The following is a 72,089-nucleotide window of genomic DNA, read 5'->3' as shown; positions in this document are numbered from 1 at the left end:
TTTCTTTGGACATATCCTCCCGTCTTTAATGATGTACCTCCCTCCTCATTGCTCCTGCTCTCGCCTCCCCTCATAGTCAATCTTGAGAGCCTGGGTCCACTCCCCGTTCTCTCCTCACCCCCACTGCAGTCTTGTTTCGGGCCCCCACTCCACCGAATTTGTGTGAACTTCCAATCATTTCCTAAGAGCTGGGTCAAATAAACAATTCTCAGGCTTTCATTTCACTCAGTTTCTCTTGGTGTTTAATTTACTTCTTGGAACTTCCGGGGCAGCAGAGCTGCAGTAAGCCCACGATCGCGCTCTCTCTCTGACTGACTGTGATTAAGGTCTCTGTTTAAAGTACAGAAAGGACTGTCTGAAGCCTCTGGAAAATAAACAAAACCAGACTAGTAAGGGAAGTCAAATATACAAAGACGGCCCACGTGGGGAAAGGGGAGTTTCTCTTTTCCCTCTTTTTTTTCGTGGACTTGAGCCAAGGTTAGTCCTCCACTGGACGTGACAGGACAGCACCTTGGACATTTAACACTCGGAGAGAAATCCTATCTTTCTGGCCAGAAGACTGGGCTATAGGCCCTGTGAGCTGTGTTTCCTCTCATGGCCTGGCAAGGGTGGATTCCCAGTGGAGTCCCTGGGAGGGTGGCACTATTAACTTAAACTCTAATGGACTGTGTCCTTCTGGCTGGAGGAATTAGGTAAAGGAGCCTCGTCATCAGGGGAGTATGGAGGGTTGTCCCACTTTCTTTTTTTCTCCTTAGTTTGCCTGGGATGGTCACAGTCATAGGAATTATGCAGTGGCAGCATGGACAGCTAAAACTCCAGCATAAACTCTTTTTGGTCAGAGGGCCAGAGAAAGGGATTCCTTCCAACGAAAGAATGTGAGAGAAATCCTGGAGATGAGAGATTTGGAGAAGAGGGTCCCCTAAATCTATGAATGAATGAATGAGTATAACTTCCAGGCTTACTCGTGAGCTGTAGTTAAGACAGACCCAAAAGAGCTTTGAGAACTGAACTTTAAATTGTCATCCAGGTCTCAGATTTAGCCCTGAGCAGCACATGCTCACAGCAGACCCAAAGCACAATATCAAAGTTTTGACAATTGAGCTGACATTGGAACCTTCTTCCCCCAGAAGGTGAGACAGAAATTGCAGTCTAAAAACTACTGAGTTGAATGCCTGCTAAAAGGAACAAACAAACAAAGAACAACATTCTCCCGAGGATTTAAACAGGATAGAATCTTCTAATTGCTAGGACTCACCAGAGTTTTATCTTCAGCTCACTGGCCTTGCCAGTTGACACATACTTCTGGAGATCACCACTCTCCTAATTTTGCTCAGAGGCTACATGCCACTGAAACACAAATTACTTATCTATAGTTCTAAACTTCTCTCAAGCTCCAGTTGCATGGCTTCACTTACAAGCCTGACAGTTACAGCACCCCCTGCCCAAGTTCGACTTGTCTCCTGTGTTCTAGCACAGCTGGTGGCGCCAACATCTTCCTGGTACCCAAGGAGGAAACCTGAGAGAGTCATCCCTCTCTTTCATCCCAGCCATATCTAATCACAGAGTTTGCTGGTTTCACTTCCTAGCTATTTCTTGAGTCCATTCTCTCTGCTTGAGTCCCACAATTATTGCTTAATTCAGGCTTAATTCATTTCTGACCTACAAAATCACAATATGCCCCTTGAGTGTTTCAGCTTCTATTCTTTCTCCCTACTGTTCCAACATCTGCTGGGAAAAGTTCTTAACCACAGAAATATCATCATCTCTCCTTTTCTTAAAACCCATAAAGAGCTGTGACTTTCTGTGTAGTAATTCCCAAGGCCTTGTGATCCCCCCTCCGGCAGCCTCTCCATGTTCCTTTCTTGCCACCGCTTCCCCATGCCCCCGACCCCTCCTCACACTTTAAACTCCAGCAATAAACTGCTTAGAGTTATCAAAACAACCCAGCTGTTATGATCTCATAAACACCTGTTTTGTCATATCTGTTCTCTGTAATATCCTTCTGCCGTCCCATCTCTGCAAATAATAATCATAATAATAATGTTGATTGAGCACTTACTATATGTCTGGGGCTATACCTTCCTCTTGTTATGGACCATTATTGCATTTAATCCTCAGAACTACTTTAATACAGGTATTGTAGAACTATCATTATCTTCCTCTTAGAGATAGAAAACCAAGGAACAGAGAGGTTTAAGTGACTTGAGCAAGAAATGAGTAGACCCAGGATCTGAATCCAGAAATTCTAACCACAGAAACTGTCTGCTTCCAGGCTTCACTCTGCTCAACATGCTTCTATCCAACTCTCTGCACTCAGTTCGAGCATCATCTCCAAGAAGACGTCCTTGAATAATGAACACCCTCATCTTTCCTACTTGATTAAAGGCCTCTCTGGTGGTCTCTCAGAGCACCCTACACATCGCTTACAACAGGAACCATCTTACAGGGCAATTATCTGTTCATGTGTCTTTTGTTCACACTAGATGTAACTCCTCAGTAGCAGGGATTACATTTTATTGATCTTTGTACCCATAACACCTAGCAAAGTACATCGTAGGGTAGTGACTCAATAAGTAGTTGCTCAACTAAATGCAGACCACTCTCTCTGGCCCAGAGCTCTGAGTTTCATCATTTGCTGGGCCTGTCTGCTTAAATCTCAGTACTCACAGACAACTTGGATCACACAGAATTCATATATTCTCCTTACTATTGCCCCAAATTGTTTTTAACCCTGTGCTCCTTTTCTTGATTAATGTAGTAATCTGTACATGGTTAACCAAGTCAGAAATCTGGGAGTCATCCAAGATTCATCTCGCTTTCATGCTCGGTGATGCATTGATCTGCAGGTGCTCTCATTCACATCCTCTACCCAGCCTTTAAATCCTGCCCCTTCCCATGAGCCCATGTGCTTCCTTCCGTCCATCCCAGAAGTCATACACAATATGGTAATTACTTATGCATATCATTGTCTCTCTCCCTGCCACTGGCTTGCAAACATCTTGAGAAGAAGGATAATCTTTTCATTTTTGCACCCCTAACACCTGTCTCCTCTTGAGTGACGACCCAGGGCATGGATCAAATGGCCCAGCTCACCTCCTGGTTGCTATCAGCTTATGCTTTGTAGTGATCTAAGGAGGAAACTTCTCTCACCAGGGATTATGACTATGACTGCCATTAAAGCTCTTCATAAATATCCCAGTACATCTCTCCTTCTAGATATATTGTAGGATTGTACTTCCCTATCCATTTGGAAGTTAAGTCAGAATGACTTGCTTTAGCCAGTGAAATAGAAGTGACTGGGTGATCTCTGGACAGAAGCTCTAAGAGACAGTGCAGAATTCACCACATCCCCTCCCTCTTGCTGCAGTGATCAGGGAAATATGTGTGAATGGAGCCTTTGTCACACGGAATGTGAGCAAGAAATAAACCTTTGTTATATGAAGCCACTGAGGTTTTAGGATTATTTGTTACTGCAACATAACTTAGCCGATCCTGACCAGTGTGATGTCCTGGGTACGAGCATTTTTCTCTTCCAGAAGAGTTGGTATTCGGGGAAAATCACGCTGCCTGTCCTTTTCTTGTCTCGTAGATGTTTTTATCCAGATGAATTCAGGTTAAAATTAGCATCAAGGGAAGCCTTGAAATGGAACTCAAGTCCCAACTTGGCAATATTCAACCTAAGAATTATGTGTGGAATGAAAAGGGTAATCGTATTTGCTTTGAAGGATAATTATGAGATAATTGTATGTAAGAACAGAGTCACCACATCTACTCATATATGTCTTCTTTTCTCTCTACTGAGTGTGCAATATGCAGGGTGATCCAGGCAAGGATAATACGCCTTTTGGAGCACGGCTAGAGCAACGAAGGATTAATGCCACGAATATCTGATTGGGATTCCTTAATTAGGACATTAAGTGAAAAGTTTGTCCCCAAAATGGCTCAACATGGGAAATAGAATAACATTATAAGCAACTTATTAAGCATTTAGAGTTTGCAGTGCGCCATTAATTATAGCCAACATCCTAGGAGAAAGCTCTATCAGTATGAATATTTCGATCACCAGTTCCTCCATGCTAGAAGTAGTGATCCTTCTTTTACCATGTTGCCCACCCTTCCTCTGCAAGGAACCAGATAATCCTGGAGTCTTCAGGCATTGCTAAGTCATGATGGGCTCACTGCTCTCATTACTGAATTTCCTCTCGCATAGCTGTTCTGTTTCCTGTAGCTTCTTACCCTTTCGCACTTTTCTTTTCATGCTCTTTCATGATTACTTTCTGTCCCCTAAACATTGTCCACTTCTTTTGTCCACTGTTTCTTTATTTCCTGCTTTCCTCTATACAGGATGGAACTGTTTTCCTCTTGTAAGAAATCTGTCATTCATCAGAAAAGGCTTGACTTTGCGATTTGACCTCTAGCCCTCAGGGAGTAAACCAAACTCTCCTTCTATGGTCCCTTCTGTGCGGGAACAGAATACACCCAGATCTAGTGCCACCTCCGCCACTGACCCTCCCTTAATTCCCCTCGGACAAGACCACCTCTGGGCATCAAGTAGCACTTGGTTCCCTTCTCTGTAGTAGCACCACACTGTTGTGTTCTGACTTCCCTTCCTAAAGGGGAAGCAGACGTAAAACTTCCATAAGGCAGAGAATTTGTTTTATTCACCTTTACACCTCTGCTCCCTCTGAGACTGGCACGTTATCTTTAGGACAGAGGCCATTTAGTCCCACCTGACGCTGTAGAATGGAAGTCTCCAATTGCAGCCCTTGGGCTGGAGGAGACCAGCAGGCATGTTCTGTTTGGTCCACAAAGAGTTGCCCAACACAGGTCTTAAATATTTTGAATTAATTGCCCATTTTAAGAATAGAGAGCTTTATTATTTAAAGAATCCAGATTTCTAGCTCTACCTTTTTAGAAAACGACAAACAATTAGGAGATTGGAGGACAGTGAGCGCACAGGCCAATGCAGAAGCAACTGCTCCAGCTGAGCAGCAGCTGCCCTCCATGGCTCAGCTCTCCTGCTGATCGCAGAGTGTCTGGACCAGCAGAAGCAGCCGTGAGCCATCAGGATGGCACCTGAGCAATGGACTCCACAGGGACAGGTTTCAGGTCTGTGATTTCCGGACAGAGCCATCTTCTGATTGTCAGCCTAGAGATGAGGAATTGATGCTGACACAGGTGGGGACCTCTGGCCCGGGAAGCCCTGGACTCGCTGCCTCTCGCCCTCAGGGTGGTATTGCTTTGGTGACGGCTGCTTCAAACCACAGCATCCTCTCCATTCTGCTGCCCCGGAAAAATCCAGTCCGAGTTCAGCTTCCAATTTGAAGGTGTGAGGATTTACGAGAAAGCATGGTGGTAACCTGGTCACTTTTTACTCTAGATGTCTTCTGAAGCCTAGGGGGCTCAATGAGTTAGGGGGTGTGACCCAGGAGCATTACTCACATGGAAGCATTCTGTGTCTTAATCTGCCTTGTCACCTTTTTTCGTCCCTTCCTAGCTCTTCTCTCCTCCTTCCTACACTTCATAATTAAATATATTTCTGTCCTCATGCTAAAGATCTCTAGAAATTTCTCAATTATTCAATATTTTCATCTTTTTCATCCTTATTTTTATCTTTACACATATTTCATATCTTAGAGTTGTTAGTAGTACAAAAAGTTAGTGCACATATAAAATGAATGCCTTTTTGATTATGACGGTAACATATGTTTTTATAGACTTTTTCAGAAAATAAAGAAAAGTATAAGAAAATCAAAGTTATCCAATCTTCCATCTTTCCCCTATGACTCTGTTTCCTAAATGGACTCATGTTGCACTCATAACTTCAAGCCCTGCTCTACTCACTTAACTTTATCTTATGGTCATTTCCCAAAATTGTTTGAGGAGACTTTTAGTGGAAGTATAATATTCCACCTGTGGATGTGTAAAAAATGTCTAGCCTTTTCCCTGTGTACACTGAAATTATATCCAGTTTATTTTTCATTTTACAAGAAAATCTTTCCCTTAAAATTTAACTTTTTCCTTGGAGCAGACATTACTGCTCAAAGTAATATTACTTGCTCAAAACTTAAGAATGTTAAAAAAAAAATCTGATGGCATGTATCACCAAGCTGCATTTAGAAAGTCCATTCCTGTTACATCTTTGATTGTTGGTTATCAGTACACATGGCTATCTTACCTGCATTGTGGAAGTTTAAAATCTTGAATAACTAGATAGTTGAAAAATTATTTTAATTTATATTATTTGATTATTGAGACTTTTTTCATTTTTCATTTATTTATTCCCCTTTGTATTAATTCCAACTTTTAACAATCTTTGGTTTTCTATTGGCACATTGAGGGTTTTTCTAATCTCAAATTGACCTTTGTGTGAGCTGGGGTCCAATTTCCCACCCCAAACCCCGAAACCCCGAAACAGGACACAAGTGACTTTTGATGAAGACACTGGAGGTAAACAGAAAGCCAGGGTCTGTAAGATGTGGGAAGAGATGAGAGGGAGCAGAAGGGAAGTTTTGGGATGAAATTCCACCTCCAGGTTTAACTTCAAAACCCTGAGAATTTATTTGTTCATTTTAAAGTTATTGAGCACCTAATGTATACCAGGAAGAGAATCCTGAAACTTGATCCTTCATGTAGTAGAGGGTTTGCACCTGTTGGGGTTACGCAGTTGGGGAGGAAAAAAACCTTCTGAGCCCTGAAGAGCCTCAGGCTATGCCAGAGAAGAGCGAGGAGAGGTCTCCACTTGGCCTCTTATGGAAGTAAATAGCCTTCGCCTCTTCTCCGAAGGCAGAAAAGGGCTGTGATTCATGAATCACATGACAGGATGACAACTCAGCTCGATTAACAGATTTTTGAAACTCACCTATGCTGCAGTGACTATTCTCGTCCTCCATCAGTGGGACTTCCTTCCCCAGGGGGCTTCTTGGGGTCCAGTTCTGACCTTTGAGATGAAGAGCAGGTGTCAGCCTGGGGGTACCTGAAGCTCCACTGCACCCCAGGGTTACCTCCAGGCTCTTGGCCACATGGCTTCCACTGAGCAGGCGGGTCTCTGATCTCTGCCAGAGCGGGCGTGTGCTGGGATATTCCAGGGCCTGGAGGGGAGAGTCAAGATGTCAGGGAGCCAGGACGAGGTCAAGCTTCCATTTCTCTTTAAGGCCTGAGTAGAGAGGGACCTAGGGGAGGTAGAAAATGCCTTTATTGATTCTGATGTGTGGCGGGTTGAGGTCAGGATGTATACAACAAAACTTTGGGGTTCCCTGAGGTGTGACCTGTTTATACATACAAAATAGCTTTTTAAAAATATCCAACAATGAAAACGCTCCTGTAGTTATAGGTTTCACCCACTAGGCTTCATTGATGTTTATTTTCTCTGTCCTCTGAGGAGAGAAATAGCAAGGATCTGGTTTATTGGCAATTTTTGGTTTTCTTGAGGGAGGGCTTGGTTGGATGAGATGCCCACAAGAATGAGACATTGCTTCAGGATTTATGCTGTTATTACATATATGCTAATATATAAATATGTAGTATAATATAATATAAAAATATACAATTTTTTTCCTTTCTTTTTTCTGTCTTGCCACTGGGACTCTACCAGACCTAATGGCAGTTCAGCTCAATTAATTTTAGTTGCTGCCTATCATGTAAGGGCTGAGGAAGCTTCCCAGTCAGAGAGCCACACGTCCCAGTCCATATTCTGACCCGCACATGGGAAGAAGAGGGGAGGAGATGGTGCAGGCACAGGGAGGCTGCCAGATGGTGGGGGCAGAAGGAGCACATGCCTTGGAGGCCGAGTTAAAGGAAGAGCTGAGACAGAGATTCCTGTCTGTGGGGAGGCCATGAGAAGAAGCACCAGGGTGGGGGTAGGGGTGGTAATAAGTAATGAGAGCCGTACAGAAGAATATTGGAAAACAGGAGGCTACTTACAATCTGGACCTCCCACTTAAATACCTAAGAAAGAAGTAACAAACACGGCGATGCACATCGAGGAAATGTGCATTTGTTTTATTCACAAATGAAGGGTGACTCTCCAAGGTACTTCTTAGGGTTTCGAAACGGTGCTCACCTGCCCACATTCACAAGTGCTAGGAAATACTGCTGGCTTGTTTAAATATTGTTCGTTTTTATTAGTAAGTCCTCTGATGAATTTTAATGAAACCATAAAATACAAAGGCATGTCTCTTTTCTCTTTGAAAGAAAAATACTAGTCAATTTCATGGCCATTTCCCTTCTTGAAAATGGAATCTGAGATATAAATGTAATGTTTCAGACACCTGAAATTTAGAATGTCTTTTTAAATTATACACATGCACCTCACTCCATGTGAGTAATTCATTTTGCTAATTTTGATCAAAGAATTAATTACTGTTTGAACTAAATTCTTTTAATGAATGAATATAAAACTTAGATCCTTTTCATATGATGGAAATTGGTGTTACAAACAAGAAAAAGCCAAGATTCAAAGTATGAGACTCCATTTAGATTTCACTAACTAAATTCTTCCAGCAGGAAGAGAAGCACAGAGCAATATCCAAGTCCTCTAAAGCATAAAGCAAAACAATCTTAATTTAAAAAGAAGAGGAGGACAGAAAGAAAATGGAAACAAAGAGTTCTGTTTCCAGGCACAGGAAGGGGTTTGTGGGTGTGTGTAGATATGGAGTGTGGACAGATGCAAAAGCAGAAATGAACGTCCAGGGCGTAAGAAGCAGTTACCTTCACAAATAAATCTGCTTGGAGTCAATGGCGGAGCTGACAGCCCTTGGTCAATGTTAAGACTGTGCCACCTTCTGGTTGCCATGGGTATGACAGGCACTCCTATTGCTTACAGGCGAAAGCATTTCTGTTTTATGCAAAACTTATATTGAAAGGAAACAGGAGATCCGTTACTTGTGCTGTGCACTCTCTCCCCTGGGGACAGTATTGGAATGAGAACACGATCCATAAATGTACTCCAGTGACCGCTCTGCTTGAAAATCCGAGTTCGCTTTTTAAGCTTGATCAGCTGTAACGGTGTATGACAGGCCGGCGCCAGCACAGGCGGCACCGCAGTTGTGAAAGCAGGACTCGGTTGTCCCTCTTTGCCCTGGTTGCCACTTTCTGAACTCAGAGTCGCAAAAACAGAGCTGCTCCAGCTAACCAAGCAAGGCCCCTCCCAGTCAGGGAAAGCGGATGGGGGGGGATCTGAGGTCGTGCCTGCAAAGCTGCAAAACCACACATCACGGTGTCAGCGAACTTCAGGACAGCTGTTAAGACACAGCCGTGATTGGAGGGATGGTGATGTTGGGAACAGCATTCTGCCAAAATCCCTGTGTTGATTCTGTTGGATCAGTTGTGCCCTCGTGACCTTGGCAGTCTTGGCTGGAGTGGTGAGCTCAGCAAAGACAGACATTTGCCCCCTCACCGGGGCACCCTAGCTGGAGGACTCGGGAGGGCCTCTGACCACACATTTTTATGCATGTCTCTCCTATAGTTTGCACATGAAGCTCTGTTTGAAAAGGTAGTCATGAAGGAAAGGGGTTATTTCTTCCATGTGTGTTCCTCTTCCTTAGGGGCTTGTGTGTCAATCAAAATTAGCCCTAGAAACCTTGAAATCCTTTATTATTTGTAAATGCTTCTGTAGAGGCAATATATTTTTATAGGCGGAGTAAGCCTCATGGAGTAATTGTTCTTTACGTGTTATCACTGTAGACTGCTAAGATTTCTTGGGCGGGCAGGCAGCCTTATGCCACACCACCTCCCACCCACCCCTCTTCCATCTGCCGCTCCCCGCCCTGCACCTCCACATACACTCTTAGCCCCAAGAGCAAAGCAGAAAGCTAATAGCACTTTTATTGACAGGAAGAAGTGGAGTTTTACTCTAATGATCCAAATGGTTTCTTCAACTTTCAATTTTACTTTGCCTATGTTGACAAGAACTCACATTCTTTTATTTACTCATTTATTTTGGCCAATAGAACCAGTTCTGAATCTACAAATAAAATGATGAAGAAAGGAGTAGCTAGAAAAAAAAAGAAAGAAAATGCAGGTTTACTTAAAAAAGCTAAATTAGCTGCTGCTATTGTGTTAAATCATGGTCATGAACCGGCATTGGGATTTGTTCTATGTAAAGTTTGATTACGAAGAATAAAACCTGCAAAGATAAGTGTTTAATGAGTAATCCATCAAAAAGAACAGTGAGATCAAAGTACGAAATTAAATACATGAGGCAAACAGAGCCCCTTGAAAGCATTAAAAGCCAGTGACACTCAGGAGCCAATTTGAGGGGAGTTCTCACCAGCCAAATCCAGGACCATCTGGGAATCAAAATAAATAGAGCAAAAGTTTGCGAACTGTTGAATAAGGTAAAACTCCATGAATTCATGCTAATGTGAATACACTGAGTTCATGTTAATATGAATATATAAACAAATGGGTGAGGAGGAAAAGCTTTTCCTTACAGTAAAAAAGGCAACTAATAAAGGTGGAAAAAAGCATGAAATTAGAAAATCGCCATTTGGCAACCATCACCACAATAATCGATTCAGGGAAGTATCACTAATGGACACTAAAAGTAGTGGGAGAAAGTTTCAGGAATATTTATATAATCTCATAGTATCTCTCTACAGAATAGTTATTCATTAAAGAGGGTAAAACAGGAACTTGAAAGTGGAGAAACGTGGTAAATCTCCCCTTAACCAAGTGATCAAAGTTAACATCACCAGCAAATGCACAAATCAAGCCTGCGCTTCCTGATGTGAAGAGCTGACAAGAATTTAGCATCACTTCTGTAATATTCCTGCCCAAAGCGTAAAACCTGAGTCTAAGTTCATGTGAAACATTAGCTCAACCAAAAATGAAGGACATTCTATAAGATAATTGGCTTATACTCTTTAAAAAAAAGTCAGTGTCATGAAAAAAAAAAAAAAAAAAGACTCAAATGCTGTTCCAGATTAAAGAAGGCTAGAGACAGGATGATTTGAATGAAGCACATGACTCTGGATCTTCTTTCTTATAAAAAATGTTAAGTCAGTTTCTGGTGTACAGCATATTGTCCCAGTCATGCATATATATATACATATGTTCATTTTCATATTCTTTTTTATTAACGGTTATTACAAGATATTGAATATAGTCCCTTGTGCTATACACAAGAAATTTGTTTTTTTAAATCTAAATTTATATATAGTGGTTAACCTTTGCAAATCTCAAACTCCCAAATTTATCCCTTTCCACCCTCTTTCCCCTGGTAACTGTAAAATTGTTCACTACGTCTACATTGTAACTGACTATACTTCAATAAATTTAAAAAAAAAAAGGCACAAATGAAGTCACAATTCAAAAAAAAAAAAAGATTTTAAGTCAATTGGCAAAAGCTGAATAAAGGTGTACGGATTAGGGAATAGTGGTGTCTGTGTTAGACTCTTGACTTTGTTCATTGTACTGAGGTTACATGAGATGACTTCTTATTTTTAGGAAACACCAACTGAAGTATTTAGAGGTAAAGGGGCTTAATCTCTGCAATTTGCTCTTAAATTATTCAGAAAAAAAATTTGTACATGCTAATATTTAGAGAATTGTGTGTATGATAACCCTTTGTATTATTCTTGCAAACTTTTTACAAGTCTGACATTTTCAAAGGAAAAAAAATTACAAATTAGTACAAAGTTAATAAAACTGTCATTTCTTTCAGCTCACATAGTGCCAAATAATGAGAAACTCTCATTTTTTTAAATCAGAAAGTGAGTTGTTTCAGTCTCATGTACACTCAACTCCAGACACTAAAGAGGGAAATTAGAAACTTGTCTTTTCACATAGAAAACAAACTTGTGGTTACCAGAGGGGAAAAGGGGGTGGGGAGGGATAAATTGGGAGTTCAGGATTTGCAGATACTAACTACTATATGTAAAATAGACATAGGTCCTACTGTAGAGCACAGGGAACTAAATTCAATACCTTATAATAGCCTGTAATGGAAAAGAATATGAAAAGGAATATATTTATGTATAACTGAGTCACTATGTACACTAGAAATTAACACAGCATTGTAAACTGACTATACTTCAATAAAATTAAAAATGAAAAAAAAGAAAGAAAGAAAGAAAAGGAAACTATGTCTTTTCAGAGTAGCAACTTTGCACACTCAGCTGCAAATCAGCTTCCTTTCCTAGCTGGGCTTCACACTCTCTCTTCACTTCTTCCCGTTCTTTGTTCCTTCTTTCATTCAAAAAACTTTTCTGGGGCCCCATTTGCAGCCACACCACGTGAACTGCTGGGTTTTCAGAGGCGAGTTAGATTCAGCTCCCAGTCTAAGACACAGAGAATTCTAGAGGAGTAATGTCCATAGTAACGGAGACAATAACAGTGCAACAGTAGCAACAGCAATAGGAGAGAAAATGGTAACACGGACGACTTGGAGGAGGAGACTTGAGGAGGGACTGAAGGCATTGGGGGATAGTGGGTGTGCCCTTGTGAAGGGGCCTCCCAAGGCCAGGGTGTGGTGCAGAGCTAATGGCAAGGGTGTGGGGCTACACGGGGGACAGGGGCGGGGTCAGACCCTGTTTCCCTGCTACAGAATTTGAACTCTATTTACTACTTAGCAGTAGGGAGCCACTAGGATCATGCTGAGATTTGTTTATTAGAAGGACCCTCTCTTTGTCATTTATTCATTTGTCTATTGACCACTTCCTCATTGAATGACTATTTTAGGTCGGTTGTTCTGCTGGTTTGAGGTACACATGACCGAAAAAAAAAAAAAAAAAAAAGGCATCGTTTCTGCTCTTACAGAGCATCTCCATTCTGCAGACTTCGTGGCTTTTTTTCTTTTCGTCTCTAACACTTGAATTTGAGCCACGTTTAGAGACCACTGTAAGTCTACCGAGTCTGCCCTGAATTTATTTGTGCCTGGAACTCCCGAGCCTGCCGTCCTTATTAAGCTAACAGAAGGAGAAAGTACTGGAAATAAACTACGGTGCAGCGTACGGCAAACTTCGTCTTTCCCTAGCCAACCCCAAAGCAGCTGATTTAAACTATACGCAAAGCTTTATGCCCATTCTAGCAGGTAATACTGAAATTATAGAATTTCCTAAAGCCCATCTTTTTAATCCATTTACTTAACAGTATTCCTGTCATCTTAACATTTATATGATAAAATAATTGTATCATTTGTATCATTATGAAATGTAGTTAGCCACTATTTTCAATTTTTTTTTTTTGCAATATAGTATGATCGTTTATATTTCATGCTCACTACACTAGGTTAAAAGCCTCTAGTTCTAAGTACTGTGATATTTTATTTCATGGTGTTTGAAAGCTATCTTGTATGGAATATAATTTTCTCAGGATAAATTCACATATTATCATGATTTTTTCAAGTATATTTTTATCGTAAGGGTCAACAAGAAGGAAATACTCCAGGCACTTAAGATTTTCCCAGGGTAAATAAGATGCCCTTCAACCAAAGCACCTACTGTGCATCCAACACTGGTTAGAAGCTCTCCCAGGACACTGAAGAGAGAGGAGTGGACAGGGAGGAGTGAGCAAAAAAAGGCACTGCTCCGGAAAAACGCATTGGGTAGTCAGAGAAATAGCAGGTTTCTCTAAGGGACACACCCATAGACTTTGGAGTCAAAATTTGAGTTCAAATCCTTAAGCTGCTACTTTCTAGCTACACAAGTTCAGGCAACTTAAACATGCTAAGTCTCAGTTTCCTCGTGTGTAAAATGCAGATAAACATGACACACGGGTGCCTTTTTACCTTCTTGGGTTCCCTCTTAGGCTCTCACACACGCCCCTCCTTAAAAGGGTTAGTGGTCCGCCTCCACGCATGCGTCCGTCCGTCGACGTGGAGCCGCCCCCGGCCCCTCACTCCTCCTGATAGGATTGCTGTTCCCGGAGATTATAGCTCAGAGTCCTGCCAAACCCACCCCACAATTCTTCAGGCCACGCTTAATTACTCTGAGGAGTGGGAAAGCGAGCATGACTTGACTTGAAGTGTAGGGGTATTTATAGATCTTGGAATGAACTAAATAAATTAGGATTTGGGGGCTTTTAATAATGAGAACGTTTCAGCCACTATCTTCTTCCCCTTTCTTGTCCTACCTCCTGTGCATTTCATCCAATGTAATTTTTTTAACGTTTTTTATTGAGTTACAGTCATTTTACAATGTTGTGTCAAATTCCAGTGTAGAGCACAATTTTTCAGTTATACATGAACATACATATATTCATTGTCACATTTTTTTCACTGTGAGCTACCACAAGATCTTGTATATATTTCCCTGTGCTATACAGTATAATCTTGTTTATCTATTCTTCATATGCCTGTCAGTATCTACAAATTTTGAAATTCCAGTCTGTCCCTTCCCACCCACTGCCCCCTTGGCAACCACAAGTTTGTATTCTATGTCTATGAGTCTGTTTCTGTTCTGTATTTATGTTCTTTTTCTTTTTTTTTTTTTTTTTTAGATTCCACATATGAGTGATCTCATATGGTATTTTTCTTTCTCTTTCTGGCTTACTTCACTTATAATGACATTCTCCAGGGACATCCATGTTGCTGCAAATGGCATTATGTTGTCATTTTTTTTTTTATGGCTGAACAGTATTCCATTGTTATAAATATACCACCTCTTCTTTATCCAGTCATCTGTTGATGGACATTTAGGCTGTTTCCATGTCTTGGCCATTGTAACTAGTGCTGCTATGAACACCATCCAATGTTATCTTTTTCATTTTTTTGTTCATTTATTTTTGTTCATTTATTCTTTGTATTTCTACTGCCACTACCTTTCACCAGGCCCCACTGCCTTCCTCCTTTCCTGGATCATTGGCAGAAGATGCCTCATCCAAGTCTGCCCTCGCAGTCTCTGCTCTATCCTACGCGTGGCAGCTCAGACTATTCTGCTTAAGACTCAGCCAGTCTTGTGCTCCAAAATGCTTTACCATTTCAAGCTCTCTCCAACTGGAAATCAATTTACCCTTTCTATTCCTTATACTTCAGCAAAAACAAACAGCTTGCTCACTTGTCCTTGGATCCATGTGTGATTCCATCCACGCTGTTTCCTCCACCTGCTAACATCTCCTCTCTCATTCTCACACCCACGCCAACTCAGCATGGACAGATCCAGCCTTCCCCAAGACTCACATCAAATACCACCTCCTCCCTGAGGTCTTTATCAATTTTCCCTAATTGGACATAATCTTAGCCCTTTTAAATCTCATATACTTCATTTTGAAGAATCTGCTCTTGAATAAAACCCTATTAAAATCCCACCATACTGCAAATCTCCAGGGGAACTGTCGCCTCTTCCCCTGGAAAATGGTGCATTTATGCAGGTTGAGGTCACCGCCCTATGAGTGTTCCCTGCAGGTCTTAATCAGCTTTGTATTTCCAAAGTGTCTAGCTTAATATCTTTATATTAACATTTATTCAATGAATAAATGACTTTTAATTAGAACATTTATTCATGTATTTATTCAATACATATTTATTGAGCACATACTATGTGTGAAGCATTGTCCTAAGGACTGGGATACACCTTTAAGCCAAACAGACCAAAATACCTGCCACAGGGAGATTAAACTTCAGTGCAGGAGAGGGATGAGGGACGGGACAGAGAATAAATAATAAAATAAGTAAGAAAAATGTAGCATTTTCAAAGGTGATAAGTGTTATGGAAAGGAAGTTGGGGTAGTTTAAGAAGCCCTGGAAGGGCCAGGTGGATGGTGGGGAGGGCTGCAATTTAAACAGGCTTGTCACAGCCAGCTCAGTGAGAAGACGGACCGAAAGGAGAGGAGGCAGTGGGTATTCAGCTACTGGAGGCAAGAACATCCCTGGCAGAGGGAACAGCCAGCGGAAAACCCTAAGTGGGGAGCATCTCAGGCATGTTTCAGGGCACAACAACAGCGCAGAGCCGCTGGCTGGGCTTAGAGAGGAATGTGGGCAGAGAAGGGAGATGGTGTAAGGACTTAAGCTTATCCTCTGAGACAGATCTAGAACCACGGCGGGGTTTTGAGTGCGATCTAGTCCTGTCTTACCATATTTTATTCTCATTTCTTTTTCACCTTTTGTGCATAAAGATTTTGGCCTAAGAGATTTGGTTCCAACAGGGTCCAGCTATTATAAGCACATGCCATCAGAGGACTCCAGTGGGTAGGAAAGAACCCTTTATCCTCCAGCTGGCTGGTTCAGGGACAACAGAGATGAAAGGTTGTGGAGAAGGAAACCCACGGACCTTACTGCAGTCTGGCCTCTTGTAACTGGCGCAGTTCATGGGCTGTTCCTTTCTCTCCAGTCCACATACACTAACCAGAAGCCTCTGGTCTTTCTGAAACTTCACTAAGAAATTTCAGGTATATTCTAGCAACTGCTGTCAGGTAGCTTCTGTGAAAAAATTAGGTTTCTGTCTTATATTGTTAAAGCATATATCACAGTACTAGTTATGTTACTACTAGTATTCCATGAAATTGTCAAATTAGCCATTGGTTCTCAAATTCAGTTTTAGAAACACCACTTTCATTTGGCTTCACTAGCAAACAGGGAAATTTTAAACTGAGCCAATTGGAATTTTCTTCCTCTCCTATCACACCCTCTTGTGTAAGGACTAGTGAGCAGTGAATTGACTAGAGATTTGTCATCAATAAGAAAAAGCTGAGAAGGAGTGACAGCGCCTCATCCACTGGTGCCCAGGTAGCAGATGGTGGGGGCAGGGCTCTCTCTTGCCAAGGGTCACAAGTCATTCCGGAGGCTCAGAGGAAAGAGTCCTGTTGAGGTTCCCCCATGAAGAGCCCAGAGTGTCCTGGCATCTTGCTCATCTCAGTTTTGTGCTTATGTGGCCTTGATCTAGTGTCTTATGGGGATGAAATGCTGAGAGCTAATTCGGGACTGGTGTCTCCCTTCCCATTCTAGTCAAAGTGGCCATGGTCACTAGTGACTTGTGGATTCAGGCCTCTAAATTAGAGAAGAAATGTTTAATTCTAATTCAGACTTTACTCCATCACAGAAAAGAAATCAGTTGCATGTGGCCCAGGTTGTCAGACAACTGGCATCTGTGTACTCTCGGTACCCAGCCGCTCTGCTCCTCCCATTCTTTGCTGTGTGACCTTGGGAAAGCCATTTAGCCTCCCTGAGCTTATTTCCACAGCTGTCACTTGGGGATGACACAACCTATTTGTAATATTGTCCGAGTTTTCGTAACAGTCTTTTATTGAGCACCTGGTGAATGGTAACTCTTTAATAAACGCCAATTTATAATCATAAGTAGTTCCATTGTTATACAAACACAACTTCTTCTAGTCATGTATTTTAGTAGCTTGCTTTTAACCCATATGAGAGATTAATGCCTTTTTTTCAGTTTTAAACATAAGTGTCACTAATTGAGTCTATGTACCTTTTAAAAATACTTGATTTTCAAGGTATTTCTTCCACTGGGCTGATAACAATGAAGTAGAAATTGCTGTTTGTTTAGCTATAAAGAATATTTCCAGAGGGAGGGTTGTAAAATATCAAAATGGGCAGAAAGGATTAGGGAGTGAATTTTAAAGTCCTTTCCCCTCAACAAAGATGTTCTAAGAAAGATACGTTTTGCACAGTGAGGGTTTTCATTCTTTCCTATACAGATATTTTGTGATCTCTGTTACATGCCAGGCTCTGAGAGTAACAAATTACTGGGCTGCAGCTCCTGCCCTGGAAGTTTTCAGCCTGGTGGATGCACACTTTATATGGAATTATATTACAATAGGATGAGTTCCAGCAGAGTGTGGCCATACCTGAGGGCAGAAGGATGAATTTGATGATTTCTTGTAGCCGATTCCAGCTGAATGATGCTGGGATAAGAAATAAGGGGTCAGGATATTGTGATTTTTGGAGGCTATTCCCTATTAAAACAGGACCCGGCTCCATGTGCTGATGAGGGGAAGGATAATCAGGATAAAACAATTGCTAAGCACATCCATTTTTACAAGTGGCTAGTGGTACCAGTATTTCCATTTTTCAGTGGATTCTTACTCCTTAATGGTAATGAAAAATGTTCCATAGGCTATTTTTTTCATAGGCTATTTTCATAGGCTATTTTTTCATAGGCTATTTTTTTCCTACTATTGAAATTATGACCATTAATTCCCATCTGTGTACATGAAAGGCTCACAGGCAGGTAACCTAGAAAAGCAACTCTGATATTTGCATGTCCTGCCTGTTGGAAATAAGGGTTCGGGATACTATGTAGACTGAATCTAAGGGACTTAAAGCAAAAGGGGATTTGGGAAGCCACCGCCAAAGCGGGCTCTGCTATGGGGCCAAGTCTTTCATGTCCTGCCATAACTGGAGTTGTTCTCTAGCTGTTTAACTTGTGATTATTTCTTCCTGTTGCCTTTCCTTTGAAAACTAATTGTAGATGTGAAATGGCCACGTTTAAATAATTCATTAAAAAGAAATAATAAATCCAGAGGACAGTGGCAAAGGTATCGAGAAACCTGGTTAAGTACAAAGAAGGGGTCAAGTCTGTTGTAGTTTCCTGAGAGCGTTCCTGACTCTGGAGTGCTTAATTAGGCTTGTCTGCCTGTTTGGCCCTGGGTTGGTTTTGTTCTTTCAAGAGAGCTGTTGACCTGATCCTGCAGTAGAACACACTAAGCACTAGCTTCTCACGGTTCGTGAAAACATTTGTAAACGCTGCTATTTTGGCATTGGAAAAAAAAATATGAGGGAAGCTCATACATTTATAATTGTATTTTTTAATGTTGTAAGATAGCCTTTTAGCTCTACCAATTATGCAAACCAGTTAGACAATGTTGTTAAATGCAGGCAACTCAATGCCCAGAAGATCCTTTACTAGAAAAACAAGAGCTTCTGCAAGTTTTGAGGGTTTTTCCAACCAGACAATTAATTGAACTAACTCAGTGATGCTTTTGGAAGGTTTGTAGCTCCTGGAATTATTACTATGCTTAGAGAGGCATTTTAAATGTTACATGCTTAAAACTTTTAGATCAATTAATTTGTGATAGAAGACTATCTCTAGGTCTAAGATTACTTTTTTTGTGTTGATATATCATTTTCAGCAATAAGCTTTTTTTTTTTTTTTTTATTTTTTGGTAGTAAGTCACACCCTGGAGAAATTGCTGCATATTGGCTAGACGTTCATCCTCATACTGGGAAGAAATTTCCACCAATTTCTTTGTTGCCCGTCTCCAGTGTGCATGGACAGTTAGAATAATAGGAAAAAAGTGACTCAACCGCACTGTAAGGTGATGAATTCAGTTTCTATATTCTAGTAAGTTTTCTAAACACTCCAAGATCTTAGAGCCAAAAGCTATTCAAATAGATACTGCTTCCACTAGGCCAATTTCAGTTTTTTCGTTTGTTTGTTTTAAACACTGTAGTGCTTCCTCTTTCGCCTGGAATCAAATATGTTTCTCTCTAAAGTTCTGTTATTGAAAAAGTGGTCTTCAAAGTTGACATTCAGATATATCCATCTGGCTCCTTAAATACTATCATGTCTCTTTTGTTTTCCCAAGTCTCCAATGAGGAGATGTTTGTCACTTAATTGCTGCTGAGGATCACAGATGATGGTTCATAGGTTTAGGCAAATGGTGGGCAGTGCTTTGTTAAGCAATGGAAGAGCGCGCTGGTACTTGATAATTTCCCTGTGGAGCCCAACTGGCCCTTAACGGCACCTGCCGGACAGCGTCAGGGAGCCTAGTCTCAACACCAGAGCTCCTTCTTGTTAATTAACCTGTGTGCACTTGTTACAAATGAAACCTATTTGCTTCCAGCTAATATATTTGCTGCTACTTTAAATATTCATTTATTATTATGCTTGTTAAGTGAAGGGTGGAGAAGGAGGGTTTGGACGGCTTCCATCAGTATGCACTGAGCTTTAAGAGATCAGCAAATCGACTCATATGTCAATTGTGTTGCTGTGTGCTCACTGGGCCCCCAAATCTGCTTAAGAAATATGAGTTTCTCTCAACCATGAAAACAAGATAGGGGGCAATTGAGAAGCAAGGCACCCATGACAGTAATCAGTGAATTTTCATTACAGGAGAATTTTCCTAAATGTTAAATGCAATTTGTGTGAAGACTGATTTCATTTTACCTCGTGACTATTTTGTGTCCAGGTAGACAAAACACTGGACACATGCAAGTAGATGTGTCTTAATTTTCCCAAATGAAATTTTTAAACAAAATTAAGAGGAATTTGCTTAATTACTTTTCAGCAAAAGTAATTTGAGGATCATAAGGAAATTAAGACAAAGATGCCACAATATATGGGATTATAGTCATTGAAAAAGCAGTAGGAACAATAAACATGCATTTATTTAGCATATTTTATATGAAACCTAGAATAAAATAGTTATTCTTATAGAGGCTGCCAAAATGATCACTCAGAATATTACTTTCTTAAAATTGTGGCAATCTGTAGTTGGTCCTAGGTATTTGTTACTTCTCCAAACTCATGTTGAAAAATTTCCTAAAATACATTTTTCTCCGAGTGAGAATAACCTACTTGACAAATGATTAAAAAAAAAAATTTACGCTAATGTAAAGAAGGACTTATAATTTTTATTTGAATGAAATACGGGAGTGATACAGTTTTAAAATTTGCCCTTCAGAATATTTTCGTTTTTCTTGCATCAAAAATCATGCTTATATGACTTCAATTAGGTTCGCTTAACTGCATACACTGTTCAAAACACACTTAATTATTGATGGAAGCAACATACCCACAGCCACCAATCAATTACTTTGATTCTTCTGTTTTAAAATTGGTCCAATAATGCATTTTAGAATAGGTCAATACTGTCTGCTACATAGAATAATATGTCTAATTTGTTTCTATTCATCATGATCATGTAGCTAAGAACAATATACTTAAAATTTCAAGTTGTCAGTGGGAAGCTTGATATGTGAAATTGATGAAAGAATTTCTAAAATAGCTACTTGAGCATGTTTTTTAAAGAGATAACACATCCCTGCATCCTGTTTTTCCCATGAACATGTGATACTTTGGATGTACTGCTCATTTGCATTAACCGGACTGACTTCCTCACCTGCACACCCACGTTCTCTACTTACTGACTCAAAAGAGGCCATTTCTCTGGGCCCAGATGCAACACAATTTCTCGCTACCCCCTACAGCACCATTCAGAAAAATCAGAGGAGAGCATGCTTTTGACTCTTGCCTTACCAGATCACTTTTCTTCTGAGTGTGAGTTCTTCATTAACAGCACCAGCAAATATTTATGAGTATCTCTATGTGAAAAGTGCTGTGGAGATGAAACCAGAAGGACTTGTAAGGGCATCACTGTCATCATACTGGTTTAACTGCTTTCACCAACTAGGACAGTTACCAGACAGGGGATCCAGGGAAACACAGCAGTCATCCGCCTGCTAGTGTCCTTGGTGTACTTCACCCATTAAAAAATGTACATTTGTCCTGTCACATACTGAGGAAGAAAACAGAGCTGGGACCCAGGACATCTCCGTGTGGCCCTTGTGAAAGTAACAAGCATCCTTGTGCCTGAATTTAGCCTTCTATTCCTTCTTCCTTGGCAGAGCTGAGATCCAAGGAAGAAACCCAACAGGCTGTTCTCACATGAGTTCTGGTGTGTGCTGGACTCACGTGGAGATGCTCTAACTTTTAGGACACTAGGGCTGCGTTGAGTGTGCTATAATCTGTATGAAATAACTCATCCTCGTGACATTAAGTGAGTATTTGGAAAAAGTTGTTTCATCCTGGGGGTCTGCTTTCATACTCGGAAAGGACTTCAAAGTGCATTTCCCTGGACTCCTATATCACCTGCTGTCCATCATTCTGATTAACCACACATATACTGTCTTCAACCGCTATGCACTATTGCAGTTATTTATTTACATAATAAATGCTGTAAATATATTATTTATCCACATATCTGGTCACTTTTTAATTGAAATAAACTCTATAAATCCAGCACTCATATATAAACCAAGTGATCACATATTATTAATAAGAAAATTATAACAAAAGTCTCCACACTTTTCATTAAAATTCTTGTTACTAATGTAAGCCTATGTGGGCATGCACGTTTATTAGATTTGTTTGGGTAGATACATATAGCTTCTAATTGTTAAAAATAGGCAAGAGCTAAAATTCTCCCTCCAAATCTTGCTACTTAATGGTATGTTACAATAAAAGCAAGCCTGAGAATTAATTCTGTAACACATATACATGTAATCCCATAGAAATATTTTTCAGTAAACAAGGACCAAAAAAGACAGACCATCTGCTCTGTAAAAAACATTCTTATATAACTTACTATGTGAAGAAATTGACACAACATTGTAAACTGACTATACTTCAATAAAAACATATATTAATAATAATAATGATTTATTATGTGAATAAATGTGTGCCAATTCAAGCAGCACATATGGTGTCTTTTACAATGAAACAGACAGAATATGCGACCAGAATCTGGTGGGTGAGAGCTCCCCGTGGATGGTGGTGGTGATGAAGGAAACCACCGCAAGAAGCTAACCTTGAGCCAGACCTCCAAGAAAAGGTCTTCAATGGATAGAGTGGGACGAAGGGCACTGTAAGTGGAAAACAACCAGCCAAGGTTCCGAGGTGGAAGCACCATACGTAGACAGTCTCACGTGTTTGTGGAATCGCACTTTTCCTAATTCCAGCCATCAAAGTTGGAACAACATTTTGAAAATGAGGAACATTATCATCAAATTATAGGTGTCTTAGCAGCCGTACCACCAGAATTAATCTATTCTAATAGGCCAAGCAGGAATAAGGATGGTGGATTTTCCATTTTTTATAGGCAACCTGACTTTCGGTTAGAACATTTTACAACCTTTCCTCTAAAACACGAAAGGCTGGGAAAACATTCCCCGCAATCCCCCAGCAGTGCGGCGTGCTGCAGTGTGCTGAAGTGCCACGGAGGCAGCAGCCTCTCCCCGTGGTCCCCAGTTCACTCATTCATTCATTCATTCAGTCCACCAGTAATCTGGATAAGAGCTATGACCACTTTTAAGGGTGGGTAGAGTCCTGGCTTATTTTGACAATTTCTAAAAAGCAGGCTTGCCTAGGACTCGCAAACTAATTTTCACATGGGGTTCCAGTGTGTGAAGTAGCAGGTCAGCAGGGTGACTCCATCGGTGTACGTGATCTCCTCACGTTTTGCAAGGGCATCTGGAGAACAGACAGTTGTTCCCCTGTCTGCACCATAAAAAAAAAAAAACCTGAATGTCCAGACTTTGAGGTACTTTGCTAGGATGAATAAATGCGCAGCTCTGCCTTGGACAGTCCCAGTTTTGCCAGTTTTAGGTGTGTGATTATTAATAGCACCTGATTCCCTGCTTTAACATATCCCACTGACACAATAAATTATATGGTCACTTTAATACCATCTGACTTCAGCCCTGAGTAATAGGCCTCTAAGGCCATCAACAATTGAGGAAAGAAGGCTTCTGACAGGTTAAAAGACTTCTAACCAAGGAGAACTGCTGGAGGGTTATCCTGAGCTAGTTATGTGACACTAAAAAAAAAAAAAAAAAAAAAAAAAAAAACTAGTCAGTTTGGTGAACAGAGCCAGACAGGGGATAAGTCAGGGAGACAGATCACCAGGGCTGGGGATCGAGGGCCCAGACTCAAGCCAGGCAGCCAGGTTGACATCCCAGAACTGCCTGCTTCCTACCCCGGTGAACACACCCTCACTGGCCTCAGTCTCCTCACCTGGAGAGTGGGGATGAGAAGAGCAGCTCTCTCCTAGGGTTCCAGTGGTGATTGCATTAATTAACGTATTAAGTGCCCAGAACAGTGGCTGACACACTGTCAGTCATGTGATAAAGGTTTGCTGTCACTACCACTCATTCAAAAAGACAGGCATGAGGGTGCAGACATCTATTCCAGGTGCTGATTTCATTTCCTTTGATATATGCCCAGAAGCAGGATTGCTGGATATATGGTGGTTCTATTTCTAATTTTTTGAGGTGTCTCCTTATCGTTTTCCATAATCTACATTCCCCTCACCAACAGTGCACAAGGGTTCCCTTTTCTTCACATCCGCACCAATGTTTATCGCTTATCTTCTTGATAACAGCCATTCTAACAGACGCCAGATGGTAGCTCACCGTGGTTTTTATTTGCATTTCCCTGATAATTAGTGATCATCATATGCCTGTTAGCCATTTATATCTTCTTTCAAGAAATGTCTCTTCAGGTCCTTTCCTCTTTTTCAAAAGCAAGTTATTTGGGTTTTTGCTACTGAGCTGTATGTTCAGTGCAGCATTGTTCACAACAGTCAAGACATGGAAACAACCTAAATGTCCAACAACAGATGAACAGAAAAAATGCTATTTACACACAAGGGAGTATTATTCAGCCCTTAAAAAGGAGATCCTGTCATTTGCAATGACAGGGTTAAACCTGAAGGGTATTGTGCTAAGTGAAATAAGCCAGGCCAGAAAGACAAATACTGCATGATCTTACTTATAAGTGGAAATGTAAAATAGTCAAACTCATAGAAGCAGAGTTTGGGAGAACTCTAAGGGGAGGGAGAAATGAGGAGATGGTGATCAAAGGACACAAAGTTTCAGTCATGCAGATGAACAAGTTTTGGAGATCTAGTGTACAGCATGGCGACTACAGTTAACACCACTGCACTGTATACTTAAAATTTTATTAGGAGGATAGATCTTATGTGTTCTCACCACAGTGAAGAAAGAAAGAGAGAGAAAGAGAAAGAAAGAATGGTAATTATGTGAGGTGATGGAGAAGTTAGTTGGCTTGGTTGTGGTGATTAGTTCACAGTGGGTACATATACGAAAACACCAAGTTATACAACTTGCATATATAGAAATGTCAATTATATCCCCAAAAAGCTAAAAAAAGAAAGGTAGGTAAGCATGGATGGGTTAACAGTTCTTGTACAGACACAGCCTTGATTAAACGATGTCAGTGGACCATATGGCAGATTTAATAGCTGATGAAAACAATGGTGTGTTGCTATCAGCCTTTAAGTAAGATATTCAGGATATATATTAAAAACCAAAATTTTTATTTGCAGTAACACTTTGAGGTTGTGTGAAGTGAAAACTATCTCATTTTACCTCAGTGACAACTATAGAAATGTTACTGTGCTCCATTTTATTGCTCTCAAGATATAAAGGATTCTGGTATCTTAACACATTACAGCATCTTAAAATTTTTTATCTTCTAATATTAAAATATTCTACATTCTCATTGAATATAAACTCCATTTATATCTCCCCAGCTCTGTGTAAAAGGTATCATACATATTTTTGATTTGGATGTGCCACTAAACCAGAGAAATTTCATTGTATACATTAGAGGCAGTATGCATTTACCTTGGAAAAGAATCACTGAGGTTAACAGGATAAATTAAATTGATAATACTTGACTGTTGGCTATTGAACTGGGGATTAAGATATCAGACAGTTCCCCAAAGTAAATACCTTGATAGAATGATCACAATGGAATTTAGAAATTAAATATAAAAGACTATGTTAATGTGGTATAAGTGGGAACATGAGAAAATATCAAAGTTGAAGTTTTTGTTGGAAGATGAATTTGAAATGATCTCTTATGCATATGCAACTTTTTAATACATACTCTCTAAGGTACATTTACATTCACATTTAGAAGTCTAATTAGTAATAAAAAGGGAAGAGTTTGTAATGATAGCACCCTGCTCTTAGGGTCCCTATTATAGATTCTGGAAAAAAAAATTCATTAATATCTTAATATACATAATGTCAATTTTTTGTACTTACATACTGCAGCCCAAACGCTTTTCTTCCTTCCTTCCTTCTTTCCTTCCCTTCCTTCCTTTCTTCCTTCCTTTCTTTCTCTTTCTTTCTCTCACTTTCTTTTTTTTTTTTTTAACATTTAATCTGTATTTTTGAAGCTGGGAATCTTGTTTCTTTCAAAGTCAGACTTGGACATTTTCCGTCTGCAAAACAAAAGATTTGAAAAAGAAGTAGCCATACCACTTTGAAATGTGTGCTTCTTCTAATGTGTGCTGTTTCTTGGAAAGGCTAACAGGCATTTGGAGAGTGAGCCATCAAAAAGCATCACTTCTAAGGCTTTCCTTTTAGGCTGTTACTGGTAGAATGCCTCTTAACCCTTGAGGCAACTCAACAATTGAGTTAAGGAGATTTCCGTGTATCGGTTTTGCCTGTCATATGGTTGACTTAACTTCAGGATATACTTTGCAGCTGAAGGTTCATTTCCCTCAATTTGTTAAGTGGCTAATTATAAAGGTTCACAAAAGAATTGACACGAGGCAAAGAGAGGGGCCTGGCTTCTCTCAGCAGCCCCAAGAGGCCTGTACAAGTGTCATTTGTGAAAACAGAGCACAAATTAAACAATGGCCATAATAAGCTGCCGTAGCTGGGGTATAATGACACGGAAATCCTGATGTGGAGGGGAAGCAGACACTAAGCTGTTGGGACTTTTGTTTATTTTTTTACATTGACAATCAAGTCCTAATATAAGTCATTGTATTTAAACCTGAGTTGACTATAACAAGCTAAATAAAAAGACAATTTATTTTGTACTGGCAGTTAGGAGTTACGGTTTTATTTCCTCTCTCTCATAGATTGAAAATACTTTTGAATCCCAATTAAAAAATTGGTCTGATTTCTTAAATGAACAGACATTTTAAATAAGTTATTAGAAATAATGACCGGAAATAGAAGTGTGAGATGAAACATCTGTATTAAGAAACAAATATTTTCTGTCAAATAACAACCAGCATTCCTACTTACAGCATGTAAATTCAGTACCATGAATTTTAAATACCACCAGCCTTTTTAATGTTTGAAAAAGCATAAATGACAAAGAAAACTCCCTTTACTTGGGAGTCTGCTAGCTAATGAAACAGAATGGAAAGTGCTGTATTGTTCCCACCTTTCATCAAAGCATCCCTGTGCATAGCATTCGCATCATTATGTAAGACATTTGCAAATATGTATAATGCTTTTGCCTGTGGGAAAACTCTTGCTCTAATGTATTCCTGAAAGATGAATGAACAATTCTTTAGGTATGATAAAAAGATTCAGAGGGTTGGATAGAGCCGTAATATTAAAGCCACAGGCTCATCACTTAAATTTTTTTTTAAATGTCAACTGCTAACACTGCAGGTCTGTGTTTTACTTAAAGAAAAATTTTTTTCCTCTGCAAACTCACCATTTCTTTTCCATTTCCTTTTCTGATTCAAGATCAGCAACCCCTTATTGGCTGGAGGCTGCCTGCTTTGATATTTCGGCAGGGATCTTGTGAAGTTAGAATATTCTTTGCCTTCAGCTCTGTGATCTGGATTTTTGCCTGATGTCTAGATTTTCAGTAGCCTCTGCAACAACTGCTGAAACTTGGACATCAGCAGATACAGCCAGCCATTGCATTATCAGTTGAATTTAGTAATCAGACCATGAGCTGGTTTTTAGAGCTATGTGGGTTCTACTGAGACTGAAATTGTAAAAATGTGAGGAGAGTTTCCATCACATTTTTCAAAATACAGAAAGCAGGTGCAGGGGTAGCAATGGATTTAACAGAGTAGAAGAAATTAGAACATAAATCCGGGCAGAGGTGGAGCAACAACACAGGTGAGCCAGTTTGCCCCATGAACCTCTGAGAGCTTCCACACCTGGAGATATCAGATATCTGACAATGCAAAGCCAAAAAAGATGGTTGGGCTGAAAGACTATGTACAGTCCTTGAAACTCCTAAGAAAATGAGGGTTTCCAGATTCAGGTACCACAGGCAGAAAAGTGATCAGGCTCAAGATGCGGAGCTGGTAACAGACTGAACTGATTAAGAGAAAGCAGGTTCGTAGGGTGCTTGCCAACAGTTTGGAGAGCAGGAAATTCGAAGGAATCCTCTCTGGGGAGACTGAACTGACTTTTAGAGATCTTCTGATGAAAAGGTCACCCTGCTTCCTGATAACCCCACAGTGAGGTCCTTCAGTGGAGAAGTCCCATCCACATGTATGATGCCTCAGATTGTCTTTTTAGTGCCTCATTCAGAAGCATTTATAGCAGCAAGGGATCACCAGGTATTTGAGTACAGCCTCCAATCTGAAAAAGAATATAAAATAATCACACAAACAAAGGAATTCAGAGCAGACAGACAATGCAGAGTACAGAAGAGACTTTAAAAAATAATCATATCCTTAGGGAGTCAAGAAAAGAGACTGTTCATAAAACAAGAACAGGATGCTGTGAAAAAGAACAATCAGAAAGAAGAAAGAGCTATTATAAATTAAGAATAGGATAGCCAAAATTACAATTTAATAGAAAGGTTGATAAAGACAAGAAAAGTTGCTAGAAAATACATCAAAAAGACAAAGAAATAGAAAATGGAAGAATGAAAAAGAAGTTGAGAAGATAAAATGTTTTATTAATGAAAGGTCTAGAGAGAATAGGAAGAATTGAGAAAAAAATCTAAAAATAACACAAGAAGAACATTCAGAACTGAAGGTATCTGTCTCCAGGTTATAAGGATATTGTAAGTACCCAGCCCAATAAGTGGAAAAAAAAAAAAAAAAAGACCAAATCAAGACACACCACCATGAATTTTCACACCATCAAGGATAAAGAAAAATCTTGAATACTTCAATAAAGAAAGAAAGGAAAGAAAAAAGAGAAGGATTCAGAAAAATTCAAAAGACAATGCAATAGATCACATGTATGAAGAGCACAGAATCAAAATGACATCAGATTTCTCAAAGCAACGTAGGAAAACAGAAGTGAAAAATTTCTTTCAGAATTCTAAGGCAAAATGACTTTAAACCAAAAATTTTATATTATCATCATTCTCAATGTAATCTGAGAGTAGAATAAATATATATTTAGACATATCAGGACTCCAAAAATTTTACCTATGATCATTCTTTTTTTAGGAGCCTACTGCAGGTTACAACTCAGCCCTATTGTTTTAATAATTATTAGTAACACCACTTTTTTCCTCAAAGAAGTTCTAGTTATTTTTAAAGGTGGATATCTAATTTCATATTTTATTACATTCAAAATTCTTAACCAAATTTCTCTAGTTTGATTCAATGCCAAAAACATGACAAAACCAGTGGCTCCATTTAGATACAACCTGAAAAATGGATCAGAAAGTATTCATGATTATCTTGAAACTGTGAAATAATTTTGCTATGAGTAAACCTCTCATTAGCAGATGCAACTTCCCTCCAAGTTAGTAATTAAACAAACAAAAAAGAATATATAAAAATAAGCTTTCAACAACCATAAACATCATTCAGATGTTTTACCCATTTTTGTTGCCCATATACATCAATAGAAAATGTGTACCCAAAGATTGCTTTCATAAGAGAAGGCATCTATAGATGCTAATCATGAAATGCTAATATATGAATTTCAATGATGTAACCTTCAAGTTCTTCAGATTTAGTATCTCTTGCCTTTGTAGCAGTTAAAACATGGAGTTATTTATCTGGAGCCTAAAAAATGAAAATTTCTAAAGGGTACACACTTTTTAAAGATGGTCTAAACATGAAAATTAAGTAGCTCAGAGATGTAATACACACACCCATACCAGGCACCATGCTAAGTGTTCGCCATGCACTTGGAGAGATGGTTACATTCGTGGGCTGCAGAAAGTCTGACTGGCTTTACTTAACTGTGGGACCTTGGAGAAACTGCCAAATACCCTTCTTTGCTTTAGTTTCCTTGCCTGTAAAATATCTCACAATTTGGTGTGCTTTGGGTCAACGCATGTTTGCCAGTCTCTGTTTTGTTATATGGGTGTTCCCTCAAGTTCTTGTAACAAAGTTGGTAGATTAGATCTCTTTGCCCCAAATGCTGAGGAAGCTGTACCATCCAGTTTAAAATACGAGTGCTTGCTGTTCCATCATCCAACAAAAATGAATATAGACGGAAAGATACCGTGCCCATGTGAGTGTCAGCCACAGTTTCCCGCCCTTCTCCACCTGAGGGTACGAACAAGGACACTGTAAACAATTTATCAGTGACTTCACTAGGCTGCTCAGAGAAGCCATGGATTCCAGATCCTTTGCTTGTGGATAGAGTTACATACACCAACCAAGGAGTTAAGAAGCGAGGATATATGAGAAAGAGAAATAACTTTCCTGGCTCGTTACAATTATAGTTGGTGCCTGTTGTTCCAAAGCTATGACAAGAGGATACATGGTCCAAGACAAGACTGACTTACATAACCAAATAATGGGTTCATGTTGGCAAGTTCTTTTATAAGGATGAAATGATAACTCCTTTTCTAAATACTTACCAACACTGTAAAAATGTATGGCTGTGAGATCCTTTAAGCATTATCGTGTTGACATGTATTTTAAGATTTGAGGATAAAAATATATGGCTTGTTGTTTTCTTTTTTTCTTTCTTTCTTTTTATATGAAAGCAAGTGATGATTAAAGAATTGAAGTTTTCTGGTGAATGAAACAGCCAGACCACTTTTCATGACAAAGTTGGTAATTAGAAGGCCAATTTAATGGTGAATCAGGCAGAAATATTCAAACCATGACAAATGACTTTAATAATGCAGCTTGCAATGCTTGAACAGAAATAAATTTCACTTCCTCAAACTCTCGCCTTTTTCTGCCTGCCTGGAAGATAGAACTGTCCAGGAGGTATTTTGTGCCCTTTATTCAGTAAAGCTTTTACTAGATTTTAAGCGACCAAATAGCTTGCAAATGCAAAACATCATTCAACTTCTTACGATTTTTTTTTTCCTCAAGGTAGACCGTGCTCAGAATTCTGAGTACGTCAAGATATATTTTTCTTCTGTTTTGCTTAGCCCTGCAATAGTGTTTTATTGTTGCCACTCTGACTTGAGGTATTAAAGGGAGCTACACTGGCCTCAAAATTGAAAGCTAATTTTGGTGTTTGTCATAAGTTTGTTAAGACCACATGCATTCCACAGTTTGAAAAATTTCATTATTCTGTCCATGCTGGGGCTTCGTAATTGGATAGTAAGGATGTTCAAAGACTAATTTAGTGAATTGCACAATATTTTAAATGGAATTATGCAGGTTTATGGGTCCTTAGGGGATTCAGCTAGGAGCCTCTCGAGAAAATCTGTTTATCAGTAAATGATATTAGCAGCTTTCACCTAGCTTTTGTCTTCATTAAATTGCTGCTCTCCCAACTGAGGGTCACATCTGAGGCCGGCTTTGATAATTTGTCATTATTGTCTTGTTTATTGGAGCATAAAGTTGATACAGGCTGGGCTGTGCTGTTTATACACAATGTGCAAAGAAGTTTCTATTAACAGTTCCACTGGTGCTAAATCATAGTGGACTTTTTCAGGATTCAAGAAAGGGGATCATTTGTAGCATTCTAATTTCCTCTAAAACTCTCTGAGTACATGCCATGCCCCCTTCTCTAATATGTATAACATATAATGGTGTTGCTTGAACCAATTCTCTGAAGACTTTAAAAAAAAATCCATTTTTATCTTTAAAATAAGGTTGAACGTTGAAATTCTTTCCATAGTATTGGCCTGTCGGATAAAACCAAATCCATGCCACAGAGCTCCCCTAAAGTATGACATTCGCACATAATGGTCATTAACTATTTATCTTAAGAGACTTGGGGTTACAGTTGAGATATTAAAATTATGAAGAAACATACTATTTATTGTACCACAATCAAGCGTACTTTTCATTGCACCTCCGTGGTCTGAGTCCAGCAACAGGAGGGGAATTCCTTGTCCGTGGCTTGTTTCAAAGGATCACTGAGCATGTTTAAGATCCTTTGGTTTCTGGTTGTGCTTTACGTGAGGATTGCCACAAGGTGTTTTCCTCCCAGTGATGATATAGGATCTAGAACTGGGAAAGAGGACAAGCAGACTCTATTTCCAATCAGGTCGCTAATTCCAAGAATTTTTTTCCAGGGCAGTATGCATGGCTCATGCCTGCTCTTCCTTCTTCTTAGTAGAATCATTCAATGGACCCTGATCTTCCTTCCATACAGGGTTTGGGGTTTGTTCTGCTCGCTGGTGGATTCAGACATATCTCTCCCTTTCTACCTCCATCTTCCACTCTTCTGTCTTCCATTCTCACTCATGCCCCCAGGACCAATACTATTTATTTCTCCTCGAGAGACTGGGCCTGGTAGGAAGGAGATCGGAAGTTCAGCAGCTGACACACACCGTCCTTGTGTGGAAGAACCTGGGAGAGAAGAACTCCCAGTCCCCTGCAACACGAAGGGTGACTTCTCCTTCGGAGTCGCCTGGGAGAGTAGGGGCTCCGCAGAGGCTTTCCCCTGCACCTCCCACACTCCCACGTCCTGCGCATCCCTGGCTTTGCTCTCCCTGGGAGGGAGGCTGAGAAGGACCAGTGCTCGCCTGGGCACCTCACTATATCCCACAGCATGAGCACAGCGGTGTCGGTATGTCAGGAAGGCAGAGGTCGGCCCTTCTGAGTGGAAAGGACAAGTGGAAACAGTAAGCTCCACCCTCTCGAGGGCTGAGAACAATGGCTCAGGCTTCCTTATGAAAGTTCTCAGGCCGGAGACCTAGCCAACCTCATTTGTACACGCTATCACCTTTCACGTCTACAGCTTTTAAAGATTTATGATTACTATCGTCATCCACTCACCCACATAATCACTAGCCTTTCACTTTAAAATGGTTAAAAATTGTTTCATAGATTGCAGATCATTAATGTAAATTAGACTATTTTTATATTTGATTTCTTAATTTTTAAAAGGAAAAGAACAGCTCTCTCACACATACACACTCTCTTTTTTTTTTTCACTTGAAAATTTTAAATGGCTCTCCAGACACCTCTTTCAATAACTCTTGCCCTCCAAAGCTAGGCTGCCTTTTAATTTCACGTTAAAATAGCTACATTGGGACCATAATATGATTAGAACTAATGAATATTGTGGAGAGAAGCAAAAAATTTTTTATTTAAAATCTTTAAAAAGTATAAATACTTCATGTGAGTAAGGACCTATGGTTCATCCCAGCCCAGCCAAGGAGTCAATTTTGATCCTGAGGCTAAATCACTTGAGCGCATGAGGCCTTATCTTCCTGGTCTGCTCAAAAGGCTCGTGACTCGAGAAGCTTCTTCATTGAATGGTAGGAAGCAACTGTATTAAAATCAGTTGCCATCTCTATAATAATAATAATAATAATAATAATAATAATAATAATAATAATAATAATAATAATAATAATAATAATAATAATAATAATAACAAAATTGTCTACATGCCAAGGCAGTAGAAACTATGTATACAGTGGATCTAATAAAATCTTGTTTCCTTTTTAAGGAGCTCTGGACACAGAATTAGCAGGATGACATCAGATTGACATTGTATAAAGTTTCCAACTTATTAATGAATATTCCAAATTTACTTAAAAAGTTCTCTCAGAAAGAGTTCTTTATTCTTTTTTTCTTATTGAGTTATAGTCAGTTTACAATGTTGTGTCAATTTCTAGTGTAGAACACAACTTGTCAGTTATACATGAACATACATATGTTGATTGTCACATACTTTTTCACTGGGAGCTACCACAAGATCTTGTACACATTTCCCTGGCTATACAGTATAATCTTGTTTATCTATTCTATAATAATACGTGTCAGTATCTACAAACTTCGAACTCCCAGTCTGTCCCTTCACACCCCCCTCCCCCCTGGCAACCACAAGTTTGTATTCTATGTCTATGAGTCTGTTTCTGTTTTGTATTTATGTTCATTTGTTTTTTTCTTTTCTTTCTTTCTTTTTTTTTTTTTTTAGATTCCACATATGAGTGATCTCATATGGTATTTTTCTTTCTCTCAGAAAGAGTTCTTTATTCTTTTCTTTATTCTTGACTAGCTTTTTTTTTTTTTTAATTGATTCCTCACACTTAATCCAGGCATCTGGAATTTGCTTGGTAGTTTCTGAAATCTAAGGTGGTTTTGCCAGAAAGACTTGGATGTCAAATCTGTACTGTTTAAGGGCGTTCCCTTTGGAATGAACTGTTGTTCCTGAAACATGGTTCCATCTTTCTTAAGGTCTTGGCAAGTCTTAGCAACTCCTCTGTCCATTGTAACTTCCCCTCTGTGGAGGTCTTTCTCTCAAGGCTTGGGCACAGTTCCCAGTCTATAGTCCCTTTTCTCTGTGACAAAAGGGACTTTCTCTAGGCTTTCCTCCTACCACCCATATCCTATAGTGTCTGATTTCTCTATAACACACTTTAGGAATGTTTGGTGAGTTATTTTATATAAAGACAGTGAGATTTGTTGAGTTTTGCAGAGTTTTTAGAGGCAATAGCCTGGAAAAGCCTGGAACAAGATGGTTAGTCTAGACGTCAGAGATGTGTAGGCTAATTTTGCTTCTGAAATCTTGGGCCAGTGTCCTCACTACTTGGCTTTATTCCCCTCTGCCCTGGACCAATGAGGTGGAGAAGAGGCTTTGGCTTACTGTGATTTGTCATGACAGCCTGTGAGCCCCCTGAGAATCTCCCCATCGTTGAGACTGGGTAGACGTGATCAGCTCTCCAACAGCCCAATGATCAAAGCTAGAGATTCCAGCACAACAGCCAGATACATACAGCTTTGCAGGATGACTCCAGCCTAAAGAGAAGACCACAAATAGGCTTGTCAGCAGAAACGAGCTAACCTATGTTCATTTTTCTTCTTCTAGCTTCAGTATCCTTATTTTTCTGCTTAGTCTGGAGCTTATTTAATTCTGCTATGGAATTTTTAAAAGCTAGGCATTTCTGTGACAGTTCTTATATTTGGTGAGAAATGATGAATACACAAAATGCTTCTGGCTTTAAAAGCATTAGACATTTTGAAATGGCAGTATATATTGATAGATAGAATCCTGGATTTCAGGCAAAGATCTAAAAGTTCTATTCCTTGACCTGTAAAGCAGAGAAAACAGTACTTACCTCATTCTCACAAAGCTCGTTGCAACTTAAGGAATTATATCTATCGTTGTATTAAATAGCAAACAAAAACTTTGGAGAAGACATGTTTACAGATAACCTGATAAGCAAAAATAAAACAACACAATAATTTGATTTAGTTATGAAATTCAGAAATACAGATAGATCTGCTTAAATGCAAGTAAACACAACCTTGAAGCATCACTTGCTCCTAAATAAGAGCATGTTTTAAAATAGAATTTTACTTAATTTGAGAAAGAAATGTGTATTTGTGGACATTGTTTCATCTATGTTTTCAGTTACAAATGTGTATCAACTCGATTTTTCAGACAACTGACCATTGAAAGTTTTTCAAGTAAGTGCACCTGAGTCTTAGAATAAGGGGTCTTTATTCCCTGAAGGAGTAGAAAATGCATCAGTAAATTTTTATCTTCTTCTTTGAATCAGCTTGTGCTTCAAAATTTTGTACTTTTTTCTGGTTGGGGATTTATTTGTGTTCCTGTTAATGTGAAGAAATTATGGACTTCAGTTCCCAATCTGTCCATGCTGTGTGTTGAGGGCTGGAAGTAGCGACAGTGGGATCAGGGAAAGAGGGTAAACAGAATATAGGGAAGAGGCCAAGGATTCTAAGACAGCTGATTGGTATTAAAAGAGGTTCAATAAATAAATAAAATAATAAATAGATAAATAACAGAATAGGTTCTATTTTTCTGTTGAGCATTTTAATTGCATTGTTTTCCAAATTATTCATGTTAAACCTACAAATGATATGGAACTACAGTTTTTATATATTTTTCCTACCCCCAAAGAAACCATATTCATGAGAATCCTGATTTATCATGGATAGATCTGGCCCCAGAGGAAAAGGAAGTCTTGTTAAGCATGTCCGGGGAGAAGTGGTCTATCTGGGGCTACAAATGTTCTCCTGTAGGGTCAAGTACAGTCTCAACAAAATGCCTCCGTGGCCACATTTCTCCCCAGGTGAGTTTCCCTTCCATGCCCACTCACATTTCCCAGGAACTGCTTTGTTACAAAAAGAATGAAATTCCAAGATTTTCATGCTTCCCCCAACTTTCACAGTTGTGGGGGCATCTCCTAATCTAATGTCATTCTGTGCACTTGTTTGGGATTTCTTCAAAATTATTCCACTGAAGTTTGACTTCTGCATATAGCTGCCATTCCAATTATATTTATATGTTTATAAGGTGGTTCACTAGGCTAGGCATTGCAGAACATTTTTAAGGACTGCATGCATTTGAAATTGGGAAAATTAAACGTTTGGCAAAATATGCTCCATGGAACGGCAGTGCCCCAAAATCCTCTTAGATCTAAAGAAATATTTGGACAAATAATTTTGGTCAGTGCTACAAACCATCTACCCCTCTGGGTTAGCCACAGTGCATACTAATAAACTGAAGCTCTGAGAAATCCTGTAGAAAAGTACCCACTTCACTGTATTTAACCCAGAGTTTCTCAATCACTTAAGACTCCTTTTTCTAGTGCACATGTTTGCATGCTGTGTAACAGTTTTGGGAGGCATACCCTTCGAGTACTTCAGAAATGAAAGGAATTAACATTTGAGATGAGATAATACAGCAAAGAATGGTCAAGATCGAACAAGGGAGACGGGAGATATGACCATCCCATGTTCTAACTGCTCTGAACACCCCGCATATATATTCAGAATTGGCCAACAGCAAGACTGGTATCCCTGACATCACTGCCTAGAAATGCTGGGGCAGAATCAGCAGGCAAAGTTATATGTAAATGAGTTGGGGGTCTACATGCCACAATACTACTAGAATTTGCCTTGACTACTTAACCCTTAGATTGGGCAATTAAGTTTATATCATCATTTCCAGTGCCCACACTGCAGTAACCCAAATTAGTATTCATATTATTAAAGCCAATGAAACATGTTCCAGAGGTTGTCAGGTTGACAAGTCAACCAAGTCATTGTACATGGTGATAGGACTCCTAATTGACCTCAGACTTGGGGTTCATACTCCATGCTCCAGTTTCTTCGGAGAATAAAATTACAAAAATGCCACCTCCAAATCAATGAGAGGACATCTCAGTTTAAAAAAAAAAGAAAAATTCAAGCCCGCCTGGCCAGGGAGAATCATCTGGCAGCTGTTTTCTAAATAACATGGAGACATCATCAGGACAGTAACACCGTCCCTGCGCTAAACCCCCAGCAAGCTGGACAGGTTGCCAGAAAACAGATATTTTTAGCCCTGTGTTACAGCTGAAGACCTGACCACACAGACTTCATATTCTGTGAGACTGAATTTTCTTTCTTTTTCCAAGCTACCTTGCTTAGCAAAATTGGGCAATTTATCACACAATGGCCTGCAGCAAATTTAGTATATGCAAGTGATTAGTTTGTCTCTTCCCCCAAGCAGCCGTGATGTCGTCAGGGAAGAGTGGCAGCAGAGACGGAAGGTCACTTAGAACACAAATTCCCTGGGGAGCCGCTAATGGGCTATTGACCCTTCCCCACTTTAGGTCGATGCGTCATATTTGATTCTGATTTCTTGAGATGTAATTTCCAAGTGGTGGCAGTTCAAAATCTACACAAGATGGGTCATTCTATGAAGTTTTAAGCATGGTATTATTCACGCCATGAATGGCAGGTGCCAGCTATTTGGACTGGAGATAATTTTACCATTTCCAGCTAGCCCCAAGGCAAAGGAAAAATACACTATTGACAACATTAGTTAAGTTATTAACCAAGAGTAAATTACATCTTCACCCCTGCATTTAACATCCTTTCCTCTCTCCCCCTTAGCCTGTTTCGCTGAGGTCTGGGAAACCAAGTCTACACTTTTGGTGTTGTGTGTCACTTGGGTTAATTATTTAATGTGAATTTAATGAATCCCTTTCCTGCTAACTTTTTATTGCATTGCCATCAAAAAGTCTATGGGGGACATAAAACTATTTCGATAAAATGCTAGGTTCAGCCAACAATCCCTAATGGAAGAGAATCAGTGCAGATAATCAGAAATGCCAAATGGGCCAGTGGGACCTTACTTTTTAATTTAAGATAAAGACTTTTTGTTATCCCTAACAGAATTACCCTTATTCATTCTAAGAACAAATATCAAAGTCGATAGGCATTTGAGAAGCATAGTCAAACCAATGCATTATCCATGCATGTCAATTCCTCTAACAGCGGGGGAGAGCAAAGAACATTTTGAGACGTTGAAGGAACCCAGAGTGGAGATGAAATGTTTTTCTCGGCTCAATTGTACACTGACAATGAAGAAACTGTTGGGAGACGGCGGGGGTGGTTTTGAGGTGGAATACCAGAGGTGAGGGAAAGGAAACAGAGGGAGAAATAGAGGAAGAAGAGGACAAACTAGATGAAAGGAAGGACCTGGATGGTCCAACAAATATGCAGTTGCTGCTTGTTCCTCCCACTGTGCTGACTCAGCAGAGGTGTCAAAGAAGCAGGTTTTTCTCAGGCTCACCGTGTCCACCCTCAAGCTGTGCAAGTGTGACGTACAGACAGGAGGGCATGGATGTGGGAAGACAGCAACAGGAGGTAGAAAGCAAGTTTCCTTGAATAAATACTGTATGGTATACATTCATACATGGAATCTAAAAAATACAACAACCAGTGAATATACCAAAAAAAAGCAGACAGGACAGATATAGAGAACAAACTATTGGTTACCAGCCAGGAGAGAGCAGGAGGAGGGGCCATATAGGGATAAGGGATGAAGAGGTACAAACCATTAGGTATAAAATAAGCTAAAATAAAATAAGGATATATTGTACAACATGGGGACTATAATATAGCCCATGTTTTATAATAATGATAAATGGAGTCCAGCCTTTAAAAATTGTGAATCATTGTGTTGTACACCCATAACTTACATAGTATTGTACAGCAACTATATTTCCATTTAAAAAAAAATTTAGACCTCAGGCCACAGTAGTAGATTCAGAAAACGGGTATGTAAGAAGCTCTAAATTTCTTACAGCAGTAAACTTATTTTGAAATCATCGATTTAGCAAAAGGGAGATTTTCACTCTCCAAGACTCACGAAATTACCGAACGAGGCCAATTTCTGGTCTTCCATGGGTTGCTGCAAAGAAAATTCTCCCTGCAGGTACGCTGTCTATCTAGAGCCAGAGATATTAGAAGCAATTTTATGAGCAGGATCATTAATTATGACCTATGAAATTTTAATAGGTATCTTCTTCGGATCTCATGTAGGAGCTGAGATCAAAGTGGCTGCAAACCATGGACACAAACTCGGTCATCAGGAAGCTTGGCAAGCTCGTGAGGATTTGAGATCTCTCTGTACTCTTTTATTTCCATTGCTGATGCTTTGTTAAAGGCAACATGTGTTTAAAATACATACGTACATATGTGAATGTATGTGTTATATATATGTACACACGCATACACACATGCACATATATTGTCGCTTCTACGGAGTTTTATTTACTTAATCCTGGTGATTGTACCAGACCTCGTTGATTTTACATATTTGTATTTCTAAGGAGTACTACTTCTCTTTCCTAATTATAATTAAGGGAAGGTATGGTGTAGCTGAAAGATAAATGAATGTGAAATTAACCTACATTTATTCCAGGTCTGTCATATAACAGAAGTGTGCCCTCGAGCAACTGGCTTAACTGATCCGGGCTTCAGTGTCTCATTGACGTGAGACACTGGTGGGTCTCATTCACTCTTATGCCTGTGAGACCCTGGTGTGGCATGAGAGCTACTGGAAAGCAGGGCTCCATGCTTACCAACATGTTTGTCTTTCAGATCTAAAATTCTGTGGATACACGTTTCTCTAGATTCCAGGAAAACGGGGACAATAATAATACCTGCTTCCTAGGCTTGCTGTGAAGACAAAATACCATAATCCTTGTAAAGCGCCTCCAAGGGTGACCAGCACACAGTACACATCCCACACCTGCTCGTTCCTCTCTTACTGTCTTTACTATTCCTGCTATGTGGGAGGAAACAAGGCACTTACAAAGAAAAGCTGCTTGCAAATGCTCTGAAAGGTGGAGTAAGTAAACAAAGCTCCGTGTCGGTGCCCTGGGTGCTCCTAAAGCCGCACAGCGACGCTCCCGGGGCTGCGGGTTACGGGGGTGTAAGCACGTGCTCCTGTTCTTCCCAGATCGATACTCGCTTGCCCTGCGCACACGGAGAACGAAAGCTCTCCAATCAAAAACAAAGAAAATGAAAACAGTTGCTCCTGAATGCCCCTCTTTGGGTCCTGTTAAAATTGACTGCAGGATCTAAGGACTCAGGGGAGATATCAAAACCAAGCAACTGGCCTGGCTAGTTCGCTACAGGACACAGCTGCTCAGATGGACAGTCAAATGGGCCACTTTCTATCTTCGTCATCAGAAATAATATTCCTACTGCTGAGTCTAGCTTAGAAAATGGTACATTTCCTGCTGTTAACCTAAAAAATTTTCCTATGAATAAACTATTTTGAAATTACAAATTACTATCAAGATGCTTTAGCTGGCAAGTTAAAATTATTTGAGATTTTTTTTTCTCTAACGAATAGTCTTACTGGTCAAGGCACTGTTTTCCAACTAGGGCTCATGTCTTAGTAGCGCATGAATGACCATCTATTTCATCAGGCTGGGTTTCCTTGACAGTCTAGCTCAAGTTCTAGCTGTTAGAGGTGCCATCCTGTTCAACCTTGTCTTCTCTAGACTCTTCCACTGATGTGGCCAGTGGCCTCTGTCTGTGGTCTGGGGTCCCTTGAGTTCCACAGCTGTGCTGACCAGTTAGAAGGTCAACAGCAGCCTCAGCCCACAGTGGCAGGGAAGCCACTAAACCTCGTCTCCATTATTTCTTCTGCTGCTCCCCTCTCCTCTGAGCCTAGAGCACAGACTGGATTTCTGCCTTGATTTCCCTCCAGGCCTCCAGCTGCAGCTGGAACTGAAGCTCTGTTCTCCTCTCTGAGCTGCTTGGATAAATCTGCACAGCCCAGCCAGAAGCCGAGCCTATGCCGCGAGTGGCCCCAGCAGCCACCTGGCAGGCTCTGATATCACCTGCTCCCTGGAGGGCGAGTACCTTGTCCAGGTCTTCACCACTGCACTTACCCAGCTATGGACCAGGCTCAAGGATGCCACACTGATTCTTTGCAAGGATCAGTCTTGAAACCATTTCATGTCTCCAAGCCCTTTTCTTACCTTGTCCAGACTCTTCCTCACCCCCAGTCAGAGCTACTGATACCTCTGCAGGCTCCCAAGTTAGATGCTAAAGCTGTGCCACCCAGGGACCTTTGCTCCTTCTCTGCACCATCTACACTGCCATCAGCAGTGTTTGGGGTGCCACAGACGAGCTCTCTTTCCTTTCCACAATGCTAACATCAATTTTCCAGAACTTACTCTTTTATTCTTCCACCTTCCATATCTACTTGCATTTGTGGGCGTGGTCACTCCTTGGTCATGCCAAGGGTCATTCCTACTCTTCATGATGCTTTTAGGACCCTGCTTCACAGCCGTTTGAAAATGCACTCCAGGGAAAATGGGATGTCAAGTAGGTGACAAGTAGTTGCATTCCACCTATTTCTTGAATGAATGGAACCAGTGAATATTCAGGGATGGTATTTCATAGGTGGCTATATTTTCATGTGAAGGAAGGGTCTTTGGCTTGCTTACGCTGCAGACTACTGAGTGGACCAAATGAGATTAAGCACAGAAAACCACTTGTCAACTCTCAAGTGCCGTATAAACGTAGTTTCTCAATAGAGTTAAGTGACATTCATTCCTTACTAATTTTAGTTTCTAATATGCTATTGGGCTTATTTATTCTGCTCATCTAGTAGTAACAAATTTCTCAGCATTTAGGTACGCACAAAAAGAGAACTTAACTTTCTTTTTCTGCAGCTCCATCGAATCTCTGCTTCGAGTCCTATTCCACCAGGTGACAGGGGGCTTGATTTTTGTCACTTAGTCACATTGGTGTTTTCTAACATTTCAAGATTTCCCCTTCTCCATTCTCCCCAGGGTTCATTTGCATACTGGGGATCTTATGTCACAGCTGGGGGACAAGAAGAGAAGGCAGGAGAGAGACTCCTAGTTTTCGGCTGATGAGGCCCTCATTTTGGCAGTTGCTGCTGATGCTCGAGTTCTCAGCAGCCTCCAGCCCATGGCCGGTGCACTGTGTCCACCACCTCAGGCCCCGGGGCCCCCTCTCTGACACCCCCTTCCTCTTTTGGAGTCACGGGAAGCTTTGCGATGCCCTCACACAGCACTCCGGGGGCTGCTGGACATTTGAGAGCCCGTCCCATGTGCTGAAAAACCCCGCATCACTATTTCTGGCACCTAGTGCTCCACAAGACAGGGCCCCACGGCTCCATCACTGCTTTTCTGAAGCATCTCCATCTCCACAGCCCGAGGACATTTTTAGCAAGGCTAAGGGAGGGAACAATTCCTAAAAAAAGCTCATCCAGCACTCTTGCCCTGTCTTTTGCTTGTTAATCGAAACTCTGGCTCTCACGCTCCTGCACCCAAGCTTCTGAGCCTAAAATTCCTTCCTCAACCACTAGCCCTCATAAAGCTCACACAATTCTATTTGAAGAGTTTATACTTTGTTGCTCCTTTTCTCAAGGCAGGGAAAGGGTCCTAAGGTAAAAGGAAATTTTTTGTATCTAGAGGGTGTGGAGATGACCTAGGAATATATATTTTTAGAACTTATTCAACTCTACATGTAACATACATGTATTTTCTTATATGTGAAATACACCTCAATCAAGTTAATTGCAAATACTCAGATATATGTCTGCACACACATACACCCTCACACACAGGATGGAATTAAAATATTACCCCCATTAAACGTATCTGGTCAATTTTGTCTCCTTTCCTGATAAGCAAGTCCTAACCGCAGTGCAGCACTAAAATAAGACTGTTCCAACTGAAGATTTTTTTTTCCTTCTGACATTCTTCTAATTCTTGGTTTTCGTTTACTTTAAATTTGTTCCCCTTATTCCACATTTCTTCTTTTCATAATTTGGTTTTATTGGTTTATGCTAGCTGTTTGATTTCTGCTCTGTGTATGAAACGCGTGTTCCATAGACATCCGTGCTGAGCTAGACCCCAGAGACTGCTCAGATATTCCAAATGGAATAACTAAGGTCCTTGGACTGAAGAAGAAAGGGGGTAAACAACGCTGTCTCTTTCTGCTAGCCCCACACAGGCATCAGAAGTTTCATTTTCTATGGCAACGGCTGTTTCTCTGTGTTGACACCTTTTTTCCAATAAAAATTTGTTAATAACCCACATTTTTGCAAGAGTCATCAACAAAGCACATTCAATAATTTTTGTCCTCAAATGACTGGACCGCTAAGAACACGAAATATTAAAAGGGTCCATATTTCTGACTTGTCACAGAAGAAGTGTTGAATACTTGCATTCACAATTGAAATTATGGATTCTTAGGTCCTACTCTACTTTTTAATTCCACAATTTTGAGTTAGGAAAAAGTGTACCAAAGTGTTATCATAGAAAAATACTATATTTCGTATTCACCTATAATTTTGCGAGTTCTCAATGCATCAGTAAATCACAGCATAGATGTTTATTTGCATACCTGAATCATTGAAAGGTCATTGCATATCTTCTTCTTTATCGCCAGTTCCTTTGCAATGACACTGGTCACCAGTGAGTGCCAATCATTTTTCAGGGAGTTTGACAGGATCCAGGGATCTGGAAGTAATTAATCACATCAGAAAGAAGCAAGACGGCAAATTATATATGAAAGTGGACTTTAAAAATGAGGACACACAACATGTAAAACCAATATGTAAAACCAATATCATTATAAGCAAAATCATTTATTAAACAGCCAATTGAGCATAATGTTCAGCTTCTATCCTCCAAAAAGAAAACTTTGCCGATAAACAACTTCTCACTTGATCGTCCTTGGCAATCACAATCCTCCAGTGGAATTACAGAGGGATATCTGAATTTGGTGAAGTACCTGTGGACTTCTGGCAGTATATGCCATTGGCACATGCAGTGTTAATCATTTTCTTTTGCCACTTTCAAGTCTAAATTATTTTTAAGAGTCAAGAGATGAAGAATCAAGTGACTTTTATTGACCTGGATCTATTACCTGGAAAAAGTTACTCTCAAAATATAAATATATTTGTTGTTTTATATCTTTATGTGTAGTGATGAATATTGTTGCTATTATCACTATTAACACTATGTTGAGGGCCTCAGTCAATTAGAATGAATTAAATCAACAGTATCACATGATCAGTATTTAGTTTCTTTATTAAATAGAATTTTATGAAAATGAGGCAAAGCACAAGAACCCAAGGAGCATCAGGACACAGCTGGGGGTGGGTCATGTAATCTGGAGAGCTACAGCCAAATTTCATTTTTCCACACAGAGTGAGAGGTTTTCTCTATAATAACCTCATTGTCAATTTGAAGAATACTGAGGTATTTTCTATGTAGATTTGAAATATCTTCAAGTCAAGATTGAAATAACAATCAGCTTAATTAGTAAGTAAGCCTTATAACTAAACATTCCACATTCCAGAGAACCAAATGTTGTGATTGATTTTCACTTCATATTTGTGAAGGTACAGATAAAGCAGAAAGAGTCGTCATATCACAGAACACAATTCTCCCTCTTCTATAACATGTTAGATGTCCATCTCCCTAGAAACACTTCGATTAAGCCTATCTCTTGGCAGGATGGACACTAGAGGTTGCTTCCATCTCAAATTCTCATTATTGATAGAGAATTATCAATAAATTTTTTAAAAAACAACTCATTTTTTTATGAGAAAATAGGTTTTTGCCTCGTACGGGAAAGAATTCAAGAGCAAAGCATGGTGAAGTGAAAACAAGTTTGTTTAGAGAGAGACACACTCCATGGACAGAGGGCAGTCTATCTGACTCAGAAGGGAAAATGGCTTAGGGGATACACACTCCATAGGCTGAATGTGGGCCATCTCAGAAGGCAAGAGAGAGAGCGAACACAAGGTGATGAATTGTTAGGTCTTACGGGCTCGGTAATTTCATATGCTAATAAGTAGGAGAATCATTCCAGCTACTTTGGGGAAGGGGCGAGGATTTACAGGGAACACCTCCTGCCCCTGCCTACTTTTCTGACCTTTCATGGTCAGCCTAAGAACTGTCGTGATGCCTGTGGGTGGGGCTCAAGGTCTACTGGAGTCAAATGTTCGGCCATCTTGGTTCTAACCAGTTTGTCCTGTCCTCAGTTGCTGTGTCTTTCCTTCAGTGGTTGTGCCCTGCCCTCTATCCTTCTGTTTCAATTTCAACAAATTTCAAATCATAGACTACAAACAAAACAGGGCTTTGCTAGATTCAAATATATGCAGAATTATTAGACGAGATTTCCAGTACAGAATCCATTATCCAAGCTAAATATTAAAATGTATTTCCTCTACATGGGATTTCATATATGCTATTTTCTCTCATTCTTTGAAGATTGATAGAAGTCTCCTGAGACTTTTTTCAAGGTATTATTTCCTTTTTTGAAATAAAAAAGGAAAAAGACTTCCAATATAACTTCGGCTGGAAATAAAAACCTTGGGGTTTTCATAGTCAAACAAACTCTGAAAATGTAAGTCCTGAAAAAAAGAAGAAATTAAATTTGGCCAATTGGTTTAACAATGAGATCATAACATTACTTTTAAGGCTTGCTGAAACCCTGAACGATTCTGTGGTATTCCTGAAAAAACAAATAGAGAAACTGATTGAGTTATGCGTGGCCAGCGCACTCCCAAGTAGTTCACTGCAAAGTGATGCATATTGAAAAAGACCATTTAAAGTTCCCTACACACTAATGGGTCTGGTGGGCTCTGAATTAGCTGGTACTTTTCACAAAAAAAGATCTAGGCATCATTATGAACAGCTCAATTAAGATGTCCGCTCAATGGGCTACATTGGGCCAAAAAGCAAATAGACTGCTTAGATGAATGAACAAAGGGAGAGAAAATGTAGAAATACTATAACAGCCTTGTATAAACCTTGATGAGGCGGGGTAGTTTCAATGCCTCCTGCTTAAATTTAGGTGAGTAAATCAGCGTCTCCCATCATGAATCATTTGAGTCATTTCCGGAAGAACTCTCTGGGTACAGTTTTCCTGACTCTGGGAGGCAGTAGCCAGGTGCCTCGTAACATCAGAAGCATCATTCTTACCACATCTGTTTGGCTGCAGATGCCTTTGGATGGGTTCTGCTCACCTTTTTTCTTCTGACTCAGCTTAGGCAAACTTCCTGCCAGTTTCTGGGATGCCATGAGAGCTGGGGAGAGGAAACATGATGGCACACAAGTCTAACACCCCAGGAGCAACGTATGTATAAACATTTCATGAACTTATGATCCTGCCTTGGAGATGAGCTCAGAAAGTTCTCAGATGCTTTAGAGTTTCCTCCAACTTTGATAAAAAGTTTCCCACTGCATACCCTAACAAATTCATTCCATCCAAGCCACATCTCTCCTTTCCAATGGTCCTTGTCTCAGAGTAAAGAGAAAAAAATACATACCTGTCTAAAGTAAGCATAATCAGGATCCCTCAAGTCGCTTTCTGAGTGAGAAAATTCACCTTCCTTTGAAAAAAACCTGTAAGAACTTAACAAAAGACACAGCAAATTTCATGACCCTTAGATTCATTCAGGTTTCTTGCATAATTGTCTCTGACGGTCACATATCTATGATGGCTATACTATGTGTGTCTGTGTGTCTGTGTGTCTGTGTGTGTGTGTGTGTTCTTAGTTTTATGTTATTAATGGTTCCTACCAGGAGCTCAGCTGAAAAATGAATTTCCACAGGAAATGTTGAGAAAAGATAACAGTGAAGTTGCTCCTGGTTATCAAATGTGCTGGCAGCCAATTCTCCCATCAGGTTAGGCACAGAACTTGAAACATTTTTAATCAAAGCTGCTTCAGACTCTAACATCCCATGTGATTCTGAAACAACCCCGAGAAACTCAAAACCTGAAAAAAATAGAGTCCTAGAAAAGTTACATGACCTAACTGGGTCATTTGAACTTCTTGGCATCCAAATAGAGATGGGTACCACTCTCTAAGCTTTCAGACTGACGCTTGGTCCTCTAAACCAGTACAGAAATTGACAGTAAGTGTATAAAATTTTCATAGCAATTTGGCATTGCTATGACAACCAAGAACATTTTGTATTTTACCAAAGCATCAGTCTGTAATAAGTTGGGGATTAAAAACAGACGGGTAAATAAAGGAACTGTCCTCTGCCACGGATGCTTTGCGTGCTGCAGTGCTAGACTGCATTAAACCACAGCCGCTGAAAGCGTAATTTAGCATTTCAGTCAGGATCCTCTGCACTTTCAGGTTCAGCCTCTGAAGTTCCAGGTAACAGAGAAAATAAACAAATCGACATGAAATCAAAATACACCCACATGAGAAATGCTGAGACTCACCTTTCCACACTTTCGACACATTAATATGTTTCAACTTCCTATTTCCCTCCAGTGGCTTTTGGTTCAGAAAACCGAGGAGGGCCTGAGAGACTGAACACCAGGGGAAGGTAAGATCCACGAGGTGCCTTTGCCTTCCTCTTAAGTTGGTGGATAAAAACCTGAATTCCTTTTGGTATTTTCGTTTGCTTTGGGGTGAGTTTCTGGCTTTTTTTTTTTTTTTTAACTTGCAAGATTTTCTGTCTTATTTGAGTATCATCAGTAGAGAACTGAGATTTTAAAAATCTGTACTGTGGAGATGGCTATATTTGCATATTGATTTCTTAAGATTAACCATCAGAATCACGAGGTGCACAAAGAGAGGTCAGGGGATAGAATACCACAGAGAGCTTGGAAATAAAATGATGAAAGGTGATTTGTTGATCGTTTATAATTCTCTGATTTTGAAGGAGAAGGGGCTGCTGGCTACTTCTATCAGATATCAAAGAGTTAATATCCACTTTTTAGAGAAATGTTTCCCAAAACACGAATGCAGAGTTGAGTCTAAGTGTGGTCCTCCGGAGCCTATCGATGAAAGAAATGCAGAGGAGTATTGATTTCACTGCAGCCGAAGTGCCCCGGCTTCGATCTGTCACCATATTGACCCCGTTCCCAGAACAAAATGTAACAAAATTTACACAAGAGCAGCATCAGACGGCTTCGGTTACGCCGTTTGTGACGATCAAGGAGAAGCTGATTTTCAAGTTGTGTCAGTACTTTTGTTGAAAATACACAGTCCCTGTCGAACAGTGCTGGGAACGAATAGTCTGGATACATTTGATAAACAACTTGTTTTTTCTCTCAAGTGACAATGTCATGCATATCCCTCCAACAGTTATAGTGAAAAGAGTTTTAAGAGTTCCTGGAGTGAGGGGTAGACATTATATTGAAGCAAATTATAATTCTTAAATTAAGACTGTTTGTAGTTCACGTTTATATTTAGTGACACAGATGTCTATATTAAGTTGCTAATAAGAGACAGATTGTCAAATAGTACCCATAATGTGATTTAATTCTGCTACTGTATATGCACCAGGGGGGAAAAAATCTAAGGAATACATATTCCAAAAATATAACAGCGGTATCCGCTAAGTGATGCCTCTTTTCATTTGCTTATGTTTTCCAATATTCCTATCATAAGCATGATTACCCATTTCCTTTCTAAAAAAGGAAGAAAAGGGAATATTTTCATCCACTTCTGGGATGGTAGATTGATCTACATGATCTGCTCTTAACATTTCTGCAAGCAGGAGCGCATCCAAAATATTCAAATTGTGCCGAGGGTCACAGGAAAGATGCGAGACTCACTTCCTTTCCCTTCCCAGGTAGAAAATCTTTAGAAGTATCAGCAGGAGGAAGTGTAGGAATTCAGTAATCGAATTACTGAAATAATATGAAATAAAGAATGATGTATGTGTAAATGTCTAGAACTGTCTCCAAAGTAAGTCAAAACCTCTATTCTTGAATGGATGAAAAAAGAAAGCCTAGAGGGCCTGAAGGAGTGTTTCTGGTCAGCTGGACAGCAGAGCTACGGGTTGCAGAATCTCAGAGAGCTGGGGTTGATTTCCGTTGCCACCACTTACGAGCAGACTACTTAGCATCTGAGTCTCAGAGGATAAAGAAGAATAATAATAAGCACCTCAGAGAGACTTTAAATGACTATTTCAGAATCTGTGCTGGACGTTAACCACAGGGTCTTACATCTGTGAAGCCCTCAGTTAACAGCCGCCATGAAAGTAGTTAGTTATTAGAGAAGAGCTTTCCTCTTATCCCCTCCAAATCCCCACCATGGCCGACACTCTGCTCACCACTCTGGCCTTTCCTCGCCCCCCCACCCCCCACTGTTTCGGGTCATATGACTGGTTCTATCCCTGCACCGCAGCCTTTGGGCACGGAGGGGAAGCCATTTCTCCCCCTCTGCCAACATTTCCTTGGGGGAAAATTGAAGGCGAGATATTCCACATCCATCATAACTGAACATCCCTGGGTCTAGTACACTCAGAGGAAAGAAAGAGAATGTACTATCTAAATTTAAAAAAAAAAAATAAATCTAATAGCAATGCTAACTGGGGATGGTGGACTGATTACATAATCTGCACCACACATGTCTGAGCAAGTAGGGATTCCCCCCAGAAATCAGAAGAACTACTAATAATAATAATAATAATAATAATAATAATAATAATAATAGCCGTAGTACAGAGCAAGCAAGAACACCGTGAGTCTTACGTAAGTCAGTTTGGTCGCGCACAGCTCTGGCGCCTCCTGCAGTACGCAGTAGCCCCTGCAGAAATCCAAAGTGGGGGAGGATTCCGTTGCCGCTCCTGCACACATAGCTTTGTCAGTAAAAACCACTTCAAGCCCAAATCTGCCACACATTCAGACATTTATTAAATAAGCCTTCATTAGCAAGTAAGCCTCAACATACTTCATCCGATCTGTTCTGTGAACTCAGTGTACCTTTGGGCCATCATGAGATGTGACTGAATTCTAGAAGCAAATTCCTGTTACTCTTTTCGTTGAAATCAGGTGAGCAGCAGTCCTCCTGAGCCAGTGGCTGAGCTCAGGGCCGTTTGGGGCTTCGCACCCTGTGCCTAAGGGTCCTGGCTATAGACATTGCTGGATTCTTAATCTGAGTTCATGAGAAAGGAACAAAGCATGGGAGGAATATCCTGTGAATATTTTAGACATTTCACATGTTTTGCACACTTTAACTTCACAGTGAGAGCCCATTAAACAGAGGAAATAACAAGCTACTAACTTAATCAGCAACAATCTATTTTTGACAATCACTGTGTCATTTAAGATCACCTGAAGTGTGAGTTGGCACGTGTATAGTTTTCTACATACTTTGGGGTGGCCATTTGTGGAGTGTGGCTCATCTGATAAAATCTTAGCTTACCATCTTTGGAGAATGGATTCTTGATTAAAACAACTAACTGTTCTTAAAGTTAAACACTAAACTGGTTGGTATATACATAACATTCCACTCTTTCTATACTGAAGTATCAAAATATTGTATTAAAGGGATGGTAATAAAATGAAATATAATGCATTTAAGTTAATTAGAAATGAGTAGCTGTTGAATGCCTGTATAAGTGAACTCTGCAAGGCACTGGGCCAAGATAAAAAGGATAAACAAGATATTTGGGGATCCAGCCATTCATTACACCATCTTCAGTAACCTTGATTAATCCAGAGACAGATATCATTGAATTGGTCACTAATTGTTTCCAGCCTGCTGTTAAATCGTTTTTGTATCTAGATTCATTTTCTAAGATCTGATTTGTCATTTGGCCAGAAGTCTCACTTTCCCAAGATATCAATGGACCTTGGTATCAAAACCTATTCGTAAATCTATGGTGTAGCAGGTATCACCTTACTTGCTCCCTGGAAAAAGAAATCAGCCATCTTTCAACTCAATCCAAGAAGCCTACAGGAACTGAGGAGTGTACCTAAAAAAAAAAAAAAAAAGAAAAAAGAAAAAGGAAAGAAAAAAGTCTATTACATTCTGCCCCAACCAAGATAAATTTTCTGGTTGAAATGAGCTAAAAAAATCTTGGTAAAATAGCAGAACAATGGCTTATATTGTATCTTTCCTTCTGTGTGAGAATGTAACAGATTCGTGCACGTCTTTTTCTGTCTCATTTTTATCCTTTGTGAACATTTTAAAACTATAAAGGAATAGTTAATAGAATGTAGTCTGTCCATTTCACACAATGTTAACCCATGAGTGAGGTGACCAGATTCTCAGTCTGCTACATATCTACTGTTTATTGACCACTTATTATGAGCTAGATGTTTTGCTCAGTACTTTATAGGTACGTCATTTAATCCTTACACCTTCTGAGGAGACTTTTATTACCTCTACATTACAGGTGAGACACTGAGTATAAGAAGATGAAGGCACTTACCGAAGTTACAGAGCTAGAGGGTGATGCGAGTGGGCTGTAGCTCAGGTCTCTGCCTCGCAGCCAGTCCTCCAAATACCTCATACTACACTGTAGCCAGTCCTTCTAACTACACACCACCACTACCCACAACTTAGAGCATCCTCAAGGCAGAAGCCCTTTCTTCATTCTCAGCTCCAGGTTTATGATTTGGTAAATTATAAGTGAATAAGGTGACTTCCCTAAAAACATTATTTAAAAAAAAATCCCTTTAGTTGGCTTTATTTCCACGATCACTCCAATAATCTACTTCATGAAAATTCCAGTTTCTTTGTGTCATCAAATAAATAAAAAATTAACATCTCAAAAGTGCAAGAGGTAATCTTGCTTACAGAAGTGGCATCTCTGCGGCCCCATTTATAGGGGACTTTGGAGAGGGCGTAGATCCCCCTGCAGAGATGCCAAAGCCTGACCTCTGGTACTTGCCCTTAATGCTGCAATGGAGGAGGCAACTCCAATGAGAAGGAAAGGACATGTTTGTAGAGAAGTGGGGAAAATCATCAAAGTCTGTTGTTATTGTTGTTGTTGCTGTTGTTTTGAGAACTCTAAATAAATATGTCATGACCTCTTGGATAAAATGCAGAATACACATCTTGCAACTCAGAGCTAGCCCCAAGCAAAAACATAGTCCAGGCAGGGTGCCTTCCCAGACTCTCTCACCCTTCTTTCTGTCTGGACTTCCATTCTCCCCAGTTCTTCCTCTTCTAATGCTCAAATTTTCCCTCCCTATTAAAGCCTATTCTTTAAAAAAGAGTTGGGGGGTATCAAATAGGCAATTAAAAGTAGCATTGTCTAGTGTTAGCAAAAATACAGGGACAAAGATAGTTTCATAAAAGTTTGGTAAAACGTTATATCTTTTGTGGTCAGTAACTTGTAACACTTATCAACTGCCTTTAAACTGTGTATATTGGTAAATTGAAACATTCCACTTCCAGAACTTTATCTTAAGAATTATTAACTTATGCAAAATTAAAAACTATATGAGTATATCAGAAGTTCAAAAAAATAGGCTAAATGAACAAGAATATGAAATTGGTTAAAATAAATTATGACACAATCTTACACTAAAATACTAAATAGCCATTACAATTATATTGAAGAAACACTTTATTCCAGATAAAAACATGATAAAAACAGATTAAAAGCTCTAAAGAAAAGTAGAATATTATCTGTGTAAAGATTAAATAATATATGATCTCTGAGAATTTAAACATTAACTATTTCTAGGTAATAAAATGCAGATGGCTTGTTTTGTTCTCCTTTGTTTACCTGTAGTTAGTAGTTTTTAAAGTGAACATACACTACCATTATAATAGAAAAGGGAAGTTCTAGTTTTTCTATTTTAAAAAGGAACATCTGATCCCCCAAGTGTAAATATAAGGGGTTCTATTACTTTGGTCTGTGATATAAAAGTTTTGTTTGTTTGTTTTAATCTGGGAAGAAAACTTTCAGCATTTGGGACTATGTACAAAAGAATTTTCCTTAACAGACATCCTTTCAAGGACATAAACTAGCAGCTGCTTCAGAGGCTCAGTCAGGCCCCACCGGAGGCTGAGATTCCTTCAAGTGCCTTCTTGCATTTGGAAGTCCCTGTGAAGCCATTCATATCTGCAACTCCAAAACCCAGGGTCCTGCCATCATCCCAGCTTGTGCTGGATGAAATACAGTGTAAGTTTCCCTTACCCTAGATGATATACTATTAAGATGAGAGAACAAAATGACAGGGGAGCTTTTGAAGGAAAAGTGTGTTGAAGTTCCTTGGATAGGTCCTCACGGTCCTGTGACACCAGAGGCCCCACGTGAATCGGGCCAGGTCATGGATTCCCGCCTTGGCTCAGCCCGGAAGGTCTTTCCCTCCTTCTCAGCCCAGGGTAATTTTGCTCCATCTTGAAAACCTAATCTAAATATCTTTTTTTGGACACTACTTACTCCACAGCCTTCTGTTTTGTCCCTCACCATTTCCAGAGGGCAGAAGCTGGATTAATTTCTCCCTCCTATGAGCAGCTACAGCACCTTTTTCACATTGCTAATACTGAATGAGTCAGAAAGAATGGATGAATGAATAATTAAGCAATTCTAGGGAAAAAGATAAGCATTTATGCTGAACTTTCCCAATCTAGACACAAGCCAGTTTACAGATGTTTAGTTTGGGGCAGACGACTTCTGATTGCTGTGCAGCAAATCTGGACCACTCTCTTGGTTGCAGAGAATTTAGCAGTGTGTTCTGGACAGTGTACACATGACCATTGGCATTTGTTGCGCTATTTTGCTTAAAAAGATGACTTTCTCTTTAGGAATCAGTCCCGAATCCTGGGAAACTATATTCACCCTTTGAGATTACTGCTTTTATTTTATTTTCCTTGTTTCATTTTAATAGTGATTTTGACTCCAATACATTTCCTATTGTTCTAGTATGTAAACATTAAGGAAACCAAATTTTACCATCTCCCCAGTGCCGTTTGTTCTTTGGCTATAGTGTTTAAGATACTATCCTCAAAGAATAATCCAGGAAAAGAATTTCAGAGGGTCCCAGGAGCTCTCCTGTCAGCTCATAACCTACAAGCTAAGAGTCAGCAATCTTCAGTTCATGCTTGGAGACCAGCGTTGTCAAGGAACCGTTGGATGGTTGTGACGGTGACAAGAAAAGAATCCAGGTCTTGCTCTCTTCATTAAAACTTCACTTCCTTTCGTGACTATTCATAGAATTCTCTCTTGCGAAAGAGTAGTAGTTATGCCTCCCTCCTAAAATACATGCATATCCCAGTCTCATTCCTAGCCCCATAGATGAATCAGTGTGTGTGTACTGAAATCCTCCTCTATTAGCCAATATTTTTTAAAAGATATAAATGTGAAACAAAGATGTAAAAAGTAAAGTAGCTCTGAATCTCATAAAAGAGCCATTAAGGGACATAGTTAAAAGATTAAAGGTAAATACATATTACGAGACATGGTAATAAGGTAATTTCAGGCACTCCCGAAATTAAGTTGAAATGTAATATACGGAGATGAAAGGAAATTAAATATGAAACCCTGAGATACTTATTAAGCCGTCAGTGGGAATCTGGGTGGTGATGTCACAACTAGGAGAGGAAAGACGACTCGTGCAAAGTTGGACGCGATCCAGTTTGCGCTGTAGATTTATGCAGTTAATTTTGTCCCCTGACTGCATTCAGATGAGCATTTCTCCTCGACATACACCAAGAAAATTGCTGCATTATAGCTGTGTTAATGGTAATCAGCTTGCTAATGAGCACCAGAAGGTCGTTACAGCAAAGAGAGGTTCAAAGATGTATAACCTAGAGGAAACGAGAGCGTAATTCTTCAGGGAATGCAAGTGTCTTGTTTGTAGGTCATAGATTATTTGTTTTGGTCACTGCATAGCACAGGGAGTTTAATTTAAGCAGGAAAAAAAAATGAAGCCTTTTGAATTGTGAGACCAGCCCAGCTTAATTAAGAAAAGTAACACTAGATAATTTTGAATATGTGGTAAAAATAGAATTCTTCAGTAGACCTCAGACAGTCCTAAATAGTCCTGTCCCATGTGTGGTGATAGCTGTGGTTATGCAAAATGTAAGGTTTTATTTGTATTTATTCATATACCAGACGTTGCTTCATGACTCCCTGGCCAGGACAGGGTCGAAACATCAGGGTGAAAAAGGTAACGTTCAGAAATTAAGTCACTGTCTTGTGCAAACAGTTTCAAAGTCTAAGACTTAGGAGAGAATTAAGAGAGATTTCAGTGTTTATTTCAGATGCACATTTTGGCTTCAAAAGGTTAAGTATTTATTGATACTGTCAAAGGAGAGTATTCATTAGGACTACTGCTGCTATAGCTTGTTGCAACACTCAGGGACACAGCAGTATGCGGATTCCAGGACAAGCTGGGTGGCTCCTCCTAGGAACTTCCTCCCCACAGTTTTTTTTGGGGTTTTTTTGTATATATATCTTTATTGAAGTATAGTCAGTTTACAATGGTGTGTCAATTTCTGGTGTACAGCACAATGCTTCAGTCATACATGAACATACATACATTCATTTTCATACTCTTTTTCACCATAAGTTACTACAAGATATTGAACATAGTTCCCTGCGCTATACAGCATGAACTTGTTTATCTAGCCCCACCGAAGATTTAGGGAGCCATATTAGCTCAGAAATTCCTACATCGTGTCAATGGAAACAGAATCATACTATCACTTGCTTAAATCCATTATAGAGGTTCTGTGTTTTTGTTTAATGAGTACTTTTAAATAGACTGTTTTACTAATATGTTCTTGGGGTAGGTTTTATAACCAAAGAATGATGCCTTGGAAATGAGCAATGGTAATAATTTGCATTTCTCCATTCTACTAACACATGGAATTTGTCACCATATTCAAATGAATGTTTTTCCCATCCTATAAAGGACAAGTAAAATGGCTTTTGAGGATTGATAGGCAGATAGATAGATAGATATAGATACACACAAATATATATGACTGATTACAATGAAGTATAATATGATAAATACAACATCATACTATATTATACCATACTATACTAAAAGCATTTTACAGTTTCCAACCTGATACCTCTCTGAATTAGAAGCTCATATTTTTTACATTTACCAGCTTCCCCAAATGAATACCTTCCCGGTCATTTTCTCTCTCTTGCCTTCCGAGACGACCCACACTCTGTCTATGGAGTGTGTATCTACCTTTATTTTAATCACCAGCCCCTGGCCCCACCATGTACATCTCCCTAAATAAGCCTACTTTTACTCAAAAGAAAAAATAAAAATAAACACTTCCCTTTGTGAAGGATATTTCCTTTTTTCCAAATTCTCAAGTACTAAAACTTCCTCATTGCAAAGAAAAGCACACTTTGGATTAAACCAGTGTTTTAATTGTTTGAGTCCCTGTCGTCACCTTTTTTCAGGTCATCTGTGACATGATCCTTTCATAAATGTACTCCCCCATCTATACAGAATGATTTTGCTAGAGAACAGGTTTACATGCCAAATTGGAAAAAAAAAAAAAAAGAGTAAGTAAAATAAAAAGAAAAGATGAAGGACAGCTGGAGAGGGAAGAAGGGAGGGAGGGAGGAAGGGAAGGGTTACAGCATATGGAAGTGTAGGACGAATAGGTAAGATACTTAATAATTTATCAGTATAACAGTATGATGTTGGGGAAATATATTTAAAAAATAGAATCCTCTTCCAACACAGAAAACCTTTTCACAAGGTCAGTAGAGAAAGGAAACACTTTTATTATAGAATCAGCATTAAACCAGAAAGCAACACGCATCACAGGAAATCCGCTAAGAGATGCAAAGACAGAAAAAAATCTGCCCCTCCCCCACCCCCACTCCTGCTTATATAGCCAAGTGGACACAACCCATTGCTTACCTGTTCTCAAGGTAAACAGTTCCAGTCCTCAAGTCAGAGACTTGACAGCACCATTTATCACAGTAGTTCATCCTAACCTCACCTGGTGGTTGGGGTGATCATCCGTGTTGGGTAATTGACTTTTTCCAGAGGAAAAACACCCTACTCATCTCTTCATGACGGGAAGTAGCTTTGCAGCTTGGAACAAAGCACCACGAAGTTAGGCCCCTGCCCTCCCACAGGTATGGGGATGGGGGCGCTGTCTCTACTGATGTTTAAAGAGATGGTTCCTCTTGTTTGAGAAAGACACTCAGGTCAGAAAGCTGACAAAAGGCCTATCTAGTTTTCCAAAGGATTCCTATGTATTTCAAAGAGATGAAAAAGTATGTGCAATTACAAGTTTTCTAAGGTAAATGCTCAGAAAAATGGGGAGGGGAATCTCTTGCCTTATTTCCAACAAGAAGAATTAAGCCTCTTATTTTTGATTTGTATTCGTCCTTACAATGGGCACCACTGATTTTAACCCAAAACAAATGCCCTGGGTTCACTGAGAGGTCTGGGTTACTTGTCCGGACAGAGTCTGCACTGAAGATGCTCTGGTTCTGAGAGCTCTGGTCTCCCGGGTCCGTGTGCTCCTGCCCCTGCGAGTGTGCTTACAGCAGGTCCCCTAGCATCTAACTCAGTGCTTCTCCCACCTTCGTGTGCATGCAGACTCACGGGGTGGGCCCTGGTTCTGCATTTAACACGCTCCCAGGTGAGGCTGCAGCTGCTGGCTGAGGCCCGTACTCTGAGCAACTAGAAACTGTGTTCACTTGTCCTTATAGGTGGAAAAACCCACCGCTTACCAGATACACGCCCTGGAGTAAATCATGTCACCTCTTCAATTTCAGGAGGAAAAGACCCACAAATGAACCAAGAAAGTTAGGAAATCCATTTCCTGGAATTGCAGAGACTTAGAGCCTTAAAGGAGCCTTCAAGACAAATCCATCCTGCCCTTGAATACGTTCAGCTGCCATTTTTAAAGTAGCACATTTCTCTGTTAGACAGCTCACAATTTTATGTATGGAGATGCAAGCTACTTCCTCATACTTTTGACCCATTGGATCTGCTTCTGCCATCTGGAACTCCAGAAAATAAGATAGAAAAAGCCAACATCTTCACGACACTTTATAGCCTGTAAAGCAAATTTGTGTTGATGATCTGATTTTATCAACATAACCCTTTTTTATATTTGTGGCCAGTAGTTTTTCACCACTGTCTCATCATTTGTAGGTGAAACTCCCCAGGGTTTCCCGATTCTTCACCACCTTGATTTCCTTCATTTATACTCACTATAGTTTTTAGTGCCTCCTTTTAATTGGGTACAAATTAATGGCAATTAAAGAATTAGGCCTTATCTCAGAAAATACTTCCTAAGTAAGCACTTCCTTAGCACAAACACTTCCTTTTGTTAAGTTGCTATGCTGTATTAGTAATAAATATCCTTTCCTTATAAATAGGAACACAATATTCTTACCAGGAAAGAGTAGACATTATGTAGGTTTGTTAAACACTTTTCTCCTTCTTTTGCTGAGCAGATGCGTTGTAAACATGCTTTTATCTCACATGTCATACTACGCTGGAGGAACCAAGACTCCAAGGAAGAAGCTAGCACATTTATGAAGACTGATTGTCCTCAGGGTCTGCAGACAATGTGGAAGGGTGGTAGTGTTAACTCACACTTCATCTTTGTTGGTTCAGACTCTCCGATACTAACACCTCCCTTGCTTCTCTCCCAAATCTAGCCTCCATCTATAAAGAGGAAGGGGTATGCGGCTTCACGGCAGTGCAGGAGGATGGAGGCTGGCAGCGGCAGACACGCTGGTCCTTGGTGTGCCCCGATGGCGCTGCACGCCTCTGCTGTGTCAAGAGTCCATCTGCCAACTGGGCATCCCGCAGATCGTGAACTTCTGCTTTATTCTTTTGGCCCCTGGGAAAACACTGAGTCTCCTCCACGTCTGCTGTCTGATCCCCTGGCTCATGAAGAGCCCCCTGCAGTGCTGTCCTCACGGCTGGCTGCCTGTGCACCAGCTCAGCTTCTACAGTGTGAAACTGAGAAAACCTCGAGTGCCAGGGAGAGCTTGTGTCAAAACACACTGCTCCCCACGCGATGCGGCTCTGTGCAGAGCAGTCTCCACTCGGAATTCCAAATAGGGGAGTGGAATGCGGGCCTCGCCCTCTCACCGCCTCCTGATGGCTGGTTAATGCCAGTGCCCCGCCACCGCCACACCACACCACTGCCGCTTCCCCAAGCCAATCCCAAGGAGGGAAAAAGGATGACATCTCCAGTCTCACTGGCCTTCTCCCTCTCTCCTTCTTCCCACAATCTCCTGGGGCCAAAAAGGACTGTCTTCCTCTCCATCCTTTTCCAGTCTACACCTCCTTTGTAGGAAACTATGATCCGACCTGCTAAAGCTGCCTAACAGCACATCAAGAGAGCCGATGAAGAAATTCAGATCGTTTGTTCAGATAATCTGGTGCACAAGGTTTGATTCCTGCCGCACAATCCTGTTCTTTCAATACACGAATTTGAACATTATCCTTTCTCTGCATTCTGAGCAGGCACTAATAGTTGTCTCTTCGAATGCTTCCTTCTGTCTTCCCTGTGTGTCTAACTTCCCACATTTACGTGTGTCAGCAGAGGATTAACTGCTCCCTAATCTGTTTGCTGATATTGATTCTTGGCACTGTGGCAGCCATTTTGAGACCATGAGGATACCTAGACATAGGGGAGACAAGTGACACTGAGGAAGGTGGAACAGATAAATGAAAAAAAAAAGATTCCTTGGTGTTATCACTGAGCTACTGAATTAACCAAACCTAAAAGTGCCCTAACTCAAAACTTCCTATATGAAATAACTTTTCTTCATTCTTTAAGCCATTCCATTTCCACTTGAATTTTTCTTATTTGGAACAGAATGTATCCAAATGGATATGTTGTCTTTCTGTGATCTCCTCCAAGGCAGATGAATAACCTAGCCAACTTGGGCAAAATATTAAAGGAAACTAATGATATTAATAAGAATAACCCTAGGATTAGCAGGCATGAAGGTCCAGAGTTCTCTCTCTCACTTAAATCTTTACCACCATTGTCCCAGTTCAGAAAGTCTCCATCATTTCTCATAACAAGTTGCAAAACTGGTCTGACTGCCACTCATCTCAACCACCACCTTTAATCCACACTTCTCCACCGATTTTGGAGTCTCTTCCTAAAACACAAACCTCATATGACTCTCCTACTGGAAGCCTTTCCACGGCTCCTCGTGGTCTCCATGATGAAATCCAACCTACTGTGCATGGTCCACAAAGCCCGCCAAGACCTGGCCCCTGCCTACTTTTTCAGCCCCGTTTCTGCTTATCACTGCCTGACTTTCTGTGCCACAGCCCTCAAATTCTGAGAGTTTCTGGTGCACGGTGTCATTTCCTGCCTCTGTGCTTCTTAGGAGCTATTCCTGGTACTTGGGGTCAGCTTCCTTGGTGCTAAAGACTGACAAACCCTCACTCGTCTTTCTTGGCTTGGCGGGAACCTCACTGCATTCAGGTACACCTCGCTGCGAGCCCCAGGGCTGGTGCTCTAGGGGGTGTGTAACTGTCCCTTGCCTGTGCCTGTCCTGTGGCATCTCGCACATGGAAGAGCACTTCACATGTGTCTGTCTCCCATCCAGACTCTGGATTTACTGAGAAAGAAACCTTGTTGATTTCTGTCTCTTCATCACTTGGCACAGCTTCTAAGGTCCAGAGAGGCAGCACCGCATAGCCCAAGTTCTGGCTGGGTTCAGATTTTTGGTTCCATTTTATCCTGGTTATGTGACTTGGAGCAAGTAATTAACTTCTCTGTGCTTTAATTTCCTTACCTATGAAGTGGAGAAGATAATAACAGCTGTAATTACTATTACTAAATACTAATAATGGCAGGGCATTGTTGTGAGGATTAAGTGAGTTTATTCATGTACAGATACTTAGAACCTTGTCCAACTCAGCGTAAGCATCCAATAAATATTACACTGTATAGCCAGTGCTGGCACATGATAAATACCTGGGAACTGTCCTGAAGGACGGCAGCTACTCTGAGTCCACGCTCTTCTCTAGGGAACTAAATGGTTTTGGAAGTCACAGATGATAAGGGCAATGACTTCTGTTTGCAAACATATTTATGCTACAGCTCGTGATGCCCCATATCCTACACAGAGGGTTTATCAAGTCTGCAGTGCTTGCAAGGACTGGGGAGGCTGCACACAATGAACAAATTTATACATTTAATCTGAGCCCCTGATTCCTCTCCCACTTGGTGCTGCGGGCCGAGGTGATGTGAGGGCCCCCAGAGGGCCCAGGAAGCTGAACAGGTGAGTGGACGGAAACACAGTGGTGGAGCCCTGGACTCTGCGTCAGGAAACAGTACTCAAGTGCTCACTTCGGCAGCTCGGGTGTTAAAATGGGAAAGACACAGAGAAGATTAGCACGGCCCCAGTGCAAGGATGACACACAACTTTGTGAAGCGGTCCATATTTTTGTAAATCAGCTATAGAGAAAGAAAGAAAGAGAAAGAGAGAAAGAAAGGCAGAAAACAGCACTGAGAGCTGTCTAACGCTGGGAAGTCACTTAACGTGACTAAACCTCCGTTTCCAAATGGAAAGTGGGGGTGGGAAAGCCGGCTCCACCTACCGCAGAGAGCAGATACAAGAAACAGATGAATTAAAGCATGTGAACATTCATTGGTTAAGCACTTGATAATGTACAAAAGCAAGAGATTTGCTGAAGATCCCCATCAAAACCTTCTGTGAGCTCTGCAGAGTCAGTTTGTCTGACCCAGAGAAACTTCCTGTAATTCCCTCAGAAACACCCCACCCCCACCCCATGAAACCTTGCCGAGGTCCTGACATTAATGTATTGTGTGTGTGTGTGTGTGTGTGTGTGTGTCTGAACATCTATCTTCTCTCCATGTTATACCTCACATCCTAAGAAATCCAGTTACTTATTATATTCCTATCAGGAATAAAATAAAAGAATTGACTCTAATGACTGCCAGACAGCAGAGTAAAATTAGCTTCAGATGACTATGAAGGCACATAATGTTCCAGTTTACCGGAAACCAAGGAAACCTAGCATATCCAGCAGCAATTTTTCTTCCTTCTTATTCTTTCTTTGTGGTGAAGCTGAGAATAATGCCCTTAGGTTTTTCTCACTATATATGTAGATGGGGAGCAGAAAGGAGCTGCAATGGTACAGACTCGGAGAAGGTGCAATTAAGGCTAAAATAATTTGCTGCTCTTTTAACACAGTGTTTCTTTACTATCAAAGTCACCTCAAATCGACAATTTTAACATAAGATAATTCAACAAAAATATTATTTTAGGCATAAGAAAATTTTATAGAAGGAAACATACTGGATGAAGTGTCGCTTGTGGTGTAATTTTAATTCTGAAAGATCTTGCTAAGAGGGCTTATTTAAATAGGTTCTCCCTGAGATGAATATTTAGGGGGAAAAATTCCTACAGGATGATTTATAGCGAAATTATATGAATAGAATGAAGGACAGAAGAATTTTATTAGAAAAGGGTCTCATTTCCACAAAATATAAATTATACCTTTTAGAAAATATATTGAATTTTATTAATATTCTGTAGACAGCCTGAAGTGTTAATCTCCACCCCTACCTATAAGACTTTCATTATGATGTACAAGGTGTATTTACCCTTTAACCAAATAATTTTTGAGCAACTTGATGGAGCCTCCAGTTTACATATCCTACAAAATATTTTCATTGCAGTTACAAAATCTTATACTTTGTATTGTTGGCAACTTTTAATGGCATGTATGTGGGGGTGTATATTTTTTATACACGTTTATGCTTTTGGTAATACCATGCAAGAACACAATTATGATCAACTCACTGTATTTGATAGCTGAGAAGAATGTTTCTCCGGCTCCCACTGTTTCTGTTGTTATTGTTTTAACCATTCTTTTTAAGTAGAGATGCAATCAATTTGTGTTTTTTTTCAGTGCTTTGTTCAAAAATCCTGCCTTCCTTCATCTTGCAATTTATAGTTAGAGGAATTACTTAGGAACAGATCACCAAGTATTGTATTTCTGCTTGGCATTTGAAAGTGATCTCATTTAGACCTTAGTAACTAATATTTTTGATGAGGAAATTGACTTATTAGGATTCAGAGAACTTGGTTATAAATCCTTTTCCAGTCTCTATCAGTCTCAAAAATTGAGCCTTTCTTGGGTTGGTGACGCTGTTGTAGCAAATAAGAGTAAATTAACCATTAATGCAGTGTGAGTTTCAGCAAGGACAAGCTAGAATTTAGGTTTTATATTATTTGAAAGTGGAGGCTGAGAACAAGAATGAGGATAAACCTAGGAGATTAGAGACAAAAGACAAGACACATTTTGACTCTTAAATAAATGTTATTAAATACTTTCCTCTTACATAAATATACATAGAATGTATATTTCATCCTTTTAGAGCATGCAAAATGGAGCACAGACTCCTTGTCCTATTCACAATACCTGTAAAATATGGTAGTGCAAAAATTATTACTCTCTATTTATAAAATGGGAAGAACCTGGTTTAAAAAGCTGAGTTTAAGTTAAAAGCAGAAGCCACGCTTTTCTTTACACCTTAAAAAAGTATTCCAGCGATTCCTCACTGATTGTGAATTAAGGCCAGCTTCTATTTGCAGCTCCGTGATGAGGAAAACCTTGAAGACACGTCTCTTCAAAGTAGCTGAGTATTTGAAATCGTAACATCCTGGCATTTCACCCAGGCCCTTTGACAAATCTTAAACCCTGGGCAACTGCACAGGAGGGAAATCTCTGGTACTTAGTATTGGTCAAAATGGCAAACATCTCCAGGTAATAAAATTAAAGTACCAAGATACATTTTAGCACAAATATTTCTGGCTTACCCTCAGAATAAATGCTGAAATTCAAGAATCTATAGCCTCTTCATATGTATAAAAAGAAATAAAACAAAACATTAAACCTGAAATCCTATCAACGTATGTCTCTAAAAGAATTCTAAAAGAATAAGATGACAAAAAGGAAAAAAGATTTTAGAATTGTCTCTATCAATCTATAAGGAAACACAAGCATCATTCTCTAATCGCAGAATTTTAGAGTTGTCAGAATTCTGAGAAGAGTCTCTAATCTACGACACATATTTTCCCATTTGAGGATACAGCTCAGAGTTGTTGTAACATGTCTATGGTCACACAGCCGACCAACGGCAAAGCCAGGACTTGAACCAGGGTCTGCTTACATCTGTGTATATCTTCACCTCCATTCTTTTTCTGGAGCACAGGGCTCAGGCAAAATTCAACACTGTCAAAGATATCAAATGTAACCTTGAGATTTTAAAGGGAAATAAGCAAATTAAATTTATCTCCAATCAACAAAATTTGATCCTTTTTTTATATCATCCTCAGTGACTCACTCTGGTTTTCATAACTTATTGCAGGTAAAAAAAAAAAACTGAAGTGTGGTGATATTAGAACCAATGATTACAGATAAGTCGTCAATAAATTTCAGATAATATGTATGTAATGTGGCCTCTTATTTTTTATTGTAAATTTATTTTAGTCTTTTTCACTTATGTATTTACTTAACCCTCACCATATTCCAAAAAGAAGTTAAGATGGTAGAGAAGTTACCTATGTGTGGGTTCTACATCCCTTTCGTCAAGCCTCAACATGTAACAGTCAGAAAGTAATGTAATAATAAGGTAATCGGGCAGTTTTCCTTCTTGGTCCCAGCTGATGACCTCTCTGGTGACCTACTGCTGTTGTGAATACTCCAAGATCTGCCCAACACAAACATGGAAAGGTAACATCACAGTTACCACAGGATATAATTATTTATAAATCAGACACAATCTGCTGGTTTCATTCACATCGCTTATATCTCTACAGGATTGAGCCAATTAAGAAAATATGGATTATTCATTTCTAAAGTTTATTCCCAGTTGTTATGTAACAATTTTAGATCTTTATTTAAGTAACTGATTTTCCCAAAAGTCTCTATAAGCAACCCCAAGCTCTAAAACAACCAGTCCTGGGGAAACTTCTTTCCCTGACTACTTATCATTCAGTTGCATGCTTTGGTCACTCAAGCTACTGTCAATGAAAATTTGGAATACCAAAAGAAAAAAGATATGTGAAATATTCTCTTTGGCAGCATTCGGTGCCTTTAAAATAAAAAGCCAGCATCCCCCCTGCTACATAAGCTCAAAGCGTCACATTCAATGGCATCTTTTCCAATGGCCTGAATCGTATTCCTCGCTTCCCTTGATTTATCCCCCCTTGGCCCCTGCAGGAGAGCATCATTTTTTTTCTCCTGCCCTCTGTCTTCTATATTTCATTTCAGGTGTCTATCGAGGCAATGAAAGATAAAGCTCTCTGCTTTCCCTTGCACTAAAGTTCTATATGGAATCAGTTCACCTGTCTGTCACTCCTCATTAAATTCTTACCCTCTTCATTCACATCCTGATCTTTGCAAATGAACATTTGCTTAATAAATGTTCCCAAGACTAACAGTGCAGAGTGAAAATCCCACACAGCAGTAAATTATTAACTCAGTCACAGAGGGAGTGCCATATATGACTTTTCAGAATGAGTTATTATGTGGATCATCATGTAATTATGAATTTTTCAAGCCATGATAGAGGAAAATTGAATATTTAATATTTTATGGACATATTCTACACTGAGGACATCTTTCAAAATTTTATGATAATTTTTAGAGTGAGCGAAGAGCAGAACAAAAGTTACAAAATAATTGCAAACTTGAATATTTAATCACCAGGGGCATTGTTGATTATTTCTCAGATTATGTAATGTAACCAAGGCTGTGAACTTTTAATCATGGTGCACTCAAATGGAGAAAAGAAAAGGGTATTAAAAAGTCAATCTATAAATATGTTTTGGTTGTTTAAGAAATCAGAATACAGAACTTAATGTTGTCAAATAGAGATCTTAGAGTATAAATATTCATGTGAGAGGAAATCTTGAGTGATTTGTCCTAAATGAGCTATTGTTGAACAAAAACTTTTTAAAACGAGCCAATTTAAAATGCTCAAAATCAACACCAAGGGGTAAACACTAAAATATCTTAAAATGCTGGACTGAGAATAAAATGGAAACCTGAAATTAATATTTGTCAAAAAAATTAAAAATTGTAAGAAATACGTTATAGCTTTGATTTAAAGGAAAAATCAAAAGATGGATAATTCCAGGCCAAATAAAAAAACAAGATTTTGCTATGAATTGCCCTGTATCTTTATACAGATTCATGCATTCATATCATGGCATAATATTTAGCACTGAAATTATCACTCATTTTAACTTTGAAAATTAGAATACTTGGTGATTTCAACTTATTTCTTAATAGGTACTCCTTACTACTAGAGAAGGTCACTTCCCAGTGCTAATGCCAATAAGCTCTAAAGACATTTGAACTCAGAGGTTCTCACACTGGCTGCACATCAGCATTGCTTCATCCTACCTCCTAGTGATTCTCAATTGGCCTAAAGTGGAGATGGACACTGATTTTTTTAAGCCTTTCAAATTATTTTAATTTTCAGACATGGTTTAAAATCACTGATACAGATAGGGCTGTCATCTGTTTTCCAGAAGTCAAAACTTCATACATAATCTTAAAATCCCAAAGAATCAATGTTTTGGGTTAATCATATAAGCTGAGCATATAAGCATTAAGGATACAGAGATAATGAGTAAATATTCCCGGCTCTCAAATTGCACATAATCTAACAAAACACACATAAATAACTGCAACTCAGGGCAATTGCTGCTTTTAGAGAGGTATGTGCAAAATGATACAGTAGTGGAGAAGAAAACCAACATTCCAGGTACCAAGATGGACTTTTCTGAACCTGAAATTTGACTAAGAATATTATGCTACTGTTTCTTGCATTCATTCATTCATTTGTTCACTTATTCAATTATTTATTCAATACTTAATTTAATGAAATGACTACTAGTTTCCCAGTATTGTTCTTATTCTTATTTTCATAGATTATGGAATGTGATCAAAAATACGGAGAGCGTATCAGTCAGCTATTGCTGCATAACAAACTATAACAAATTCAAATGACTTAAAACTACAACTATTTATTTGCTCACGGTTCTGAGATTCGAAATTTGGGCTGCATTAAGCAGTTTCATCAAAAAAGCATGCCAAATTTATATCATAACCTCTAAAGACCTTTAAAGAAAGAGATTTGACAATAATGCCTGCGCTTTCCTGAGAAATTGAATCTGCTTAGTGAAGTGAATCCTTCATTAAAAAAAAAAAATCAGATCTATACACAGTACAAAGTTTTAGTTAAAGGACAGAAATAGACTCACAGACAGAGAATACAGACTTGAGGTTACCAGGGGGGTGGAGGGTGGGAAGGGACAGACTGGGATTTCAAAATTGTAGAATAGACTACACTGTATAGCACAGGGAAATATACACAAAATTTTATGATAACTCACAGAGAAAAAAATGTGACAATGAGTGTGTATACGTCCATGAATAACTGAAAAATTGTGCTGAACTCTGGAATTTGACACAACATTGTAAAATGATTATAAATCAATAAAAAATTTTTAAAAAAAAGTTTTAGGGAGAAAAACTAAACTATCAAAGTGAAGACAACAATTTTCTGCTCCTTCCTCACCCATTATTGTTTTCCAGCCATGTAAATAAGAGACAGGGATCAGTTATTCCTACCACGAGACACTCCCATTTGCAGACCCCTCCCTTGCTCTTTAGGACAACAAGCCAGAAGCAGGGTAAAAGAGTCGCATGCACAGATATTGGTTCCCAACCTATATTAAACAGAGTGATGTTGAAAGAACAGACGTCCAACAAGGTGTGAATTTTCACAGCTTTTCCACTCTTGTCTGGAGTCCCAGCACTTCTACAAGGAGATTAGAGCCTGAGGAGAAGGGGGAGTGGCATAAGACTTTGTACCTCAATAGTTGGATTGGTGGAAACTGTGGAACATTTAAGACAGTGATTTTCTTTTTTTTTTTTTTTTCCTCAGTATTGCCTTAATATCCTTCTTGTTTATTTGCTTGCATTTGTATGCTTATTTTACAGATAAGGACACTGAACTTGGAAAGAAATTCTGCTATATCATAGACTCACTTGTATGTTAGGAGGCTATGTAGATTTGTCTCAGGATGAGATGAGTACTGAATACATTCTAGTAACCCTCCTGAACTTGACTTTATTTGTTTTGTCTTACAATAATATCTGTCCTCTTAACAAATTTCAAAGTGTACAATATAGTATTGTTAACATTTAGGCACAACGTTGTACAACAGATTTCTAGAATGCATTCATTTTGTGTAACTGAAGCTGTATACCCTTCAAATAGCAGCTCCCTATTTCCCCCTCCCCCAGCCCCTGGCAACCACTATTTCACTCTCTGCCTCTATGAGTCTGACCATTTTATATACCTCATATAAGTGGAATCACACTGTATTTGTCCTTCTGTGACTAGCTTATTTCACTTAGCACAATGTTCTTAAGGTTCATCCATGTTGTTGCATATGGCAGGAATTCCTTCTTTTTTAAGGCTGAATAATATTCCATTATATGTATTTACCACATTTTCTTTATTCATTCATCCATCAGTGGACATTTAGGTTGTTTCCACATCTTGGCTATTATGACTAATACTGCAATAAACATAGGATGGCAGATGTCTCTTCAAGATCCAGATAACAATTCTTTTAAAATAAACACACAGGAAGAATCACAAAACTGTTTTCCATAGTGGCTGCATCATTTTACATTCCTACCAATAGTGCACAAAGGTTTTCTTGTCTCCATATTCCACGTTCTCACCATCACTATGGTATTTTTAATCAGAACTCAAAACTATGAAAAATAATATGATAATCTCAGTGAAGAAAACTCCCAAACATCCTAGAAGAAAACTAAAGACTTGGCATAATTAGTGTGAACAACCATGTGTCTAATGGGAAGACTAAGAATGGTAAATATGACAGTTCTTCCCAAATCTATTCTACATTTCCAGTCCCAATGGGGTTTTTAGAAAGCAAATTTGACAAACTATCCTGAAATACTTTTGATAAAGAATTTAAAATAGCATTCAAAGAGGAAGAAACTGGGAATATAGGTGATTTTTTTTCCTTTTCTCTATTTTACAAAAGCTTTCATGCTTTAAAAAATTATGACAAAAATGTATTTTAATTTATAAATACTTGATCATTAGATGTGCAAAATATTAATAAAGTCTTAATATATGCCAATCTACTGTTGAACTAAAAATAATAATATTTTTCTATTTATTATTCTTTAAAAATGGATTCACTCAGTGCTAACCTTGAAACAGGGATTGTGCTAGTCTCTGAGGATTTAAAGATAAATAAGATATCATCCCCGATCTCAAGAGAGTTCACAGTCCTGTATAAAGACAAGGAAGTACATATACAATTAAAATATGGTGTTCTCAGTGCCAGCATGGAGTACTCACAGGGTCCTGTGGGACCATACAAGGGACTCCAAGGAAGAGGACATTGAGCTGAGACTTAACAGATAAGAAGGTGGGTTCAAGGAGAGGAACACTGACCAATAAAGCTGAAGTAGGCAAATATCAAGGACTCTATCTTTTCTCCACTTGAGCATCAGGCATTGACTGAGGAGGCTGACAGCCCATCAAATGCCCTAGTTCTCAGTAGCTCTACTCCTGGAATTACTGTCTACATCTAACAGAGACATGTACAGTTATGCATTCCTCAAGTACATTTTCATCAGTGCAGGTAGAGTTTGATCCAAAATAACACTTTGAACTAAGAGCATCAATCATATTTTTTAAAAGTCAGTATTCATGGGTGAAAATCTTATTTTATAAGTGCTGACTCATTCATCTTTCTTTTAAACATCAAGTCACCAAGTTGAAGACACTTAACAACCATCACTCGACCTGAACTGAGAAAGTTCCATAAGATGTTGAAACACTGCAAGTGCCACTTCCTAACTGTCACAAAGAATTCCCTTTCTCACCTTTCCCAGGGCATGAAGCATTTCAAATAAACCTGCAGCAGTACAGCCAAGATGACCTGAATGTAACAGGAGAAAATTGACCATAGCACCTGAAACTGGTGAGTTCTTTCTCAGGAGAGATGGCCAACTTGTGGCGTACAGAGTAGCTGTTTTTCAATGTGATGACTGAAAAGCACCAGAGTCTATGGGAAGAGAAGAATGGAAGACAGGGGTAAGTGTTACAGAAGTAGGGGGTCTGAGGATGACAAAAAAGGAACCAAAGGAGCAAAGGAAATAGTACTGCAGGCAGCTGAACTCCATTGTACCAATAGAATCCAAGCTAGTAGGCATGGTCCACATGGGGCATGATGGCCAACACTGGCTCAGAGGCCAGCCAAGTAAAGCATCAAGGCCTGAAAATAGAGCTTACTATTTTGGTGAAATGAATGAATCTCTTATTCAAGTACATACCATACTGATAAATCTGCCTGGTCCCAAACTATGTTGTCTAAGCACATTTACTAGGTGTTCTCAGGGTCCCTATGATCCAACAAAGAGTCCATCTGTCTTCTCCCTTTCCCTGTGACTGGATTTAGAAAAATCCATAGCTAATACTTTTTTGATTTGGGGAGTAAGAGAAAGCTTGCTAAAACCTAGCTGAAGTCAAGAAACCTGGTGGAGAAACATTATTATGTTGCTGCCCCAAGCATTTGATATTAATTTGGCATACCATGTGCTAACACTAGAAGCAGACCTTTCTCTTAGACTTAGCTTGAATTCTTGACAGCACACATGTAAGTTATTTCTGAAAATACTATCTAGTACTTGTGGGTCAGGCAACACTCCTGCAGACACACAGATGTTCAAGGCAGAATCCTTGCACTAGGAGAGCATACAAACAAATAAAGAGGCAACTACAATACATATTAAAGCCTCATGTCAGGAATGGTTTAAGGGCACCAAGAAAGGGACCCTAACACCATCCTATGAGTTGAGGGGAGGCTTCCAAGAAGATGAGCAAGGTGAGTCAGGTGAAGAACAGTGGAAGAGTCTACAACACAGAACTAATAGCAAGTGCAGGCATGGGGGCAGAGCACATGGCCTGTCCAAGCATTTGACACAAGTCAAAATGGGTGAATAATGAGGTATGAGAAGAGGAGTGGTAAGATATGAGGATGAAGAGATAAAGACAAGACCATGAAGCCATTTCAAGAAGGCTGAATGATATCCTTAAGTCAAAAGCAACCATTAAAGGGTTCTACGAAAGGAAGGAAGTGACCTTCCAAAATCATGTTACGTCAGAGAATAGATTGCTGGTTGCCTGAGGTGAGGGTAGCCAGGGGGCAAAATGGTTGAAGGTGGTCAAAATGTACAAACTTCTAGTTATAAGATAAATAAGTCCTGGGGATGTAATGTACAGCACAGTGACTATCATTAACAGCACTGTATTGTATATTTGAAAGTTGCTAAATAGTAGATCTGAAAAGTTCTCATCACAAGAAAAACAATTGTAACTATGTGAGGTGGTGGATGTTAACTAAATTTATGGTGGTAATCATTTCTCAATATATACATATGTCAAATCATTTTGATTTACTCCTAAAACTAATATAAGGTTTTATGTCAATTATAACTCAATAAAAAATCTTAAGTTGTTTCAGCAAGAAGTTAGATCTGAATAATATGATTAAAACAAATTAGTAAAATTTGTTATCTAACTAATCCTCTGAGCCCAATTGGGTAAAGACACCCAAAATTTCCTACCTTCAGTTCCAGCTCAGACATTCTGAGTCTCAATTTCTTAACTCTTTTAGAGCAGCATGCTCTTTTAAAAATCAACATATTAGTTGAGCCCTCACTGGAAAAGTTGAGCAGCATTAATTCTGTACCAGCTGCCCTCCCAGTGCTGGGGCTTGGATTAAAACCAAGCAATTGACATTCTATTCATAATTGATCATGAACTTCGGAACTAAAAGTCTCTGGGCATTATAAAAGCTGTCTGATTGACTGTGGTGGTAGCATTCACACTTAAATGATAGCCAGTAAATACACAGGGTGAGTCTTCACTTCCCCTTTTTAATTCATGAAGCTATAATAGAAAAAAATGTACCAGACACTTGTTATAAATGGCAAGGATGACTTTATGCAAGACTATTGCAATAGGAGAGAGAGATTAAACTCAACTCCACTGAAATAAAAGATGGGAGGACTTTTTTAACCCTGAAGTGGGCTAATGGACAAGTACTGGACTGGAGAACTTTTAGAGGGAAGGTTGGTCAGTGTGTTTGGGCCATCTCCCAGGGACTGGGAGATAAGGGTGCTGTCTCCCTCAATAATTCATTCCAAAGGGAAAGATCCCAGATCCTTGAGAAAGACTT

The 72,089-nt window shown here is 39.6% G+C and overlaps 1 long non-coding RNA gene and 1 other non-coding gene across 2 annotated transcripts; both read left to right on the top strand.

Annotated features, from left to right (window-relative positions):
* Positions 1–13,001: 13,001 nt before the first annotated feature.
* On the top strand, positions 13,002–58,454 carry LOC116668701. Its single transcript, XR_004325930.1, has 3 exons — positions 13,002–13,033; positions 47,351–47,405; positions 58,434–58,454. It is a non-coding gene; the product is annotated as an uncharacterized LOC116668701 (long non-coding RNA).
* Positions 58,455–61,091: 2,637 nt separating this feature from the next.
* On the top strand, positions 61,092–61,198 carry LOC116668763. The gene has a single exon (XR_004326002.1). It is a non-coding gene; the product is annotated as a U6 spliceosomal RNA (small nuclear RNA).
* The last annotated feature ends 10,891 nt before the right edge of the window (positions 61,199–72,089 follow it).

The sequence above is a fragment of the Camelus ferus genome, chromosome 14, assembly GCF_009834535.1.
Source record: "Camelus ferus isolate YT-003-E chromosome 14, BCGSAC_Cfer_1.0, whole genome shotgun sequence".
NCBI lineage: Eukaryota > Metazoa > Chordata > Mammalia > Artiodactyla > Camelidae > Camelus > Camelus ferus.
This window is presented reverse-complemented; position numbering and strand designations above follow the sequence as displayed.